General features: G+C 40.1%; 5 protein-coding genes and 1 long non-coding RNA gene across 10 annotated transcripts; 3 read left to right on the forward strand and 3 right to left on the reverse strand.

Moving 5' to 3' along the window:
- Positions 1–1,028: 1,028 nt before the first annotated feature.
- LOC111191163 (uncharacterized) lies at positions 1,029–5,367 on the forward strand. The gene is made up of 2 exons (XR_007427340.1): positions 1,029–1,551; positions 4,895–5,367. It is a non-coding gene; the product is annotated as an uncharacterized LOC111191163 (long non-coding RNA).
- A 4,270-nt stretch (positions 5,368–9,637) lies between these two features.
- LOC111195039 (uncharacterized) lies at positions 9,638–14,321 on the reverse strand. 4 transcript variants are annotated; one of them, XM_049468347.1, is made up of 10 exons: positions 13,664–14,321; positions 13,132–13,378; positions 12,731–13,004; positions 11,975–12,149; positions 11,776–11,852; positions 11,399–11,579; positions 10,995–11,225; positions 10,525–10,696; positions 10,181–10,329; positions 9,638–10,080 (listed from the first exon to the last, which is right to left on the reverse strand). In XM_049468347.1, the coding sequence occupies exons 1-10, from the start codon at positions 13,836–13,838 to the stop codon at positions 9,902–9,904; spliced, it is 1,860 nt and encodes a 619-aa protein (XP_049324304.1). In that variant the 5' UTR covers positions 13,839–14,321; the 3' UTR covers positions 9,638–9,901. The 4 variants fall into 4 exon arrangements, with proteins under 4 accessions (XP_049324304.1, XP_049324303.1, XP_049324305.1 ...); XM_049468346.1 differs by having other exon boundaries at positions 10,525–10,687; positions 10,995–11,243; XM_049468348.1 differs by having other exon boundaries at positions 9,638–10,053; positions 10,995–11,243.
- A 1,595-nt stretch (positions 14,322–15,916) lies between these two features.
- LOC103040161 (olfactory receptor 1-like) lies at positions 15,917–18,012 on the reverse strand. Of its 2 annotated transcripts, none has more exons than XM_015601940.3 (2): positions 17,979–18,012; positions 15,917–17,598 (listed from the first exon to the last, which is right to left on the reverse strand). In XM_015601940.3, the coding sequence occupies exon 2, from the start codon at positions 17,595–17,597 to the stop codon at positions 16,611–16,613; it is 987 nt and encodes a 328-aa protein (XP_015457426.2). In that variant the 5' UTR covers position 17,598; positions 17,979–18,012; the 3' UTR covers positions 15,917–16,610. The 2 variants fall into 2 exon arrangements, with proteins under 2 accessions (XP_015457426.2, XP_007235472.2); XM_007235410.4 differs by lacking the exon at positions 17,979–18,012 and adding an exon at positions 17,882–17,960.
- Positions 18,013–22,482: 4,470 nt separating this feature from the next.
- Positions 22,483–25,896, reverse strand: LOC103041391 (olfactory receptor 1J4-like). The gene is made up of 2 exons (XM_007235412.3): positions 25,865–25,896; positions 22,483–25,719 (listed from the first exon to the last, which is right to left on the reverse strand). Exon 2 carries the CDS (start codon positions 25,692–25,694, stop codon positions 24,654–24,656), a length of 1,041 nt encoding a protein of 346 aa, XP_007235474.2. The 5' UTR covers positions 25,695–25,719; positions 25,865–25,896; the 3' UTR covers positions 22,483–24,653.
- Positions 25,897–34,536: 8,640 nt separating this feature from the next.
- On the forward strand, positions 34,537–36,133 carry LOC103046100 (olfactory receptor 2AT4-like). The gene is made up of 2 exons (XM_049468350.1): positions 34,537–34,693; positions 34,838–36,133. The coding sequence occupies exons 1-2, from the start codon at positions 34,686–34,688 to the stop codon at positions 35,832–35,834; spliced, it is 1,005 nt and encodes a 334-aa protein (XP_049324307.1). The 5' UTR covers positions 34,537–34,685; the 3' UTR covers positions 35,835–36,133.
- Positions 36,134–45,318: 9,185 nt separating this feature from the next.
- On the forward strand, positions 45,319–46,838 carry LOC103041695 (olfactory receptor 1496-like). Its single transcript, XM_007235413.3, has one exon. It carries the CDS (start codon positions 45,392–45,394, stop codon positions 46,373–46,375), a length of 984 nt encoding a protein of 327 aa, XP_007235475.2. The 5' UTR covers positions 45,319–45,391; the 3' UTR covers positions 46,376–46,838.
- The last annotated feature ends 25,251 nt before the right edge of the window (positions 46,839–72,089 follow it).

Consider the following 72,089-nt stretch of genomic DNA (forward strand, 5'->3'; position numbering starts at 1 on the left):
GATTTAGTGTGTGTGTGTGTGTGTGTGTGGGCCCATAGGCTACTGCAAAATTTCACCTCAATGTCACAGTATGATACAGCACACTATTGTAGCATGACAAACAAAATACGGTAGTACTGTAAATTAGACAAAATACAGTGTTGCATTTTACAGTAGTATTGCAGTGCATTTGTAAGTACAGTAGCCTACAAAAGCTATAGAATGATAGCAGAATGAATCAGTACGCAATACAGTCCTTACAGTGATTGACAATATGTAACAAAGACAAAGACAAACACTACAAAGTGGAGTTATGTATCATAACTAAGTTTTGGGAGTGATCCATGCCCTCACTCCTCCTACTTCCTTCCCTATTTAAACCGTCACTTCCTCTCTACCTGCTCATTGAACAAACCTTGCATGTGGTTTTGGCTCCTGCTCCTTGCCTGGTCCACGATGGTTCTGCGCCTGTCTGTCTCCTGCGACCAGCTGCTCCCGTCCACCCTAGCTCCTCCACTGCCACTGCTCCAGGCTGCCTTCCCTGGTAGTGGTCCTATCTTGTCTCGACTGCTGTGGCTGTCGTCTCCTCAACCTGGTCTGGCAACTCCTGTGCGGCCTCTTCGGGCCTTGAGCGGTCTCTCTCACTGCTTATCCCTTTCTTCTGCCCCCCAAGGCCCTGCTGCCCCTGTGGGGCCTCCACACGATCTCCGCTGCTGCTGCTGCTAATCCTCTCATGCTTCCTTCACGAGGCCTCCACGCGACCTTGTTGTCCGCATCGCCTTCATCGTCGCTGCCATAGTTATCGTCGTGGCTATTATCATCATTGTAGTAGCCATCTTCATCCTCATTATTGCCGCAATCTCTGCCTACATCACCATCATCATTGCCGCAATCTTCTCGTCTACATCTTCATCATCTTTGCCTTCATTGTCATCGTCTTGGGCATCATCTTTCCCTCGCTATGGCCATCTTGGCCACCATAGTCATCATTGCCACCATCTCTGCCTGCATCACCTTCATCATCTCTGCCACAGTTGTCATGGCCATTGAGAGATTCTGTCAACAACAAATTGTACTTTTATTAAGTTTTCTTAGGTTCTAAAATGTCTCACTCCTTAACCCCCCTTTTTCCCTATACACTCCTAACCTTTTGCCCCTCACCCTTATCTCTCACATCTCTCCTTTGTTTAACATAAGTTGATAGAGACACCCCCAATGATGACACCCCCACATACTCCTCCATAAACCCTTACCCTTTCTCCCCCTGCTGTGTTCAAAGCAGTTTCTCCTGTATGTAAAGTCCTGCTAAAATGTCTTAGTAGTTCAGTCAAGCTCAGTCTAGTTGAGTCACAGACAGTAACAGACAGACAAGTCACATGGACTAGTCAGGCGGACACAGAGGGAGCAACGACCAACTAAGCTGTGCCCGTGTAGATTTTCTGTCTGCACGAGAATAAACTCAGGTCATCTCTCAAGCTGTCTCCTGATTCCTGATTCTGACTCCTGATTCCTGAAAGCCGAATTTCTAACAACTTGGTGCCGTGACCCGGATGGCCTACTGAAACCTACTTGGTGAGTAAATGCCATTTCGAACTGAAGAGAAATTATGGCTGGATAAAATAGGAGTCAGTAAATGTTATCCTCTCTGAACTGAGAGATGCTTGTTTGTTACTGCTAGAAGATCAGAATTAGTAACTGTTATTCTCTCTGAACTGAGAGATGCTTGTTTGTTACTGCTAGAAGATCAGAATTAGTAACTGTTATTCTCTCTGAACTGAGAGATGCTTGTTTGTTACTGCTAGAAGATCAGAATTAGTAACTGTTATCCTCTCTGAACTGAGAGATGCTTGTTTGTTACTGCTAGAAGATCAGAATTAGTAACTGTTATTCTCTCTGAACTGAGAGATGCTTGTTTGTTACTGCTAGAAGATCAGAATTAGTAACTGTTATCCTCTCTGAACTGAGAGATGCTTGTTTGTTACTGCTAGAAGATCAGAATTAGTAACTGTTATTCTCTCTGAACTGAGAGATGCTTGTTTGTTACTGCTAGAAGATCAGAATTAGTAACTGTTATCCTCTCTGAACTGAGAGACGTTTTGTTTTGTTACAACTGTAAACTTAGGATTTGTTACTGGGATCCTCTCTAACAAAGAGAAACGTTTTACTTAGTGTTGAAACTTACTGCTGTAGTCCTCTGTGAAGTACAGTTTGTTGGTATCTGCTGGTAGTGTCTTTGTTTTGCTATTGTTTCAGAAAGCTTGGTTTTGTTCTCTTGTTTTCTCACCATGTCTGCTAAAGGCCAAAACATTAAGAATCTTGCTAAACCTCTTAACTATAAAAGCAGCACTTTAGTTAAGGGAGGGACTGAAATGCCACAGTGGTCTGATTCTGATTTTGAAAGCCTAATCAGTGACATTGGGAAGAAACATATTTGTGAGCAAAAGATAACTCAGTACTTTTCATCCAAAGGTTTCTCTGCTGATAGAGAATGGACTCTTGCTGAGTGTAAAACAGGTTTAGGTTATGGCCTTAAGCACAGCTCAGTTAAGGAATGTCTTTTTGTTACTAAGCAGTACTGGGAATGCAAGTTGAAATCTATGGATGAAAAGTTAAAAGAAGCAGAAGAAAAGGTTTTAGAGCTAACCAGCGAGTGCAGAAGGCATAAAACAGCTACGAAACATGCCCAGAGCACATGTAAAGAACTGCAGCAAACACTGACAGAAGTGCAACAGCAACATGCCAAACTTAAGTCAAAGTCAAGACCTCAGTGTTCTCCCCCTGTTGCCCCTACTCCAGGTCAGCCTTGTTACAAAGAGGATGGAAATCCTCCAGTAACAGTCAGGCTGTTTCCTGAATTGTCTGAGAGTGACCTATCTGATGGGTCAGAATCTGTGTCATCAGATAAAGATTCTGACCATGCTACTGGTAAAACACACTTTCCAATCTGTGTTAAAATGAGACCTGTAACTGTTGTATCCTCTGAGGTACGTAATAGGAGAAATGAAGGTGGTGAAACCAGACTAGAAATTGGGCACATTCCTTTAGATGCAGCAACTTTGGACACAATATCCAAAGAGTTTAAACCTCCAAGGGAAATGGGGCTTGACTTCATTGATCTTATGCATAAGAAAAGGAATTTGTACTCACTACATGCAAATGACGCCGTAGCCATTGCTAGCCAAGTTCTTAACATCACAGATGGTAGAGAACTTGCTAAAAAGGTGTCAAATGCTTTGGGTGACAAAGGCCAGAACCTTGACAAAGGGTGGGAAGCTTTTGAGGACTGGATTAAATGTAAATGTCGTAAAACAACTGATTGGGGGCAGATTACCAACTGCAGACATAGAAAGGGAGAGTCTGCAGCAGACTTCTGTGAGAGGTTTGAAAAGGTTTTTCTGCGTCATTCAGGTATCAGCCATTACAATGCTGATAACATTAACAATACAACTGATGGTCCCCATTTTAGACAGCTGGTTGAGTCACTACAAACAGATCTTAGACAAGCTCTGGTGACTGCTGTTCCAAACTGGAGAAATACTAAGTGGGTTGATCTTAAGAATGAACTGGACCGTTTGGATGTGGATCTTGAACCAAACCATGTTCCTGCATCCATACACATCCTCACAAAGAATGGATCAAACTTGGGTCCAACTCAAACCTTCACTAATCAGAAAAAAGAGTGCCACTACTGCCATAGAATTGGTCACTTTTCTCGGGTTTGCCGTAAAAAGCAGGCAGATAGATGCAAAATGGGTGCTAGTTCTAGAGACAGCACAGTGGGAAATTCTTTTGGTGGGTTCTCACAGGGAAGCCCATCTGGGATTTCACAAGAACAGATACCTCTGATAATCAAGACTTTACAGGGTGTCACAGGACAGTTATCTTTGATATTCAGTGCTCTACAGGGAGTCACAGGGATTTCAACAGTTTCTCCTGCTTTGGCTTAAGTTAATTTGTCCTGCTACTTAAACTCATATTTGTGCTTTTTGTTTTTAAGAACTGGATTTTGATGGTTTCAAATCTCAGAGCAGAATCATAAGATTCTTATGAACATAAGTTGAATTTACCATCCAGGTTGAGCTTACCATAAGCTAAGTAGCATGTTAATAATATATTTAAGTGCACTTTTTAACTATTTTGTTTATTTTGTTTTCTTACTAGCAAGGGACTTGAGACCAGTCCTGATTAAGTTATGTTGTGTTGCACAATTTTAGAGATAATGCACCAAACGAAGTTTTAGCAGACTTTAGGTGATGTAGTTACTGCATTTAGATAAAATGAACCACTATACGATCAATTTAAAATTGTTATACACTGAATAAACCACTATACGATCAATTATACAATTTAAGTTTTATATTCTTTTCAGCTACAACCTGTAGTTTGAGTTCCTGATCTGTGGAACTCTGAGTATGGCTGAATTGATATGTTGAAAGTGATCCATATGGTTTCTGGATCAAAGGGGAAGCTAACACTAGCTTTAAAAGCACAATTTGGTCACAGTAGGGTAATACAAATAGTTTTCTCACCTGTGGTGAGAAGAAAACTCGGACAACTAACGAGATTAGAGCAAATGTCTTGTTATTTCTGGTTAATGGGTCATGGTGAGGAAACATGAAACAATCTATTTAGATAAGAATGTCTCATTGGGTTTTCTTAGTTTCTGCTTGCTCCCCAAAACTGAGATCTAGGGTCAGTAAGAGAAGAGGTGGGTAATAGTTCAGAGTCCCGAGGAAGAACCATGATTTCTATTTTCATGGGGGTTACCCTTTGGGATGAAGATTTCAACACACTGTACATTATCATAGCAGCCTCTTCTGAGGGACAGACAGTGGGGATAAGCAGATAAACTACAAAAAAAAGACATAATCAACATCAATGAACAATTTACTGCTCAGTGTTTCCTCTGTTACAGATCTGTTGGAGCCAGACAGTGCTCCAGCCAATCCAGCATGGCGAGAACAATTTGTGACGTGTCGGACGCAAGCCTCAACAGTTGAAGAGACAACTGATGTTCAAAGTGGACTTCCCAGATTACCTGCCTTTCACCGACATTGAAGCAATCGCCATGGACATCCACACACACACACACGCACACACAATGTGGCTGCTCAAAAGAGGAGATGTGTGATGTAAGAGGAGACATCACCACATGGGAGCAAGCCTCTTGGAAAACCATGGACAACTACTGAAACTTTCTTCATTATTCTTCAGGAACATTTTTGGGACCAAGTAACAGCCATAAACAGATCCAATACTTGGTTACATCAACTTTTCTGACATTTATGGTACAATTACAGTTGTATAGTTACAGCTCTTTAATTGTTTATACATATGACAATTTATTGTACATAGTTTTGTGATTCTCCATGTTGGGAGAATCAGAGGGAGCAATGAGAGATTCTGTCAACAACAAATTGTACTTTTATTAAGTTTTCTTAGGTTCTAAAATGTCTCACTCCTTAACCCCCCTTTTTCCCTATACACTCCTAACCTTTTGCCCCTCACCCTTATCTCTCACATCTCTCCTTTGTTTAACATAAGTTGATAGAGACACCCCCAATGATGACACCCCCCACATACTCCTCCATAAACCCTTACCCTTTCTCCCCCTGCTGTGTTCAAAGCAGTTTCTCCTGTATGTAAAGTCCTGCTAAAATGTCTTAGTAGTTCAGTCAAGCTCAGTCTAGTTGAGTCACAGACAGTAACAGACAGACAAGTCACATGGACTAGTCAGGCGGACACAGAGGGAGCAACGACCAACTAAGCTGTGCCCGTGTAGATTTTCTGTCTGCACGAGAATAAACTCAGGTCATCTCTCAAGCTGTCTCCTGATTCCTGATTCTGACTCCTGATTCCTGAAAGCCGAATTTCTAACACCATCCTCATTATTGTCGCCGTCTCTGCCTATGTCATCGCCATCATCGCTGCGATCTTCTCGCCTACATCTTCATCATCTTCTTCGCCTTCATCGCCATCGTCTTGGGCATCATCTTGCCCTCGCTATGGCCATCTTCGCCACCATCGGCATCATTGCCACCATCTCTGCCTATGTCATCGCCATCATCATCGCCGCAACTTCATCGCTTTCACTTTCACCGCCCACATAATCGCCACCTTCTGGGGAATAATCTCGCCCTCATCATTCCAATCTTTCGTTGGCATCATAACAATCACCCTCACCATACTAACCTTCGTCACCATCGTTGTCACCGCCGCTATCGTCTTCGCCTCCTTACCCATCATCGCTACACCAGTCTGTCTGTCCTCCCTGCCCATCCTCCATCATCCCAACACCAGTCTGTCTGTCCTCCCTGCCCATCCTCCATCATCCCAACACCAGTCCGTCTGTCCTCCCTGCCCATCCTCCATCATCCCAACACCAGTCTGTCCGTCCTCCCTGCCCATCCTCCATCCTCCCAACACCAGTCCGTCTGTCCTCCCTGCCCATCCTCCATCCTCCCAACACCAGTCCGTCTGTCCTCCCTGCCCATCCTCCTAACATTGGTCCCGAGGCCCACACCCCCTTTTTCTTGTTTCTTCGGCTTCACGCTTTACAGCGAAGCTGCCCCGAACTCCATCCCAAATACTCTGAGTTTGCTCCTAACTCAGAGTTATGTATCATAATTAAGTTTTGGGAGTGATCCATGCCCTCACTCCTCCCACTTCCTTCCCTATTTAAACCGTCACTTCCTCTCTACCTGCTTATTGAACAACCTTGCACCCACCTCCTCCCCATCTTCCTCCTTCTTTAATTTTATTCTCTTCTTATGTTTCTCTTCATGAGAGGGGGGCTTCGGCTTCACGCTTTACAGCAAAGCTGCCCCGAACTCCATCCCAAATACTCTGAGTTCGCTCCCCCTCTTTTCTTCTTCTCTGCCCAATCAAGGGCGTGGGTCAATACTAGCAAATAATCATATTGTCTGTGTCTACGTGCAGGATTGGGTGACAGCGTCATATAGGTGGGAGAGGAAGACTGCTCACCGATCGCCAAGAAGAAGAGATCTGCAACATGGTCATTGCAAATAGTGCAATTATACTGACATAGATCCGTGACACACTCCTCCAAAACAACACAGTCTTCCAAAACATCCACTCCATCAGCATATCCACAATAGACCGGGTACTGAAGAAAAACTTCATGACCATGAAGCAGATCTACAGTGTACTATTTGATCGGAACACTGAGAGAGTGAAAGAGCTGCAGTATCAGTATGTGCAGGTAAGCCAATTATTCATGGTTTATCAGTTTGTATAACCTACACTATGCAGAGGGTCCAATTTCTGAGGGTTACCAATATCCTCTTTACCTTTGGAATCCAGCTTTACAACACAGTACCTGACCACAGCATTTTGCCAAAAAACTGTAACAAAACACTGTCATTGTGAAGATGTGATGAAGTGCTCAGGTTTGGAAAATGGAAAGAGGGGTAGATTTTTCCCTGCAATGATCAGGTCTGACTCCAGATGTAAGTTGCACACATTAAGTGATTGTTATTTTGTATTGTACAAGCGAATAGAAAAAGAGAAAAGAAAAACTGTAAAAAGAGAAAATGAATGCAATGGAAATATTCAGGGACTACATACATACATTCTCTGCCCAGATTACTCAGTCCCAATTAACTAATTCAGGCATAGCATCTGCCAGCTAGTGTCTGAGGCCGCAAGGCCAAATAGACACCACCCACATTCAACGAGAGACCCCGCAATGAATCCCCCCTGCCGATTTATACACCAAGCCCCGCCCCAATCAGTCAGACCAGACTAATCTTCTGGCTGGTAGGGCTACATCAGAACCAAACAAACAAACAGAACATTAACTCCATAGACAATAAACGCATAACACAAACAATACACTAGTTCATTTACCGGTAAGTATATACAATTTGTTTTTTCATCTCTAACCCTTTTCTTTGTCTTCTCCACAGGTTCAGGCACTTTGCCTCCCCCCTTCTACACAAAGCTGTGAGCTCTACCGGCCATTATAAGAGGAAGCCCTGGAAGGCGCCCGCACTCCCCACAGAATCAGCACAAAGATCACACCCACAGGTAAGTACACATATACACCAATTACCAATACCTCTGTTCCTAGGCTTTTTACACAACTTTAAAGGTCACCTTCCGTCATTTTTTCTTTCATTTTAAAATGTCTAGTTGTGGTCTCTAGTATGAATGAATGACATGTGAGCCGTTTTTGTAAAAAAAAAAGTGCTCAGGTGTCTTTGTATAGCTCTTTTTCAATGCACTGTTTTAGGGGTGTGTCCAAAATGACTGGATTTCAGCTTTGCTCATGAATATTCATACATGCAAACAGCATGCAAATACCTCTTCTCTGATTGGCTAGAAGCACTGCGACGCCCCTCCACCGCTCGGCTGCTCACTGCCTCCCCGCTCCAGTCAGCATTGCAGCTGTAAAAACTACCACATGTCTTAAGAAATACAACCGTATATGTTTGACCCTGAATCTGAGGAAGAAGGAGAGATGACAGAAGAACTGCTTCCTGATCGTTTGTCGATAAATGTTTCAGAATGGTAATATTTGCTTGTCAACTTAACGTTTTTCCTAAAATAGGTATAAAGTTAAGTTTTTAGCTATAGTCATTATGCGTTCAAGTTTAACAAACAGAAAGAAATCTTTTAAAAATAAAGATATTTTTACACTAACTACAGTATTTGCAATGTCATATGTTACTTTACAACATCTGTGTAATGCCAAGTGCAGTTCAGCCACTGACCTAGTCTTAGAGTCTCATTAAAACGCGGAATCCAACCGGAGTTCCTATGTAAACCTAAAATTACTTACAGAAGGTAGCTAACTTAGCCACCTAGCTAAGTAACTAACCAATGCTAATGTAAACAGAACTCTTTCATTGATTTCATGGTTAAATAATACAACACTGGAATTAGGGAATCTCTAAATACCCATTAATTTGTTTATTTGCCCACTGTTTGCTTCCTTTCCTAGTCCCTAGTAGTTTCTGTAAAACACGGAATCCCCTGGAGATCTGATTTGCTACACCTATAGTTAGCTAAGCTACTTACACAAGATGTAAACAGAACCATTTAATTTATTTTATTAACACAATATAATTATATATACACAATAATTAACACAATACTGAGATAATGGGAAGCTCTACTCATTTACAGCGGTTAATGAATTCCGCTTCTTATTGAGTTATGGTTTTAATTCCAGGTACCTCATTTAAAAGACCATTGGGTCATAGCACAACAATTGATAATGTTCTAAACATACACACTTACCTATCTCAATTTTACTAGGTGCACTTGTGGGAATTGCGCCAGGATGCCCACAGAAGCAGAGAATGTGTGCTGCAAGGAGATTCCTCCGGTAAAGATAAATATTAGATGGCATTTGTTGATACCATAGTTTGTTGACAAATGGTCCTCATGCTGTTTACGTTCACGTCTGACTTGTCAGGTGGTTAGAAGAATGGGTGACACCAGTACCCCTGTGTCCTGTATGACCCTCCACCCAGGATTAGAACCAGTCTGCCTAAACATATACTCCCTTCAAAATGCACTAAACATTTATAGAGCTGACTATGGCCCCCTGAGAGACAGAGGATATGAAAGGTAAGATAAACCATATTTAACCTAAAAAGTAATATACAAAAGCCAATATACCAAACGGTGGTCCATTGTCAAATTAAATACCTTTTTATTATATTTACATAGAGTAGAATTGAAAAATAAGGCAAAACAAAATAATAACATCGAAACAATGTTCAGAATTTACAAATGTCTCTGTTTACTAGGCGATGCAGACATCTGGCCTACAGGTCATTTGTAAGCTGGTGCTGGGGTTATTTAGGGAGAAAGGTCCGAGTTGTTGTTCCAGCTTGTGTTGTCCTGCGGATCAGAAGGGAATTCCCAGACACAGAGGGCCAATATGTCGGCTTTAGGGCTGCTCTTGGCTAAAGCGAGACCTGTATGCAGCCACAGCTTCTGTCAGCGGAGGACGGTAGAACTCTGAGGACAAGTCACCAGGAATAGGGATCTTTTTGAACTCCTCCAAGTAGGGCTGGGGATTGGGGACGATGTCGTCAAACACTGCAGCAATCAGGTTGTAGACGTAGCCTGGAAGAATGTAAATATGTACATAATGTCACCTTAATATGTTACAAATTCATTTGTTTCTCATATATGGCAATAAATAGTTGGTGGTTGAGTTACTTACAGTATGTTGGTGGTGATTTTACTGACTTCACGGTGTGTCCTCCCTTTTTGGCCTTTGGAAAATGCAATCGGTACCTCAGTACTCCTGAAGTTGTTCTGGCCTGAGTCCGACCAGCATTTTCATTAAAGTGCATTGCAGCCAGATATAGTCTGATGAGAAAGAAAAAAAAAAGTCTGTAATGACAAATCACTATCCAACCAATATTGGTCACATCCAAACCAACAACAACAGAACATGTTTTGGTGTAGAAGATTATATTTTCTCTCTTAATTGTAGGTTTCCTTGTTAAATCAGAGTGTCAATACTTCATATGTGGTGGTTAATATAGATGTAGCAAAACATACCTGCATAACATCCCAATGAAAGGGAAGACCACACTTTTGGGTGTGAAGCGCAAAATCACACTATGGAATGCCTCCAGTGTTGAGGTCTGGTAACGGGAGCTTAGCCTCTCAACGTCACCGAGGACCCTCTTATTGGTCAGTATTTTCTCCAATTTGTAGAGGGCTTTAGAACCTAGAGACATGAAATAAATGAGAACTCAAAATGTACAGCTCTGGGAAAAATTAAGAGACCACTGCAAATTATCAATTTCTCTGATTTAACTATTAATAGATATATGTTTGAGTAAAATGAACATTGTATTTGTATTTAATTTAGGAGAAATGTTTTCAGACGTTTATAGAATAAAGCAACAGTCTTTATTTTACTCAAACACAATTTACCCTCAGAAACTGATCATTTTGAAGTGGTCTCTTATTTTTTTCCAGAGCTGTATGTTGTCACAAACCAAGTCCAATAGACAACTACATACCTGGCTGAAACCACTTCTTACGATCTCTGCTCTGACGGATTGGATGTTGGCATTGTGGGTAGAGAGGGTTGTCGTGGGTGTGTTTGTCTTGCACGTGGTTCACCACAGATGTCCATTTGGCAACTTTCTCTGGCCCTGAGGATGAGGAAGTTGTACACCAGTAGACATGGTTCTTGATTCCCTGCTGCCACTTCTTCACCACCTCGCAGTCCTTTTCTTTCGCCACCTTTCCTAATTTCTTAGAAAGACCTTTTGATTACAAAAGGGGTTGATTGACTGATGAAAAACATTATATGTGTATGTATCTAAACATTCAATCCTAGCAGGGATATTGTTATTGCAATACAATATCAAGTTGCTATAAAATGTTGAAATTTTAGGTTGAAACTAAGTAAGACAATGACCTTTTTCCAAATGCCAGACATCATAGTAGTGGGTTATTTGTCTGTCACGGAGAATTTTTTGGATCTGGGGATGACGGTCAGTGACAATGTAATCGACTGCCACACCCTTGGACTCCAAATGCTGTAGGCTTCTTTTCAGTCCCTCTTTCTCCATGTTGTGGCTCCCTCCAACCTCATTGCTCTGTAAGCAAAACACACAGCAAATACACATATTCCATGGTCAAGCAGTTAATGAAAGTCAAGTTTTAATGTGTGTGTAAAAGTATGTTGGACCGGTATTTGTATGTATGTTTTAGTGAAAGAAAAAAGAGACACTGATAAGTTGTGCATTGTGTGACATTGATAACTATTTATCTTACATCTATGAACACACTCACCTGTATTAGTTGAATGTCGATGATGTTGTTGGTCTCCAGATTCATTACACTGTAAGTTCCATATTTGGCAGAGTGGCCTGCAAACACAAAAGGGTTTTTATTATTAGAACTGTGTAACATTACTTTTTTATATAAATTATCAATCTATTCTCTTTGTTATAACAAAATATTTATCACAATATGTTACAGTGAAGCTTACCTGGTGAATCTGCTCGCATGTCCCCTCCAATCTTGACTTTTCTCTGGCTCAAGAACTGTAATTCAGTTTCTTGGTACTGGCGCCATTTGTATACCACAGCTGGTTCTAGGTAACTGTTTGCATGCCTACGGAATGCTGTGTAGCTGATGTTTCGCAGATGCATGGCTTGAAATACCTACAAATTTAAAAAGGTACTCATGAATACACTGTACAGCAATGTATTGGCCAAGAGTGTTGACAATAATACTTAAAAAAAATGAGGTCATTATAAATAATACAGATGAGCTGCCATTGCCTCTACACCATCTATTTGCAATAGAAATCAAAATTTGTCAAGCATTCATTAACTGTATTACTCTTATAAAATGAATATTAATTCTTACAAAGGTTAATGCGCACATGCAGTAGAGTTTCCATTAGGCACTTAAGGTAGACTGTTGGGTGTGCTTTGTAATGTAACTTGTTTTTCCAATGCACATTAGGGACAGGTAAAGCTGACCAGTGAGGGAGTGGAGAGGTGTGAGTAGCGCCAGTGGGGGAGGGGGGAGGTGTGAGTAGGGCCAGTGGTGGAGGGGGAGGTATCAAGAGCCCTACTTCTAAAGCAAGCAGTTAATCAGCATGAGGACCTTTCTTCACATTCAAACAATACCCAGGGTCAGACCAAGAAATCTAATGTACATATGTGCCAAAACTCTGAGAAGACAAATACTGTGGTTGTATAGTAAACATTAGGGAAAAAGGTGTAGTATACTTTACCTTTTTGACTTGAAAATATGAAGAGCCTGTGAAGTATATAGCAGCAGACAGTTGTATGTTGCCTACAGGGGAGCTCCCAATTAGTGGCTGGCTCTTCCATTTCTTGGAATATTGGCAGTGATGGCATTTTTGGATGATGGACACAAACGTTCCTCGTCTGTAGGTCTTTACATCTGATAACCGGCTGCACACTGGACAAGTTTCAAAAAGTTCCATGAGGTTCTTCTCAAATACTATGTACTTGAAGTCTTTGTAACCAGTTGAAGATGTATCACTGTTTGACAAAAATGACATAATAGACATACACAATGTTAGTTTATGACGCATAGTATTAATTTTACACAAAAACATGTCAATATATACATTGTCACTTAGATTAAATGACAGGCCAAAATACATACGTAATCTGTGATGGTTCTATTACACTGCTTATTGACTGAGCTGGATCATAGGTGGAGGACTGGGGTTCAGTTGGTACTGTGCAGTGGTCACTCTCTTCATCCTCCTCCTCCTCTTCATCTACCCAAGGTCTTTTAGCTGCCCTTGGAACAACAGACTTAATGGGTGTAGAGTGTACAGGCCCCCACGGTGCATCCAAAGTACTTGTGGCAATACTCGTACTTGTGATGAAAGACTCTGTTTGGGTACCTATAATAAATGAAGGTTTTTTACAGTCAAGGTACAAGATAATACACACTCACTATTTCACATAATACTGCAATGGAACAATGTAAAAAAAAAATAATAATAATAATTCAACAAGAGTGTTAATGTGTATGAATTACCAGGTAGCACATCACAAAAAGAAAACATTCTGGAATATCAATTGTATTTAATGCATTTGATTGATGAGCACACACAAACCTAAAGTACCAGAAAAATAATCTTAGAAAATAGTACTACATAAATTAAAATAAGATCTAGATTACAAACCTTTGCTTCTAAAGTCAGGGCCTAATGTACCCCTTGAAAGTTGTGTAGCCCGACATAAAAGGCTGGGTGGGTCTGTTTGGGTACTGGTATGAATGATGGGTGTCACCAATGTCTGTGATGTGCTCTGGAAGACACACAAAACACTAAGTAAACAGCAAGTAATCAAGCGAAACATTAATGTAAACAAAAAACAATCATAATAAAATAAGACAGGCTAAATTACACTATTATAAATACTCTATCTGCAAATGTTCTACTGATACGGGAAAATTCAGAATCTTGCATAGCTTGGTGATGTTGATAGCTAGTTACTTACACAAGATAGCTAGCATAACAAGTGTAAAACATAAATAATTTTTACATTTTTTTTATATTATACGTATATTATACATATTTCATATTTTTTTGTGAAATGGGAAGCTACATATACTCATTAATTAGCTAATTTATCCACTGTTTACTTTCACTTGATTCTGTTCTTACACAGTCCCTAGTGATATCAAGTTAGCCATTTTAGCCAGGCTAAGATGATTTTGTTGTTAATATTATAAATCGTGGGGTAACGCTTAGTTTAGGACGGAGAATATGGGTTTAACACGCTAACATTAAGTCTCTGGATAGCAGCTAGCAGGCGAGTGTGGTCATAGATCTGAGTGCTAGCCTGGTGTTCCATAGATAAATTCTAACCATCTGTTCCTTAGCTCTGAATTTCTGGGCAAAGAATATAACACGGATGTGTTATTTCCACAAATAACACAGGTACGGACTTTCTCTGCCATGTTACTCCTAGCGCTGTTACCTCCTAACTGAGAAGTGGTGCGTTGCTTCAGCTCCGCCTCTGGGAGTTTCTCGAGCCAAGGTGGGCTGGTCTGTGATTTTCTGCCTACGTAGGCAGAAAGGTAATTTAAAATTCACCCGTTTTTCGGAGGGGGGGAGGGGGAATTTCTTTGCTTAGCTCCTGCAGACAATGGGGGCTGCAAAACAGTTTAATGAGCAGGTGTACACATTCAACTACTGTATTCCACAAAGAACAAGAAAAATCGGATTTTCGCGGAAGGTGACCTTTAAAAGTCCCAGTGTCCTTACACAGTCCTGGTGATGGGTAGACTCGCTAACCCCATCACAGTCATCATTATGTCTCCCTTCTATTTGTGTCAAAAAACTACCTGCACAACCTCTGCCTATGCCTGCACTCTAGGTTTGGAACCACAGTGCATTAGATTGACTTTGTGAAGAGTATTACTGCTGTGACCGTGTGACCCATCTATATGACTGATTTGGTTTATTTTTGTCTTTTGTAGAGAATCCTGGCAATAGAGGCAAATGAAACCCCCCATTCCCTGGTATTTGTTGATCAGGCAGGGTTAACTTCATTGGCCAGGGGCCACAGTGTATGTCCCCGGCCAGTGGGGGGGGGGGGAAATATTACCATGCGTGCGGCTATATCTGAAAATGGCGTGGCCACACACATGGCAAGCTTGGGCCTATACAACACATACAACACACAACAGAAACTCCTTTGTTTCCTGGACCATTTGTATCTGGATTTAGTTCCAGAAAATGAGAGGGTTCTTGAAGGGCCCCACCTACCCCAATTTGTAGTTATGTGGGAAAATGTCAGCTTTCACCGTGGCCCACGCATCAGGGCATGGTTCGACACACATCCAAGGATGCATAATGTCCCACTACCTCCATATTCTCCTGTATTGCATTTGTGATGCTTCCCTGTTTTTTTTTGTTTTTGCAGGTTTGTGTATTTTGTATACATAGTATATTTGAGACATTTTCTTTTGCATTTTTTTTCTTTCCTACCTACAGTAATGTGTAAAGATGTACTTGTGAATAAAAATAGTTAAAATTTCCTTAGCAGAATGAGTGCAGTGTGTGTGGTGTGAAAGTTGTATTCCTTTAGCTAGACCTCTGCCATAAAGACAAAACATCTAAGCATTTTGACTTGCAGTACTTACACAATGTCAAAGGGACAATGCATTTTGGGGGCACTGATGATTTGTGTGAGAAAAGAAATTAGTTTTGACACATAGGTAAACTGTTTTTGCAGCGATATGAGCATGTGATGAGGATCCATGTAGTTGTGCTGCACCGTCCAGTTTATTTTGACAGGAGGACTGTAAGTCTGTTTGGCCAATTTACCTTATAGTTATAGGAATGTCATCTCAGTTTCAAGAAATGATCCAAACCAATTGAGAAAAACTGTAATTGAGATCTAGGATGTGTTGTTTTAATGTTCCCTTTATTTATTTTGAGTAGTGTATATACGGAGAGGTACTGCGAGTAAAAATGTCATACTAACCACAAGATGGAGACACATATCCAAATCTAACTCCAATGAAGAAAACAGTTGAAACTTTTTTAGTACCTTTAAGATGTCATTTGTGTTTTACATAGATCCTTATCAAGATATACATAGTTTTCATTACTTGCACATAGTAAACATTTCTTTATATGAAGCATTTTAGATATTTTGTGTGGAAAATCACATTTAGTAGACACATTAATTTTTTCACATAGCTTGGAAGCAAGCTGAACTGATATTACACAACATTATTAATACATTAATACACTTAATTTAGATAGTACACATCACTACATTTTGCATTGTAGATACCTGAATTACCTTTTACTTACAATCAGAGACATATCTATTTAAATAACCTTAATTTTCCTAAACCAAACTCTGCCTTTAACCTTAACCCAAAACCTAATGCTACTTTATTTACTCTGTTTCTAAATCTAGCGCTGGTCCTGATCCTAATGTTTTTTCCTGACACAATTAATAATCTGAATAATCTGAACCTAAATTTCATCAGACAATTTAACAATTTGAACATCTACAAACTCCAGCTGCTTAAGTGTACTGACCAAGTGAGGCCTGCTGTTGTTTTTTTATCAAGCAGTAAGAGCAATATAGAGAATGAATAACATCCTCTCATTTCGGGAAAAATCCAACACTGACTTTTTGACTCATCCTGTTGAGCCCTAAAACCTTTCTAAACAGCTGTTGTATCTGGTTGGTTCTGAAGCAGTATATGAGAGGGTTGACTATTGGTGGCAGCAGTAAATAAAACATAGAGAACACCATTTTCTGATCAACAGTCATTTTTAGATTAGGAATGTAAGGAGTCGCATAAACAAAGACACGAGGTGTGTAATAAAGGGTAATGATGACCAGCTGTGTGGTACAAGTGGAAAAGGCCTTCATTCTGCCTTGATTGTTTGTGATCTTACTTACACTTACCCCAATGCTCACATAGGAGATAATGATAAACGAGAAGGGCACAATGAGGACAAACATGGCTAAAGAGAACTGTATTTGATAGGCAGCTTTTGTATCAGTACAGGCAAGGTTATTCATAGACATTGTATCGCAAAAGCAATTTATAATCAGATTGGGCCCGCAGAATGGCATCTTAGCAGTCATAGAAGCAGAAATGCTAGGAGAGATAAAGGCTGACACCCAGGAAAACCCTGACAAGAGGCCCATGGCTTGGTTGGTCATCAGTACAGGGTATCGGAATGGAAAGCAGATAGCCAGATAACGATCTAGAGCCATAATCATCATAATAAGAGAATTTAATGTACCAAAATAGTGAATGAATATCCTCTGCATCAGACAGAGCTGGAATGAAATAGAGCCATTGTTAAACCAGTAGCGAGAGATCAGCTTAGGCAGGGCCACAGTACAGAATCCTACATCAGACATAGCTAAATTTAACATGATGATGTACATGGGCTTATGGAGGCTTGTTTCAATGGCAAACAGCATCGTAAAGGTACTATTACCTACTAATACAGCAACATATACACAGAAGAAAAGGGCAGCCACAAGATTGTTGTATTCAGGTTGGAGTCCTGGGAAACCCACAATGAAAAACTCTGTCACGACAGTAGTGATGGTCTGGTTGTTCTCTGACATACTGAAAACATGAAGAGACAGGGAAAAAATATAAAACATCATCCATGCATTTATCTTGGAACTCAGAGTTTGATGTTTTCACATTAAAAAGGTTTAAATGCAGTACATATGGATTGGTTTCCCAAACAGTGTTTAAACCTAGTCATACTCTATATTTTTCTTTCAATTGAAAATCTTCATTTTCATCCATTCAAAATGCTGTGTAGCCCAAGTCTAGGCTTACCCTCTGTCTGGCAAATTGCCCATATGTGTTTAACTTTTTGTGTCTAATTTTTTATACACACCTCTAATTTAGTTAGTACAGTTTAATAAAGATAGGTCAGCTTTACTTATACATGTGTTCAGTTCATTTGTGGAGAGGTTGTGACAAGCCTTATTTACCTGTCTATAAGCGAGTCTCAGAGACTCTTTTTACTTTGAGCGCAGTACTCTTTTATAGACTGATATTATTCACTGAAACCCCACAGAGGGCCCCACAGGTGACTGGATAGATGATGTCAAACTATCCACATAATTAATCTTAATAGATTTTTTTAAAGAAGTCATTTAAAGGCACATTTTTCCCCACATTTTTTAAAGAAACAAGAAATAGCTAAAACCACACTGGGATATGCATCTCAATGCACATGTGACTAGCATGACTCGAGCATTATTAAAAGTAAGGGCTTAGTAATTTCTAATTTGTAAACTCAGGCCATTGTCTATGGGAGGTACATACATATGAAAAGCTTTGAGCTTTGAACTTCATAGCCAGGTGTATCCAATCATGAGAAAAGGTATTTAAGGTGGCCAATTGCAAGTTGTTCTCCTATTTGAATCTCCTCTGAAGAGCGGCATTATGGGCTCATCAAAACAACTCTCAAATGATCTAAAAACAAAGATTGTTCAACATAGTTGTTCAGGGGAAGGATACAAAAAGTTGTCTCAGAGATTTAACCTGTCAGTTTCCACTGTGAGGAACATAGTAAGGAAATGGAAGACCACAGGGACAGTTCTTGTTAAGCCCAGAAGTGGCAGGCCAAGAAAAATATCAGAAAGGCAGAGAAGAAGAATGATGAGAACAGTCAAGGGCAATCCACAGACCACCTCCAAAGAGCTGCAGCATCATCTTGCTGCAGATGTAGTCACTGTGCATCGGTCAACAATACAGCGCACTTTGCACAAGGAGAAGCTGTATGGGAGACTGATGCGAAAGAAGCCATTTCTGCAAGCACGGCACAAACAGAGTCGCCTGAGATGTGCTTTTGTATAATAAGAAATGGCTTCTTTCGCATCACTGTACATCACACCCTGCATCTGTAAAGCCACCAGCATTGTGGAAGACCGCACACATCCCTCACCCGGATGCCATCCGTCAGAAGATAAAGGAGCATCCAAGCCCCCACTACTAGACTCTGAAACAACTTCATCCACCAGGCAGTCAGACTTCTCAACACACAGAGACAGAGCTGAACCCCCACCACTACTCATCCTACACACTCACACAGAACTGAACTGAACCCCCCACCACTACTCATCCTACAAACTCATACAGAACTGAACTGAACCCCCCCACCATTACTCATCCTACACACTCATACAGAACTGAACTGAACCCCCCCCCCCCCACCATTTCTCATCCTACACACTCACACAGAACTGAACTGAACCCCCCCCACCATTACTCATCCTACACACTCACACAGAACTGAATGGAACCCCCCCAACACTACTCATCCTACACATTCATACAGAACTGAACTGAACCCCCCCACCATTACTCATCCTACACACTCATACAGAACTGAACTGAACCCCCCCACCACTACTCATCCTACACACTCATTCAGAACTGAACTGAACCCCCCCACCATTACTCATCCTACACACTCATACAGAACTGAACTGAACCCCCCCACCATTACTCATCCTACACACTCACACAGAACTGAACTGAACCCCCCCACCACTACTCATCCTACACACTCATTCAGAACTGAACTGAACCCCCCACCATTACTCATCCTACACACTCACACAGAACTGAACTGAACCCCCCCACCACTACTCATCCTACACACTCATTCAGAACTGAACTGAACCCCCCACCATTACTCATCCTACACACTCACACAGAACTGAACTGAACCCCCCCCACCATTACTCATCCTACACACTCATACAGAACTGAACTGAACCCCCCCCACCATTACTCATCCTACACACTCATACAGAACTGAACTGAACCCCCCCCCCACCATTACTCATCCTACACACTCATTCAGAACTGAACTGAACCCCCCACCATTACTCATCCTACACACTCATACAGAACTGAACTGAACCCGCCCCCCACCATTACTCATCCTACACACTCATACAGAACTGAACTGAACCCCCCACCATTACTCATCCTACACACTCACACAGAACTGAACTGAACCCCCCCCACCATTACTCATCCTACACACTCATACAGAACTGAACTGAACCCCCCCCACCATTACTCATCCTACACACTCACACAGAACTGAACTGAACCCCCCCACCATTACTCATCCTACACACTCATACAGAACTGAACTGAACCCCCCCCACCATTACTCATCCTACACACTCATACAGAACTGAACTGAACCCGCCCCCCACCATTACTCATCCTACACACTCATACAGAACTGAACTGAACCCCCCCCCCCCACCATTACTCATCCTACACACTCATACAGAACTGAACTGAACCCGCCCCCCACCATTACTCATCCTACACACTCACACAGAACTGAACTGAACCCCCCCCCCCCCACCATTACTCATCCTACACACTCATACAGAACTGAACTGAACCCCCCCACCATTACTCATCCTACACACTCATACAGAACTGAACTGAACCCCCCCACCATTACTCATCCTACACACTCATACAGAACTGAACTGAACCCGCCCCCCACCATTACTCATCCTACACACTCATACAGAACTGAACTGAACCCCCCCCCCCCCACCATTACTCATCCTACACACTCATACAGAACTGAACTGAACCCGCCCCCCACCATTACTCATCCTACACACTCATACAGAACTGAACTGAACCCCCCCCCCCCACCATTACTCATCCTACACACTCATACAGAACTGAACTGAACCCGCCCCCCACCATTACTCATCCTACACACTCACACAGAACTGAATGGAACCCCCCCACCATTACTCATCCTACACATTCATGTATGCAGAATAAAACGTACAGGGTCCTAAACATATGTATTTAACACAGTATGTAATAGAGGTAAGTTTTTGCAAAGCCCAATAATTTTTGCCATTTACTAAAACAGTTTAGACAGGGAACTCCAAATATGGGCATAAACATGGCGCCAACTACAAAAATGACTAAATGACAGCAGTGGTCTATTGCTAATTGTTGTCAATGGTGCTATTTTTGCTATTTTTAAGATGTTAAACACTAAATACAATGTTGCTTATTGTGTAACAGCTTAAATTTATTTGAGTACCTCTTGCATAGGGTCCCCTACATGTAGAGAGATATAAAGCAGCATGATTCACAAGTAAAGGGTGCCTAGTTTGCTGTGTTTTTTTTTTCAAGAAGGACAGTGTAATGGGTGTTAAGCTTGTGTAAAAACCTAAAAACATCAAAACTGAGAACTGAGTATTTGAGAATTTTTTCCTCCTGACAGTGAGGTTAAGATTTATCTTATAGACATTATTGTGATATTGTAATATTTAATAATAATAAAACAGAAAGGAACGTTTGGGTACCACTATGTGCAGCAGTAAGCTAGATAGCTGATCATATAGCTAGCAGTGCTGTCCATTAATCATTGTTGTTTCTGTAAATTTGAGTAGTCTTTTGAAGCTAAGAGAAGATTTACTGTTAGATAAATAAGAACCACAAAATGTATTTTAAGTGGCATGCAGTGAGCAGTGCCGTTGATGTCAGGCCAGAACCCCTGGCAACACAAAATGTGGCTACAACTGCTACTATGAGATGAGATTACAATAGAATTTATTATATATGAGGTTACAATAGAGGCTATTAGGCCAGTATATTAATTAAAACAAAAGTTTCAGTTCACCGGATCTGTTCTTCTCCCTTTGCAACAAAATGATGATTTTATCAGAAACCCCACTTTAGTAGAATACTTTATTCTCTCCAGTTCGGCTAGAAAAGATTAGCTGAAAAACAGTTGTTTGTTGTCTGTTGTTTTATGGGTAAATTAGAGAGAATTGCCGTTAAATTGAAATGAAATGCATCCACTGCTGTTGCAGCATATCTCTGGAAACAAACATCAGTACATGTTAAATTGATAATAGAGCAGCTCATGATCAGATTGGTCCCACAGAAAGTCAACTTAGCAGTCGAGATTGTAAAAACACCAGAAAAAATCATAGATATTAGAAAAAAACTAGATAGTAATAGAGAACTTGATCCAAATGACCCAGCTAAGCCCCTTTAATATATTTCCATTGTTCTAAAATGCATTGATGTTCAGTGGCTATATATGCAGCTGAAACAGAGAGCCTAGTCTATCCCAAATATTGCAACGTTAAATGTTTGAATGTTTAAAATGTTTCATTATTTTTACTTTTATATGTTGAGTAGTTTTGAAAACAGTACTTTTAAACTTTTACTTGAGTAAATAGATTGAGTTGATACTTCATCTTCTATAGAATTATTTTAAACCCTAATATCTTTACTTCTACCTGAGTAATAAATGTGAATACTTTTAACACCTACCAGCCAACACCAATTCCAGTTGGGATGCTGTTTAAAATGTAAATGAATATGAATAAAACAATTTGAAAAATGTACAGATCCATAGTTTATTCACATTTTTTTAATCTTTTAGAATTTAATACAAGCAACACATTTCAAAAAGGTTTGGACGGGGCAACAAATGCTGAAAAGTGAGGTGTACTAACATAAATAAAACAGGTGCAATAGAAGCAATTTGTATATAACTCACTGAGTAAAACAGAGCATTACAGAAAAGCAGAATATCTCAGAAGCAAATTGTGGAAAATATTTAGAAATTGTTTCTGTTTTCCTTTATATTAACTTGGATGACAGGGTATGTGTGCACCATTTACTAGTGGGATGACCTGCATCTGCAACAGATATGCAGTTGATCCACCTTGTAACTGACGGGGGTTAAAGAACCTTGTATTGATGCCAGATACTACAGGGCACATTAATAGATCTCAGTGACACACAGATGATCATCAGTATATTAGACACAGTGGTTTTAATGTTTAAGTTCATACATTTATGCTTATATACACAGATATGTCTATCTATATAATAATCTAATTAAAAATAACTAATCAGTCACTCAAAGCAAGCAGAGACAGTGATTCACATATGATTGAAGCCAGAAAATTCCATCATCTTTTTTTTAAGTAATTTAGACTATTTTAATTGTTGTATTTCCTTTCCATGGTATCTTCAATGAGTATTATTAGCAGTATGCATAAAAATAAATACAAATATCTACAAATGACTTTAAGATTAGTTTCTTCATTCAAATGGCAATTGCTGCACAGTAAATCTGCCAGTATTAAATTAACACTATTAGTGTTAAATTAACATGCACCCCTTAACATGCATGCATTTTGACAAATTTCTGCCTGATATTACACACCTTAAACGTGAGGATTTCTATTCAAGCATTACATACACTGTAAACCCAGAAGTTGTTTAAACTCAAATAAATTGAGTCTGTTTTGCATAAAATTTGAGATTTCTAAACAATACTCAACTATTTTGAGTTAGTTGAACATTTGTGGGCACAGATACACTTAAACTGAGATCTTTGAGTTGAATCAACTTATAATAACTGAGTTTAGTCTGTTGCCATTAACAGATTCTTTTCCATTGGCTTCTGTCACAATCAATTTGCATACTCGGTGTGTCCAAGAGTTTTTGACACTCACCATCAGTGTGTAGTGATTCACCCGGGGCTACCTTAGATAAACTTGTAGATCACATATTATGATTAAATGCTTGGCCTCTGTGTTGTAGGTTGTAGAACAAGCATCATTTACTGAGCTGCAGTAACTCTGTGTTCTCGCTGTGCTCTCAGTACTTTGATTTCTTTACTGTTTTCTTTCATCTACTTTTCTATGTGTATTTTAAAAAATAGTTGAATGAAACCAGAAAGAAGACTAAAAACAAGTTCAGGAAAATATTAATTTTAAATATATATGTATATTTATTTGTTAAGTTCACTGTACTTTAAAAAAATATATTACATGAACTTAAAATTTATTAGGTAATCGGTTACAACCAAAGTTTTGAGTTTAGTCAACTTATCGGGTTTTACAGTGTAGGTAATAGGTCTCATGTTTGATAAGAAATGTTCATTTTACTTTAGAGAAAAGGGCTTTGTATCACCTACACCTGTGGCACTTATATGGGCCACAAGTGAAAGGGTCTGTAAACAAGTTTACAAATTTCAGAGCACCATTAATGTAATTATAGCAAACTGAAATAAAGGTACAATAAAAAGTTAATTTCAAGTCTTTGATGTGAGAACAAAAATTTAAGCTTACAAATGCACATATATTAAACGTTATGGCCATACCAACATTTCGGGAGATTGATCCATTCTCTTAACTTTACAGGGACTTGCATATCATAACTGGTTTGAAGGATAATTTTATCACCAAGGTCAGACAAGTCTTGAACATTTTAAAGCTCTGATTAGCCTCTGTTGGGTAATCTTGTATTTCCACAGAAGATATGAAACAACTACAATAGGTTTGTAATTTGATGTGCATAAAGACATTTCCACACATAAAGACATTTTAATATGCATGAAAAATATTTTAAAGAAAATAAACTACAGAATGGTAATTCTGCACACCATAATAATCATTAGTTAAAGCCATCAGTAAAGTATTACCTTTTAAAATATTAATTACTTGTTCCACTGGGTTTAAAGTAAACTTGTAAAGTAATGTGCTAATAAATTTCATTTCAGGTACCAAATTTCACTTTTCACAATTTTGCACCAAATGTAGTGTTTATTTTCAGCCAGATACTTAACCTGCCTAAAATGCTCTTTTTTCACCTTCAGTCTTCATCCATGGGGAAATGCTAATGTGACTGCTGGGCAGGGCTATTCCACGTAGAATTACCACTTTCGCTTGTTTGTAGAGTATTTTAATAGCCTGCATGACCTCTTCTGTTTTGAGAGTGTAGATAATGGGGTTTAACATAGGAGGAATAGTTTGAGTCAGGGCAGAGTTGATCATTCTATCGTTTGCTTTTATAGATGATGTGAGAGATAAAATGTTAATGCTAAAAAATGGGAAATAAAATAGAGAAACCAATATAAGATGGGAAGTGCATGTTTTCATAGCTTTCATTCGCTCAACACCATGTGAGATTTTAAGCAAAGCAATTCCAATACAGATATATGAGACTGTTATTAATATCATTGGAAGACAAGCCAGTACAACAAAACAGGTGACAGCCATGACATAACTTATAGACTTGTCATTACAAGCTAAAATATAGAGAGGACCATGATCACAGAAGTAGCTGTCAACTGTAGTGGATCTACAGAAAGACAATCTGGTAATCATGGCTACAAGGATGGCAATGATGGCTATGGAAAAAATCCATGCAACACCAACAATTAATGTCATTGCTGCTTTAGTCACAATAGCATTATACCTCAATGGAAAACATATAGCTACCACCCTGTCATAGGCCAAAACAAGCAGAGTTAATGACTGTAAAGTCATAAAAAATAAGACAAAAAACATGTTTGTTAGACAGGCTTCATAAGAAATGTATTGGTTATTAAACAGAAACATCTCCACAAGCTTTGGAATAAGAGCAGAACTTCCACACAGATCAGAAACAGCAAGGTTGAACACAGCTATGTACTTTGCTGTGTGGAGAGAACGTGCCAGGTATATGGTCCCCATTATAAAAGAATTACCTAAAACAGTCACTGCATACACAAAGCAAAGAAACACATAGTAGTACTTTGCATGAGGGATGTTATAAAATCCATTGATGTAAAATGTGGGGGGACGAACAAATGTTGCATTGGCAAAGATAGCTGATCCCGAGAAAGCCATGTCAGGAGTCTTCTGGTTACAGAATCTGTGGAGGAAGAGAACAACCTAGTTTGATTAATTCCAAGATATGATTCCAAGTTGCCATTATGTAAATGAAAGCATAATTCACAGCATGCATAATGTATCAAAGTGTAAAAGTATGGAGAAAATTATGCATCCTAATACACTACCTCTACGGCGTCTGAAGCATCCTGTAAAGAGATTTGCACATTTGCAGGTATTTATACGTTTGTTATGGTGACATCACTTCCTGAAGCTCAACAACAAACAGAAATGGGTGTATGCTACACAGGATGAATAGTTTATGCATCAATATTTGTCACAGCAGACAGTGCAGTGCAGTGCAAGCACCCGGTGAACCACATAATTATTTCTTCTGTAGGTATTAATAACTTATTTTATGTATTCATTTTAATATCCTGCAACTATCAAAAAAATACAGCAGAGCTATTCAGAAAAAAATATTAACTTCATATATTTACCTTTTCATAACAATGTGTATGTTTACATGCACATATTATGTACACAGCATACTAAGATTTTTACATAACATAATTAATAATAATTATACATAACTTTTTTATATATTAGAATACTATATTTATGATTTTGTTTCCTATTTTCACTCTGCCAAATTTATTTATATATTTCTCCCTTTCAGACCTGGAGCAAGAAATCATGGGAGGAACCAAGGCTCACATATAAGGGGTGAACCATCCTACTCTGGTCGAACAACTTTAAATTAATTATTAAAAAGTTACTATACAGTCACATGGGTCTAATATATTCAGAAAATTCCTAGTTCAAGTTCATATACACTTGGATGTAATCAGTAGCGGAAACTGGACTGTGACAAGCTGATCTGAGGGTGGGACATCCATTAGTATTATGTCGGACAAGTGGGCAGAAAGATAAAATTAGTTTTGAGTGGATTTATGAAGAACAGACAAGATGCAACAATATAAGAGTGTGGCTAATGACTCTGGCAGACCTGAAGAGTATAAAACAAAATCTTCACCTGGATTTAACTAAGTAAATGATCTAGGGTTGCTGCAGTTGGTCAGGTCTAGGTTCAGCAACAGTATGTGCTGAAAGAATGAGGTCAGCTGACTACCAGAATATACTAAATATAGGCCAGGTTATTCCATTAATGGATTTTTTCTTTCCTGATGGCACGGCCATATTCCAAGATGACAATGTCAGGATTCATGGTGCTGGAATTGTGAAAGAGTGCATCATCAATGCATCATCTTGGTGATTGAAATTAATTGAAATGCTTGCTGCAATCAAAACTAAAAACGGTTCAACAAATATTAGAGTGTGCAACATCTTTTTTGGTGGTGACTTTTTTTTTGGCCAGGCAGTGTATATATATAGAGAGATTTTAGAACATATATTTGCTACCATCCAATGTCTCTTTTAATAAAGGCTTTGCATATTTCAGCAAGACAATGTTAAACCACAAACTTCATTCATCAACAGCATGGTGTGACAGAAAAATGCTTGCACACTAAACCGGCCTGTCAGGAATCCAGATCTTTTACCAATTGACTGTTGCAGAAAGAAGAGGGAATGCTAAACAATGGCAGACATGACCCTGTTCCAACTTTTTGAGATGCATTGCTAAAATCAGGTTATAAATGATTGAAAATGTAAAATTTCTGATTTTATGTTCTATTGTGAGTAAACTGTGGGTGTATGGGATTTGCAAATAATTGCCCTCTATTTGTATTTTTATGCATTTACATTTTACACAATGTCCCAACTGTTTATAATTGGAGTTGTTTTACTTTGCGAAGGTGACCATGATTTCAGGTCATGTCCTTTGCATTAGGCTAAAAAGATTTAACCTAAATCTAATTACACATACTAGAACTGTACGGGACAATACATATAAAAGTAAAGTTAAAAGATAATTTGATGCATTTTGCAATCCAGATCTTATCCATAACTCTAAACTTCAGTATGAACACATTAATACAGATTATTAACATTTAGACATGTTGGAATAAAATTGGTCTGAGCTGTGTTGTAATCTATGGTTACTTTATCTTTTATAACAGATTATACTGTAAAACCTAACCTTCATTACCGAAAATAGCTTTTACATTTACAATTGCGTCAGCTTGTTTTGATGACCTGATTAGAATGTTAGACCCTCTAACCCTCCATACACAAACAAAACCTCCTCTGGCTAACGTAATCATGATAAGTAAGTCTGCTAATTAGTTTGCTTGTTGTGATTGCTCCACAGAGAGACTGGTGTGGAAACAACACCTGAGAGATTTCTGTCATCTGTCTCTCAGCTCATTAGAGTTGAGCAATGGGTACACAATAGTACCTGTTGTACACAATAACACTCTCCTGTTTTAATGATACACTGTTCATGCAATGTCAAGGGAATGTATATGAAATGATGTTATGTCAGATGCCATGGTGGATATAGTTAATGAATATGATATTTAAAAATATTATGACAATATTTTAAAAACAGAGATATATGCGAGCCATATAAGAAAAATTAAAGTGTTCCTGCTAAGGATTTGCAAATGCAAAAACATAAAATACCTGATGTCATAAATATCCACACAACACCATATATTATATTTTTTAGAATTAAAATGAGTCTACAGTTTTGTATGTTTTAGTCTCTTTTAATTATTTTTATTACACTTTGTGCAATAAACGGTTGTATGCAATTTATTGTGTGCCCTGGGCCAAATTACACTTTTGCATAAAACTCAGTGTTTTGGCAAATGGGCATTTGTGAAACATTTTGGAAATCTTAACAACTATCAAGGCTGATATTTGTTTTTACAATGTTTCATACATTGAATATCAAAACAAACATGTGACATTTAACCAATTGTAACTAGAGCTTACATCAGGCCCAAAAACTCCAGCCCGACCGTACCTGAGCCTGTGCACGTTCTGTCCAAGCACGACCAGTCTAACCCCATAAACTGTCAGAGACTGATTTAAACCAGACGTTGTTTTAGTAAGTACTGACCTTTTTTTACTACAATTCTGTGTTGTTTGAATGAGTGATATGGGTTCAGAATGACATTATCAAACGTTAGAGGAGGTTCAGTGTTTTTGTTTTTTATTGTCCACATCAAGAGCTCAAGGGGGGCATCCTCTGGAACAAAGGCATGTTAACGCTCACTCTATGTTCATGCGCATAAATAAGGTGCCTATACTTCCTGATTTCTGACCCCAAATGTTTCCATTGTCTTGCTTGGTGTCTGTTTCTGCACCCTTGTGTAGTTAGAAAAATTCTGAGGTGTGCACCTGCACAAGCCTTTGTATAACGTTTAAGTAGCTGCTATCTAGCTTTCTTAAATAGCTTTAATGACGAGCCAAGTATAAACCAATGCGGATAAGTGGAGGAGCTGGTGTTTGCACTGTGCAGGCCACACAATAACAAGAGCTGAATCCAATTTCCAAGTTTTGTTCTAAGCTTCTCTCACTGTTGAAACCGTGTACTAACACGCTGACCACAAGCTCTTCTAAACAACTGTTTAAAGACCTGAAAATGATAGTAATCAATGTGCTAAAGGCAGAAGAGGTTATTAGAATATACTACAGTAGAGTGTTTTAGGAAATGGCAGCCCTTGAAATCAACCCTTGAAGTCAAGCTGAGATCTAAAATACTAGCTAGATGAGAGAACTGTTAAAATTCTGGATAAAAAGGTAAATCAATCCCCCATTTGGGGGTTTAGTTTGTTTTGAATGGTCAAAAGTGTTAGTGCACTATATCAATGGATAACACTATATCCTTTATATATATCCTTCTTACCTATAACATTAAATATTTATTACATTTACAGTATCCATGATTGGAAGAATCTTGTAATACCATTTCAAACACCTCTAAGGTGGAACATAACATTTCTTGTTAATTTTTTGTCTGCATTCTTTACTTATGTAAATCACTTATTGCCTTTACCCCCCACCCCTCCAATAGTCACGGTATAATTCACACCCTGTTTTAATTTACCATGTTTAAAAGTGTGTTATCTTCAGGCTCCAGTTTATGTAAAACCCCTTGTTGAATAACTCATTACCTACTTGTTGTGCTTAAAAATCAAGAAAAGCTTTCATTATTTTTCCCAAGCGGTAGAATCTATTACCACAATTAAAACATTAGAGAACTGGAGATTTAATCAGTGACCGTGATTAATCTCAGTAGGGAAGAAACCCCAGAGACCATTATTACTCTACACTGTCTGTAATGTGGGGAACAGACGGGAGGCGGATTTATATGGGGGTAAGACCAATACTTTAATAAATAACAAATAAACAAACAAACAGGGCTAGGGATATATATACAAAGGATAAATACGTAAATATATACAAAATAAACAAAGAAACAAACAGGAAATAAACGTGACTAGAAATAACGTGAATGACAATAAACAAGAGCGAGTAAATATGAAACGTGGAGAAAGCAATAACGTGACGTGACAGACAACGGGGGAAGGTGCAAAGACCGACGGCTAAACATGGACTAAACTGTGCTATAAATAGGAACAAGAAACACTGAACACCTGGGGAAGGGGCGGAGCTACAAATTACACACACGTGAAGGAAAAGTACTAGAGAAACACACTAGGAAACGGGGAAAACACAGGAAAACATAGCGAGGGCGTAACACTGTCAGAAAAAGGCCTCACTTACAAGTCAAGACAATGCTGTGACCTATGTACTGCTTCAGTGTTCCAGCAATAGTCATCTCCTCTTTTTTAATTTGCTTTTCTGTGGTTTAGTTTGTGTTGTATTTTACATGCTTTGTATAATTTTCAGTGATTTATGTGATTACAGATTTCATTTTTGTTTTTATCAGATTACACAGCACATTTAATGGCAGTATTATATCAACAGTCATTATTAATGCCGTGAGTGTTACATTCGAACACTTGTAGCGTTAAGTACCCACTGTAAGTGACAATATAACATGGCAAATTTAATGTGCAGCACTTTATCTGTCAACTATCATTTCATCTTATCAGTTTAGATTGTGTGTTAGATATTATTGGTCTATGTGTTGCATCATTCAGTGCAAAAAAACATGTGACAGATCTTTAGGAAACTTTAACAGTGTATCTAAGTATCCCTGTGAGATTGTAGACACCATTATTGTTTGCTTGCACTGTCTCACAGCACGTGCAATTTCATCTTAATTTATACTCCAAAGACACCTGTCAGACCCACAGGGCCAGTCTGACAGGATGCAGGTCCTGGGGGATTGCACACACTCAATAAACGTGCAACAGTGATGAGAATGTCATAGTTACTCAAAACAGCTGATGTTTTATCTTTGAAAAACATTTCATAATGACAATTCCTTATAGTGCTTTTGAGTTTTAATCACAGCCTTTGTCAGTAACACTAGTCCAATTAGGCTTCATGCTGAAGCCTGGAAAAACATGCTATACGCTGCAGTAAGTAAATGGTCAGTGACACCACCATTCTGGATGAGACATGAAATAATGACCAACAAGGTTAAAATTGAGAGTATTAACTTCATATCAAGTGTACAATGATGTTCAGAAAATTAAGAAAGATTTACAGACAACTGGTTCAAGTCTGAGGGCAAGCTCCATCTTTTAATTAAGAAAGATATTCAGGGTGCCGCTTTTCTTTCATGCAACAGTCTAATAATTTACTCTCTGCCTTGAAACATCTTATTTAACTGTACTGAGACTATCTCTGTCTTGAATTATAAGCAAACTTAAAAAGTCAAACAGCTTAAAAGAATCAATATTAAAACTGAATGTTAAGTTGGTAACAGACCATTGGTGTTTTAAGATTAAAAAAAACATTTCAGGACACATTACCCAAATTGTGATGGGGCCTACACTTTATTGTAGTGATATCGTAGATTTAGTAAACCCTGGGTGTTAACATAAATAACCTAAATATAATAATAATAACCTTAATAACATCATTCATAGTCCAGAAATTTATTAAAAATATCAGAGATGTATTAAGCTCAGTTAACTCTCTGCCAGACTTTACGATGCTAGATAGATTACTCAACTGACAAAAAACCTTGCCTTATGCTATAATGATCAGACTCAGGCTCAAAAACTGCGCATATTATAGTCTGCTTGAAAGGAAAGCTTTATTTAGAATAAAACGACACCCTCCAAAGCATGCTCAGCTCAGGTTTGTCCTTATTGATATAAGGGAGAATCATCTGTCTGTTATCTGATGTAGCTGATAAAGAAAAAAGCCTACTAACCAAAAAAGTTTGGAAGTGGTTTACCCCCTTTTACACTAAATGGCATTTTTACAAAACTTCTTAAAGCATAATCCCAGTTGTAACATTACACATGCTGCTACTGAGCACAATTACTGTTTAAGCAAACAAAGGATCAACCGACTGCTCAGCAGACAATACACAACTGTGCATATGAGAAATTGAAATCGAACAATAAAACAAAGACAAAACAGCTATTAAAAATGTAATCAATGTTTATCACAATAGGACATATTTCAATAATAATATAATTTTCACAAATATTTTTGATAATTTAATAACACTCAGAACCCAGTCGAGTCCGGCACTAAGCGAATAACTACAAGACTCAAAAATCTGTGATTAATTCAGCAAAAAAAAGCAGTTCAAAATCATTTTACATTAAATGGTGCAAAAGTGCTAGTACACCACAAACAAACTTGACCGAAACTTGTGGTCAGACTTAATTTTGATTCCTTGGTCCAGACAGTGGTTTGCAGTACTTCTCTATAATGTAGGTTATGTCCCAGCAGCTAAATAGTCTTTCCAAATTTTCCTAATAAACTTATGTTTGTTAATAGCTATTTATTAATTTAGTGAATAAATTAGTAGGTTTGTGCCTTCCTGTGGGTGTATTTCTATCAGCAGAATGCAGCACAGTGCACACAGAGAACTCAGTAATTATGATTAGGGTTAATATTACTAAACTACAAAGTCATGCTGGTGTGGCGTTGTTTTTTTTGCAATTTTTAAAAGAAAAAAAAAGGATACAAAAAACTCTGCGCCCTTAGTATTTGCCTACACTGCTTACTTTATGGACTGGCTCTGGCTGCAGTAACATCCTCTTCTCTTCTTTAAAGGCCTTGTGTTTTAGATTTGTGTAGAATGGCTTTCTATAATGCCACATTTCAAAACATGATAAGCATTTGATTACATTTTGTTTTTTCAATACTCCTCACAGCTGTCTTTTAAAAAACACAGGAAACTGTATTAAATAAAGCAAAAATGTGAAATATGACCTTCTATTTGACTTACAGTATAATAAAAACTAGCATTATAAATTATTAAATGATGGCAATTCCAAAAAGCAAAAAAAAAAAGGAACATTGTGTTCACAAGCAAATCATCGATCTGAAATTTCAGATGATTGATTCCTACAAAAGGGCAGAAGGTTGCAAAAGGATATTAAATGCTTCAAGCTTTTCACTATTTTTGAAAATCTTTTTAATGGTTGCAGTAATTCATAGCGATTGCTATTTCCCAACAGCGCCATCAACACTCTAATTACACTGTCAGATTGTGTTGAACATATGTCTTGTTAATGTGTTGAGGTCATAAGTGATTTGTGAATTTAATACTTCTAATATGTTTTTATCAAAATGTATTAAGTAACTTACGCAGAAACGTTAAAGTAAATGCTTAACTTTAAGCTTTAGGTAGTTAAAGGTACAACATTAACCATTATTACTATCATTATTAATCGGTAATCAGTCTGAAAAAAAGTTTATAAACATATTATATATTCTCTGAACTTCTTCTGCACGTTTTTGGCACCCTTAGTTTAAAAATGTTTGATTTTCAAAGCGTAAATACATTCACTCTATAGAGACTCACTTTCTGAAGGTCAATTACTCTTTGTTTACTGAATTTACTATTAACAAAAAGTGTTACATGTGGAATGTGTAGAAAATGGTACTTTTGTTATATTTTATCTGATATAGTTTTCAACTAGGATTAGTATCTAAACTGTGCTAAGTGTTTTTTTTTCTACAAATGACAAAAAAAGATGCAAATATTTTCTGTTACTTGCAAACAATTCCTAATGTGCAATTATATTATTTTATAGTGAAATTTTGTCTAAAACATGTGGATTTAAACATATTTTCTGTTAGAAATCAACAACTGATAATTTTAATATAAGTATTAGAAATACTACTGGTTTTGTTTTTACATAGAATACTAGAATACTTGATGTTCAACAGATAAATAAAGGAATATTTTTTCTTAGTTTTACAACAATCGCTACTGCTCTACTAACCATAGCCTTTACATATAGGATGAACTACTGTTACGTGGGAACATACACATGGGCTCTATTTGGTGTACGTTTTGAAAAAAATAAAATTCAATAAAATAAGTTGTGATACATTTGATCAAAATCGTATAACATCTCAAATGTCCAATGCTGGATTAGGGTGGAGTAACATTTAAAGAGAAGGCACTGAATGTAAAAAAGTTAGTGAAATAGTTTTTAGACCAAAGAAATATTATGAGTATTAATATCTTTTAAATAAAAAAAAAAACCTGCTGTGTGTTCATCAGAATATGTTTGTCCAGCTGGCTAGTTAACAACTATATCTAGCTGGGACTATATGATTTGTCTAATTCCAAGTCATTTCCAAGAGTACCTCAGGCAAAGATATTGTGCTGTAATAAGAATTATTTAAAGATTTTTACTTTTCTCCTGGATTATTTTCTTTCTGTTAAATTGTTGCTTTCACACAGAAACCTTCTTAACTCTCAATTCACAACGGGCCTGGCCCGGATGCACTGCATCCTATAAATGATCAGAGAGGATAAAGTGCAGCTACAGAAGCCAGGTACAGGTAAGACAATCAGTCAGTTTGTCTCTGCACATAACTGTGAACAATTCTGTGAATTTAACACTTTCTATACTGCCTACAATGAACCATATATTACAGGCTCTATAGACAAGACCGTAGAAAGAGCAAACGTCAAGCAAGTGGATGGAAAGGTAATACATCTCGTAAATACATCTACGTTTTATACATGGACAACATTTTATTTGGTTTCTGTAACATAAGTCTACTATAACTGTGGTTATGCCTTAGCAAATGCATTTTGTGTGAGAATAACTCATTTTTAATTTTGTTTTTAGCATGTCAGCTAATAACCAGACAACCAATACAGTTGTGAAAGAGTTTTTCATTCTGGGTTTCCTTGGACTACAGCCGGAATACTACAACCTGATTGCTGCAGTTTTCTTGGGCATCTATGTAACTGTGGTAGTGGGTAACTCAGTGTTTGTGTTGATGATTGTCATTGAACCAAGCCTGCAAAAGCCCATGTACATCATCATGATGAATTTAGCTCTGGCAGATATTGGGTTTTGCACTGTAGTGCTGCCTAAAATTGCTGTCCGTTACTTGTTTGATGATGGATCCATTTCTTTCCATGTTTGTATGTTTCAGAGGATGCTTATCCACTATTTTTCAAACGTTGATTTACTTGTAATGACAACCATGGCTTTAGATCGATATCTGGCAATCTGCTTTCCCCTCAGATATCCTGTTTTAATGACCAATCGAACTATGATCCTCTTAACAGGGTTTTCATGGACAATTTCCATGATTATTCCTGCCATTATCACAATACTGGCCTCACAGATGCCTTTCTGTGGACCAAATCTCATTATCCATTGCTATTGTGACACATTGTCTTTATATAATCTAGTTTGCTCTGATGTTAGCTTCCAGAGCTATGTTTTCACCTGTTTAGTTATGTGTGTGATTGCACTAACTCTCACTGTCATAATCTACTTTTACATCAATATTGTGGTGTCTATAATCAGAACAGCAAATAATCATAGCAGAGTGAAAGCCTTCTCTACCTGTGCCACACAGCTATGCATTATCTGCATCCATTATGTGCCCCGTTTTGTTGTTTTCACAGCACCTTATCTACCCAATGTGATATTTGATATCAATCAGAGACTTGCATTTACTTTGTTTTATTGGTTATTCCCACCACTAGTAAACCCATTCTTATACTTTTTTAGGGCCAAAGAGATACGAAAACTGTTCTTCAAATGGTGCATCAGTGCACAGAAAAATAGAAGGGGCCACAAAATCAATATTTTGTCAGTGTTCAAATGAGGTTCTCCTTACACTTTACATATTGGTTTGATTTATCAATGTATCAATGTTTATTTACAGGAAGCTGAAGTCTCATTTAAGTTTGTGCCCTGTATAAATGACATAAAAGTACATTCATATTGTGAATGAAGTTTGATGATGTAAGTTTATATTCAACAACTGGCGCTGCACGTTGCATACAGTGTCAGAAATTACATACACAATTCATTTTATAATGATTAATGACTGACCATTGTTTGAAGCTAATGTGTCACATTTTAACATACTACATTTACATAAATGGTAAATTACACATACAATATACACGTAATATTAAATGACATTATTGTAGGCATTATAAACTACACTCGGTTATTTTTTCATACTATGTACGATGCACAAAAATATAGCCTATTTTAGTCATTTTAGCCTTATGTCATTTATATATCTTTTGTAAACATGTTTGCTGAACAGAGCTCACTCTTATTGCAATAGTTTTTGTAATGGTCTTGAAAAGAATTTAGCAGCTATGTTCTTGTGTTTACCTTAAATATGTATGTTACTGTAGTCAAAAATAGTCAAAAATAGACTAGATTTACAGTCGTTATGCCAACATAACAAAGTTAGAAAAAAACTAGATCCTAGGCTTAATCTAGTTGATCCCTACGTGATCAAGCCCAAAAACAGAACAGGGCTGGATTTCCTGAAAACAAACAGTCTTGGCAAATAAACAAACTAACGCATGAAGATTGATTGCCAGAGCTTTGCAAACTGAAAATTAACGAATGAGCTCAAAGAACATCTTTGTTGACACCCCTCCTCCTCCCCTGTGCTCAATTGAACCACAAACATTGATTCTACACTGCCAAATATGCAGTATTTTATTCACTATTATGCCCAAAAAAATGTGTGTTGTAACCAATATCATTATACATATTGTGAAACTCAAAGTACAAACAGATGTACTTAGGCCTTGTAAAATACTTACAAAGACAAATATGACTAAATAAATCAACACAAATTACTATAATAATACTACAATCTATTTTAATCTAATATTAACTTTGTACATTTAACTTTGAGGACAGATCTGCACATTCTTTGCATTTTTTCAGTGTCTTCATGAGGGAGAGTCACCTGGAATAGTTTTCTCAGCATCTTGAAGGAGTTCCTGGAGGTGCTGAACAATAGTTGCTGTTTTTCCTTCATGCTGTGAAGCTCCAGCTCATCCCAAATCATCATCTCAGTTGGGTTTAGGTCAGGGGATTGAGGAGGCCATGCACTTTTTTGGTTGCTAGATAATTCCACATGTATCACTTAATTGGTACTTAATTGTTTTTTCTTTAATATTAATCTTAAATGTATAAAATAAATAAATAAAAAAACAAGAAAACATTCAACGAGATGTGTCCACACTTTTGACTGGTACTCTAAATATATATATATATATATATATATATATATATATATATATATATATATATATATATATATATATATATATATATATTTATATATATATATGCAAGTTGACATACCCAAGAATTTGCACAGATGAACGGTCAAAAGGTCAGTTAGAAGCCCCTGATTATTAAATATTCACCACATAGTACCCGTTAAAATAAGTAAAGGTGAGATTAAAGACACCACAAGCTCTACCATTGTTATATTTGGATTTTGATCATTTAAGTGTGTGCTTAAATGGTCAATCCTAATATGCCCAATTACACTACATGCTACAGACAAAATATAATATAATATAATATAATATAATATATCAACCACAGGCATATTTGAAGATTTTCTTCCCGTTCCTGCGGTCCTTGGTCTTTATGGTGCTGAACTGCAAGCAGAAACCACTTAACGAAGTACTGTCAGAATAAGTACTGGGTCAGGTTATTCATTAATTTGCAAGCAAGTTCACATACTACTTTAGTGGGCACGGGTTTAGGAAGCACTCTTTAATTAACTATCAATCTATGAGTTAATAAAGTTCATAGTGTTACGAAGCACAGCTGCATCCTTTATTATCTCAATAAACTTATTATAACACAGACTGACAAATAGCTCAGGAGCAAGCTTCTCTCACTCCAATTTAAACAGAGGAAGGTGGCTGATTGGCAGACTGCAGCATTATCTTAGCCTAATAAAACCATAAGCTAAATAACATCAGACTGTGGCTGATTGACAGTTATGGCACTAGCTTTTAAAAACCACTTAAAGCCCAACAATGTATTAATGAAGTTGCGGATTTATCAACCACAGTGTATTCTCTGGTGGACCCAGTAGAACTAGATAAACTAATTCATTGTTTAGATACTTAGATAATAGATAATACCTTCTACTAAATTTATCTACTTTAGAAAAAAGACAGAAACGGTACCTTAAAGCAATTTAGAGTGAAAAAGGCGATCAATCAAAGTCTTGTTGAGTATAGAAGGGAACTTACACAGCAAATTCAGTTTTTTTGGAATAAACTCCCTGAGAGTTAATATAAACTAATTTTAAGTGAGTTCAAATCAAATACACTCTATGTAACTCTTTTCTGGGAGTTGGCCTTTTTACTCTGTTCAGGAGTTAAATCTGAACCATGGAACATTTAGGAGTAGAAATAACAACAAAAACTATTTCATACTCAACAAATGTATGCCAATGCATATTTTTTTCTAGCTAGCCTAAAAGATCAAGATTAATAAAAATATTTCAAACCTACTGTTTATTTCTAAGATATTAGAAAAGGCTCTGGCCCAACAACTTTGCTCTTATCTACAATTACTTACACTGGATTTAGGCCTCATCATAGCACTGAGAAAGTTATAGTTTAACATAACAATTATCAGCTTCTTGCCACTGATCAAGGATGTACAGTGGTATGAAAAAGTTTGGGCACGCTGATAATTTTCACAATTTTCTTTTAGAAATCATTGATTGTTCGAATCAACAACTATTTTATTTAAATACAGCATACACATATGTGAGAAATAAAATGAAGTTTAGAGGATTTACACAAAGTGTTCAATAATACAAACACAAAGTTAGGCAGTGTAACGCCAGACAGAGCGGGGCGACGCTTGCCGAGTAAAATGAACAGACTGGTTTATTTACATGCTGATAACCAGATGTCACAGATAAAGTAGCCAAGCAAACAATAATCTCACCGAATACAGAAGCCGTAGTCGTGTAAACAGTCCGTATTCGAAACCAAAAGACAGTCCAACCTAACATCAAATCCAAAAGGGGCAAAACAAGAGACATAAACCGATAAACCAGAAAGTAGGGTCGTAACGAAAAGGCACTAAAAGTACACATGGGAAACGCTTAGTAGTCGACAATACCTCGCGAAGATAGTTTACATAATGCAGACTTCAATACAAAATACACGATGAGCATAACCAGGAACTTCCTCAGAACACAGGTGAATCTGAGCGTTGAAGCGTAACGTGATTGGGCGAAGGAGAGCGACTGACGGTGACGTCATAAACCATAGGATTCTGGGAAATAGAGTCCGGAGGTGTGGGAAGAGAGTCAAAGAGTCCAAAGAGACCGACGGATGATGACGACACAAGGGAGCCGCCCCCCCACACCCAGTGGAGATCAGAACAGATGGCCTGGTGGCGGGAACAGAATGGACAGGAGCCCTGGATCTGGGACGAACCGTGGACGGAACTGAGGGACCGGACAGAGCCTGCACTTCCACGCCTACCCCTTCTTGGACCAGGAGACCCTCTCCTAGGACAACCTCTGGGGCGAGGCGCAGGACGAGACGGATGAGACCGGTGGAAGTCCTCCACCAGTAAGGGATCCAGGACATCAGCCGCTGGGACCCAAATCGCTCCTCAGGTAAGTAATCATTCCAGTCCACCAGGTACTCCAGGGCTCCCCTTCTCCTCCTGGAGTCCAATAAGCGTTCCACGGCATACACAGGACCACCCTCCATGTCCATGGGTGGGGGAGGAAGTGACCCGTGCAAAGTCTCATCCAGGGGACCAGGGATAACCGGCTTTAACAAGGATGAAAAGAGGTGACATACATGATAATGAGAGGGTAGATCAAGACGGTAAGTTACTTCATTAATCTTCTTTATGATCTTGAAAGGGCCAATGTACTTAACTGAAAGCTTTTTATTTCCGTCAGACAGACAGAAATCCCTGATAGATAGCCAAACCCGGTCTCCAGGAGAGTAAAGGGGGGTCACACGACGTAGGCGATCAGCTTGTTGTTTCTGTCGCTCTAAGACAGCCTCAATGCGTCTGTGAGTCTCCTCCCACACTTCCTCACTACGACGCATCCAATCATCAACTGCAGGGATGTTAGAGGGTTCGGCTGACAAGGGCATGAGTGGTGGTTGGTAACCTAAAAGGCATTGAAAAGAAGTTAACTTAGTAGTAGAACTAATAAGCGAGTTCTGAGCTACTTCCGCCTAGGGGAGATATTTGGCCCAGTCATGGAGATTATTCGAACAATAAATCCTTAAAAATTTACCCAGCTCCTGATTCATTCTCTCACATTGGCCGTTGCTCTGAGGATGATAACCTGAAGACAAACTGACAGATATCCCTAACCTATTTATAACAGCTGACCAAACCTGAGAAATAAACTGAGGGCCTCGATCTGAAACTATATCTTCAGGAATACCAAAAATACGAAAAACATGATTAAATAGAGCTTCTGCAGCTTCAATCACAGTGGGTAGTTTACTAAAGGGGATGAACCTTACACCACAAGAAAAGCGATAGACCACAGTCATAATAACAGTCTGACCCATAGATACAGGGAGGTCTGTGACGAAATCTACTGCTAAATGAGACCAGGGCCGGGCAGGGACCGGTAAGGGTACTAACTTGCCGGCCGGTAGGGTACGCGGAGTCTTGCTTTGAGCACAGACAGTGCAGGAGGAGACAAAATCATGAATATCAGAACGCATATTCTCCCACCAAAAATGGTTCTCTAGTAACTGAAAAGTACGTGTTTCACCCAGATGACCTGATGAAAGTGAAGCATGAGCCCATGTAATAAGTCTGGCTCTGCATTGATCAGGCACGTAGGATCTGTCTGGAGGACATTGTTCAGGAGGAGGTGTTACAGAATTTAGTTGATCTATCTCCTCCGAAATCTCCCATCTAATGGGAGCCAAAATAATCTCAGGTTTTAAAATAGGCGTCAAGTTCTGGACTTTCTACATTACAATCTTCATAGATACGGGAGAGTGCGTCAGCTTTAGTATTTCTAGATCCTTATCGATACGCCACTACAAAATCAAAACGTGCAAAAAACAAAGACCAGCGTGCTTGACGTGAATTCATACTCTTCATGGATTTCAAATATTCTAGATTTTTGTGATCGGTGATGACAACAAATGGGTGTAAAGCTCCCTCTAACCAGTGTCGCCATTCCTCTAATGCTAGTTTGATAGCCAAGAGTTCATGATCCCCTATACCATAATTGCGCTCAGCTGGGGAAAGTTTGTGGGAAAAATAAGCTACTGGGTGCAATTTACTGGGAGAGCCAAAATTCTGAGAGAGGAAAGCACCTACCCCTACACTGGATGCATCTACTTCAACTATAAAAGGTTCCTTGGGATCTGGGTGTTTCAATAGAGGGGCTGTACTAAATACTTTCTTAAGGGAAGTGAATGCATTGTCAGCAGACTCGGACCGAACCAATGTTCTGGCGTTGCCCTTTAGCATATTGGTGAGTGGGGCCGCAATAGAGATGTAGTTGTGAATGAACCGTCTGTAGAAATTAGCAAAATCTAGAAATCTCAGTAAATCCTTGACTGACCTGGGTTGGGGCCAATTAACAACTGCTTGAACCTTATTATCATCCATGGAAACGCCCTGAACACTAATGACATAACCCAAAAATGTTACAGTGGACCTATGAAACTCACATTTCTCAGCTTTCACAAAGAGCTGGTTCTGAAGAAGGTGGGTTAGGACTGGTCTTACATGTGGTACATGAGTAGAAATGTCGGGGTAGTAGATCAAAATGTCATCTATAAATGCAATGACAAACTTTCCAAGCATATCACACAAAACATCATTGATAAATGACTGAAAAACAGAAGGTGAAAAAACAGAAGGTGAAACATAACCAGGTACTCATAGTGCCCTCTAGTGGTGAAAAAGGCCGTCTTCCATTCATCTCCCTCTCTAATTCTTACCAAGTTATAAGCACTGCGAAGATCTAACTTTGTGAATACAGAGGCTCCACGCAATTGCTCAAGAGTGACGGGCACTAAAGGAAGAGTATATGGATTGGTCCTAGTAACTTTATTAAGCTGTCGATAATCAATAAAGGGACGAAGACCACCGTCCTGCTTTTAAGAAAAAAAAAGGATGCAGCAACAGGGGAAGTAGAATGGCGGATAAAACCCTGTGCTAGAGCCTCCTGCACATACTCCTCCATGGCTAATTCCTCAGTCTGAGTGAGAGGATATATACATGATTTAGGGGGTATCGGTTATTTAACAGGTCAATAGCACAATCGTAGGAACGATGTGGAGGAAGTTGGGTGGCACGAGTTTTGCTGAAAACTTCATACAAATCTTGGTAATCAGGAGGGATATGTGCAAGAGACTCCGGCCCTGGACTTTCAACAGATGTGGATTGGAGCTTAACTTTAGGAACCCTTAAACAATGCTCTATACAGTAGGGAGACCAGGAGGTAATTTCTTTGTTGGACCAGGTAATAATAGGATCATGCTTTCTTAACCATGGAAGTCCGAGAATAATCTGATAATTAGTGTCTTTCATAACAAAAAACCTGATCTCCTCAGAGTGCAGTGCGCTGACGCTCATCTTAACAGGCTTGGTGGTGTTGGTTATGGTTCCCCGTCCGACCGGTGTCCCGTCCACCGCAGACAGTTTAATAGGATCTTCCAAGCATTCAAACGGAATCAGGATTTGTCTGGCCAGCTGCTCATTAATGAAATTCCCCTCAGCGCCGGAGTCAATCAGAGCTGGAAACACAAAGGAAGAAGACTGGCAGAACAGTATAACAGAAATAATGAAAGATCTGTAATACATGTCAGAGTTGAGTCTGCTTACCCCTTTAGCGTGTGGAATCCGAGGGGTTTCCACACGCTTTCCAGAGCTAGTAGCGGGCGGTAACTCGTAAAGCTGGTTCATTCCACCCACTACCAGCAGCCAGCATAAGAAATTCTAAGGCATAATCAGAAACAGATCGGCCTCCCTGACGTAGTCGAACCAACAACTCCCCCTGAGACTGACCCTGTTAAGGGTGATCAAAAACTAACTTGAACTCCTTAAGGAAGTGTTCGTAAGTAGCTCTCTCAATGCTAGGCCAAATAGCAGCAGCCCAGTCTAGGGCCTTGCCGGTGAGACGCGAGATAAAAAATTAAATATGCGCTGAATCGGAACCGACCGTAGAGTTAGCAAAAAACAAAGACTGCAATAGGAAACCTCTGCACAAAATCCGGAGTACCATCGTACTTATCAGGTTTACAAACCACTAACCGGAAAAGAGGCTGCCGATGGAGTAGGCGAGCTAACTGGAGACGGGCTAGCAGAGGCTAAGCTAACGGGGTTAGCCACTCTCAGCTGGGCAAGCTGAGTGGCGATATCATGGAGGCTAGTGGTGATCTGAGCTAGCTGAGAGTGTTGCTCAGACTGTTGACTAGTGAGAGCAGTAACGGAGTTAGCGAGACTCGAAAAGCTGGCTATGTTGTCCGAGAATCCTTCTCTGATTCCCTACAGCCTGCTGTAACTCATTAAACTCAGCCATCGCCGGTAGCGGCGAGGTATTATGTAAAGGAAAATCATGAAAATGATCAGGGTTGCCCAATCTTTTTTATAACACTGTAAATCTCTACTGGTGTTGCCTGACCTAAGCGCAGGCTTTCATACAATAGATTCATGGGTATCACCGCTTATATATCTAAGACATGTCCTGATCACAATTTGATAATTATTCGTTTGGACCTCCACATTTAACATAAATATTGTATAGCCCTGAGAAAGAGAGAGAGCGTGACAGGCAGACCCAACCCAGCGGCACAGCAGATAAAGACGTGCACAAAAAATTTCCAAAATCAACAGGTAAACCAGCTGAGGTAAATTGTGTTTCTGAGTACACACACAGACATGTGTCCCCCCACATTAATAAAGCTTCTGACACACCTGAATAGATAATTCAATGATTCACACAACCTCTCTCCCCCTCTAAAAGGATCAGACTTAGGGTCCTATCTTACACCCTTTGTGTTGTTCTAACAAGGTATTTTTAAATGCTTCTATTGCTGGTGTGGCTATTCACCTAAATATATTAGACCCATGTGGATGTATAATGATGTTTAACATTCATTTTTAAGTTGTCTGAAGAGAGGATATGGGCCCACCATTATATATTAGCCATGATAATGCATTTAATAGTGAATGTGAAAAGGTACATGTGAGCTCTGGTTCCCTTAAGGTTTCTAACTCCAGGGAGTGTTTCTTTACCTTTGTTACTCACTGTGGGTTTTGTGTTGGATCTTCAATGTTTTCTCTGATTTTCTGTCATTCTACAACATCTAAAAAATTATAAATAAATAAAAATCCAGACTTTACATTTGTTATATGTAACTTTTTATCAGAACCTTTAGGGGTTTTAGGACTTAATTAAGGGGAGCTTGAACACCCTTAAAAATGGATTAGCTATGATCAGGTAGTGTAGTCTGCCTTGCTAACTGACTTGACCATTACTGTATGACTGGTAAAAATCTGCAGAATTTGTAAAAGTAGAAGTTAGCGTAATGGACTGACTGTAGTACTGCATACATAGCATTATTAATTAGTAATAATCGAATAAACACATTACATAAAGATAATATATAACAGACTTATGATTACATTCAGTCCTTGATAATGTACTGTACACTAGGTAAATGTTTCTAGGTAAACCTTTTTTGAGTCCTTTTTGTAAATTCCTTAACAGGACATCAAATACAAAAACATTATTCCTCGTGTTGCACTTATAGGTACCCCAACTTACATCCCAGTCAGATATTATAATTATTTTAGACTCTAATTCCTGAAGAAAATTAGGACCTGAAATGAGACAAAAATAAACAAGAAAGCATTACAAAATTTGTTACAATACAAATATAAGCTGAAACCTCTGCCACAGCAGCATTATCTCACGTTATTAACTCTGGCAGAAACCAGACAGCTAGGTGGACGGGCAACGGCAAACAAAAAAGTAGGCTCAATAAAACCTGCAAAAAGTGGTACCTTAGTGTTGCTGGCATGTCTCTGAAAACAACATTCCCCTGTATTTCAGCTTAACTGTGACATAAATGAGATCAGAGCCCTTCTGGCAGGAAATAAACTACCCCCCCCCCCCCCCTGCTAACACCCCATACTATCCCACCTATAGAGAATTGAGGAGGTGTGCTTTTGAGGATGACATAAATATAGTTCAGCTATAAATATGGTTGATATATCCTAAAAGTGAGCTTCAGCATCAGAAGGCATCAAACAATTCTGAATATTATTTACCTGTACTCTTGTTTAGTCTTTTAATTAGTAATTATGGTAGGAAATTAATATATTTATTTTGTATTTCGTCTGCATAGAATGACTTCCGTCATGTCCCTGGAAAATGCAACATTTGTTCGTCCGTCCACATTTTACATCAATGGATTTTACAACATGCCACATGCAAAGTATTATTATATATTCATGTGCTTTGTGTATGCTGTGACCATTTTAGGTAATTCTTTAATAATGGGCACTATTTACCTGGCTCGTGCTCTTCACACAGCAAAGTATATAGCTGTGTTCAACCTGGCCCTGTCTGATTTGTGTGGAAGCACTGCTCTTATTCCTATGTATGCAGACATGTTGTTGGTTGAAAACCAGTATATATCTTATGGAGACTGTCTGGCAAGTATGTTTTTTATTTTTACTTTTATGACTATGCAGTCTTTTACTCTGCTTGCTTTGGCCTTTGATAGAGTCATTGCTATATGTTTTCCTCTGAGGTATCATGCTATTGTCACCAAAACTACAATGATAAAGATGCTTGGTGTTATGTGGCTTTTCACTTTGTCTTTTATTTCTGTTGTTGTAGTCCTGATTACCAGACTGTCTTTCTGTAGATCTACCACAGTAGACAGCTATTTCTGTGATCATGGACCCATCTTTAGACTCGCCTGTAATGACAATTCCCCTAATCGTATAATGGCCTATGTCTATACTTCTGTTATGCTTGGTATTCCATTGTTATTAATAGCATGCTCATATGGTTGTATTGGTTTTGCATTGTATAAGATCTCAAATGGTGGTGAGCGAATGAAAGCTATGAAAACATGCACTTCCCACCTTATTTTAGTGACTATGTTTTATCTACCAATCACCAGCACTTACATCACTGCTCTTACAACATACATTCATCCAAATGCCAGAATAATCAACTCTGTCTTAACACAAACAATTCCACCTATGTTAAACCCCATCATTTATACTCTTAAGACAGAGGAGGTACTGCAGTCTATTAAAGTACTGTACAAGCAAATCAAAATGAATTTGGCCATTAAAAAGCGTTGTGAAGTGCAATAACACAATTACCATTAGAGGTCAGCATAAAGCAGTAAATCTTCCACTAAAATTTTTATGTAATGTTATTTTATTGGATAACTATAAGTTTTTTTGATTGGCTTAAAACTTTTACTGTTAACTCTTTTTTTTTACATGATAAACAGTTTAAAATTATAAATAAATAATAATATTAATATATAAATTATAAAGGTTGGACTGTTTGTAAGAATCCTTTGTATGTAAATGCCATGCAGTCATTTTAACTTAGCAATTCAATATGCAATTTATGTGTTTAAGAAAAGAATACCAAATCTAAAACAAATAACACCAAGTATATTAAATCATGTATTGTCATGTGGATATCTGTATACTGTGAGAAAAAAAAACTAAGGCAAGGTTCTACATAAGTAATGCTTTATGATATTGTTAAATGTGTTGTATACTGTGTTGTAAATAAAATATTGGTTTATGATTTTTGCATTGCTTAGACTATGTGCTTAGACATGATATGCAAATAAAATCAATGAAAAAGCCCACTTCCCACTTTATATTAGTAGCAATATTTTATCTATATCTAATATTTTATATAACTACTTTTGTATATACTAGATTCAAGATTCAAAGAGTTTATTGTCATGTGCACAGTAAGAAACAAGTATATACATGAAAACAGAAGTTTGTCATGCATATTATTTACAAGTAAGCATATGTTATCTACAGCAGTGAAATATGAAAAAAAGTGCAAAACGTTCAGTAGTGCAATTATAAAATTGCAGTAAAGTGAGCATGTGCCTCTGAGAAATGTCCTTGACATGAGAGTAAGGTAAATGGTTATTTTTGAGGTAAGTTCAGGAGTGGGAAAGAAGAAGTTCTTTAGCCTGGTGGTTTTGCATTTCACACTTCTGTACCTCCGGCCTGAAGGCAGAAGTGTGAACAGTCCATGCTGGTGGTGGGTAGAGTCTTTGAGGATGGATGCAGCTCTCCTGAGGACTCTCTGGTGGTAAATGTTCTGCAGAGAGGGCAGTGGAGTCCTGGAGGATCTTCTCCACAGTCTTTACCACTCTCTGCAGGCATGTGCGGTCCGTCACAGTAGTGTTGCCGTACCACACGGTGATACAGTTGGTCAAGATGCTCTCAATAACACAGCTGTAGAAGTTGCAGAGTATCTTGGGAGACATCCCGAACTTCCTCAGCCTCCTCAGGAAGAACAGCCACTGTTGAGCCTTTTGACCAGCTGTGTGGTGTTTAATGTCCATGTGAAGTCCTCACTGATGTGGATGCCCAGGTATTTAAAACTGTTCACCCTCTCCACTTCAAGCTCCCGGATGAACAGTGGCTGATGAGGTCTCCTCTCCCTCCTCATGTCCACTATCATCTCCTTCGTCTTGTCTGTGTTGAGGGCGAGGTTGTTGTCCTCACACCATGACACCAGTCTTATCACCTCCCTCCTGTAAGCCGCTTCATCTCCGCCACTGATACATCCTATCACTGCGGTGTCGTCTGCAAACTTCAGGATGATGTTGTCCTTATGGGAAGCGACACAGTCGTGGGTGAACAGGGTGTAGAGGATAGGGCTGAGGACACATCCCTGCGGGGTGCCTGTGTAGGTGGTGATACTTGCTGAAGTCCTGTCTCCAATCCTGACAGACTGAGGCCTGCCAGTCAGTTTGTTTGTGAGTTTATGGGGAATAATCGTGTTAAAAGCAGAACTGTAGTCCACAAAGAGCATCCTGATGTAGGAGTCTTTGTTTTTCAGGTGGGAGAGAGAGTAGTGGAGGGCAGCAGCGATAGCGTCCGAGGTGGATCTGTTGGGACAGTAGGCGTACTGCAGGGGGTCCAGAGTGTCCGGTATGCTACCCTGGATGTGATCGGAGTGAGTGCTACTGGCCTGTAATCATTCAGGCAGGTAGGGGGGCTCTTCTTGGGGAGGGGGACAATAGTTGTGTTATTATAGCATGTGGGAACTATACTCTGGCTGAGGGAAAGATTAAAAATGGAGCTGAAAACGTTAGCCAGTTCATTCGCACATGCACTGAAGGCCCTTCCAGGAATGTTGTCCGGTCCGGTATTCTTACATCCTGATCTTACAAACCTACACCCAAACTCTACAACAATCAACTTTATCCTACTGCAAACAGTTACTTTTACAGTGGTATTTGAAAGTTTGTGAACTTCCTCAGATTATTACACAAGTCATAAAATTAGAGAAATGTAAAAGAAATCAGTGGCTTACATTTAAACAGCTAAAAAACAATTAATGAATAACTAAAGCACTTCCTACATCAGAAACGTTTTAAAGCTGATTGTTATCCTCAGTTATTTACAATTCAACCTCAACCACCTACTAATTCAGGAAAATGGTTAATATTTTCAAAAACAGTTACCTACTCCATTGTTCATTTTGTAACTGCTGTTTGAAAATGTAGATAAGAAAATGCCTTCTGAGGAATCTCTTTACAATTCCCCCATTTCTCATCTCTCTCAATAATATCAACACTAAAGAAGCACAGGAGAGAGCAATTTGGACTTTACCTGTAAGAATTCCTGGCATCTGGGGAAAAAAACAAATCCTCATATAATGGCTTCAATATAAATGATCATCTCTATTTAAGACGATAAAATTGTCTTAAATGCAAAAAATAAATAAATTCTTGTTTTCCAGTGCTTTTAATATTGATCTCAACACTTCTTCAACACTTTCAAAAATCTTATCACTGAAGGTTCAAAGAGTATAAATATCTTGGAATAAAGCTGGATGACAAATTCCCATTGGTAACATTAACTAGCTTACTAGAAAACTGTAGCAAAACTTGGTTTTCTTGGTTTTGAGGCACCGGGAGGCGGACTGCGCCTACACCGGTCCGGACTTCTGCTGCTGCTCGAGCTGTACGAGTCACCACGCCACCTGCTCCAGCTGCATGAGTCGTCGTGCTACCTTGTCCAGCTGCACGAGTCACCCCGCTGCCTTCTCCAGCTGCAGGAGTCACCGGGCCGCCTTGTCCATCTGCGCAAGTTGCCACGCCGCCTGCTCAAGCTGCACGAGTCACCGTGCCGCCTGCTCCAGCTGCATGAGTCACCACGCTGCCTGCTCCAGCTGCTTGAGTCGCAGCACTGCCTGCTACAGCTGCACAAGTTGCAGCACTGCCTGCTCCAACTGAACGAGTTGCTGCACCACCTGGTCGAGCTGCATGAGTCGCAGCACTGCCTGCTCCAGCTGCACGAGTCGCAGCACTGCCTGCTCCAGCTGCACGAGTTGCTGCACCACCTGGTCGAGCTGCATGAGTTGCCACGCCACCTGCTCGAGCTGCACGAGTCGCCGGGACACCTGCTCCAGCTGCACGAGTTGCTGTGCCGCCTTCTCAAGGTGCACAAGACGGCGCACTACCTGCTCCAGCTGCATGAGTCGCCACGCCGTCTGCTCCAGCAGCATGAGTTGCTGCACTGCCTGCTCGAGCTGCACGAGTCACCGGGATACCTGATCGGGTCGCCGCGCCGCCTACTCAAGCTTCACAAGACGCTGCGCTGCCTGCTCCAGTTGCACGAGTCGCCCCGCTGCCTATTCCAGCTGCACGAGTCACAGCGCTGCCTTCTCCAGCTGCGTAAGCTGCTGCGCCGCCTGCTCAAGCTGCACGAGTCACCGCGCCGCCTGCTCCAGCTGCACGAGTTGCTATGCCGCCTGCTCGAGCTGCATGAGTCGCCAGGCCACCTGCTCCAGCTGCACGAGTCGCAGCGGTGCCTTCTCTAGCTGCTCCAGCTGCCGCGCTGCCTGCTCAAGCTGCATGAGTCACCGCGCTGCCTGCTCCAGTTTCACGAGTTGCTGCGCCGTCTGCTCAAGCTGCATGAGTCGCCACGCCACCTGCTCCAGCTGCACGAGTCACCGTGCCGCCTGCTCCAGCTGCATGAGTCACCACGCTGCCTGCTCCAGCTGCATGAGTCGCAGCACTGCCTGCTACAGCTGCACAAGTTGCAGCACTGCCTGCTCCAGCTGCACGAGTTGCTGCACCACCTGGTTGAGCTGCATGAGTCGCAGCACTGCCTGCTCCAGCTGCACGCGTCGCAGCACTGCCTGCTCCAGCTGCACGAGTTGCTGCACCACCTGGTCGAGCTGCATGAGTCGCCACGCCACCTGCTCGAGCTGCACGAGTCGCCGGGACACCTGCTCCAGCTGCACGAGTTGCTGTGCCGCCTTCTTAAGCTGCACAAGACGCAGCACTACCTGCTCCAGCTGCATGAGTCGCCACGCCGTCTGCTCCAGCAGCATGAGTTGCTGCACTGCCTGCTCGAGCTGCACGAGTCACCGGGATACCTGATCGGGTCACCGCGCCGCCTACTCAAGCTTCACAAGACGCTGTGCTGCCTGCTGCAGTTGCACGAGTCGCCCCGCTGCCTATTCCAGCTGCACGAGTCACAGTGCTGCCTTCTCCAGCTGCGCAAGCTGCTGCGCCGCCTGCTCGAGCTGCACGAGTTGCTACGCCGCCTGCTCGAGCTGCATGAGTCACCACGCCACCTGCTCCAGCTGCCGCGCCGCCTGCTCAAGCTGCACGAGTCACCGTGCCGCCTGCTCAAGCTGCACGAGTCACCGTGCCGCCTGCTCAAGCTGCACGAGTCACTGTGCCGCCTGCTCAAGCTGCACGAGTCACCGTGCCGCCTGCTCCAGCTGCACGAGTCGCCACGCTGCCTGCTCCAGCTTCACGAGTTGCTGCGCCGTCTGCTCAAGCTGCATGAGTCGCCACGCCACCTGCTCCAGCTGCCGGGACACCTGCTCCAGCTGCTCGAGTCAGCACGCCACCTGCTCGAGTTGCACGAGGTGCCGCGTTGCCTTATCCAGCTGCAGGAATTGCTGCGCTGCCTTCTCCAGCTGCGCAAGTTGCCGCGCGCTTGTTTCACAGTTTGGATAAGAAGACACTAAAGAAGCACAGGAGAGAATACTTTGGACTTTAACTGTCAGAATTCCTGGTATTTGGGGAAAAAAACTAATCCTTATACAATGGCTTCAATTTAAATGATCATCTCTATTGTGGACTTTAAAATACACTTATTTGCAGATAATATTGTATCTGTATTGTCTGGCAGTATTAGATCTGCAGTAGAAAATCTGCAGTACTCTTTAAATATTTTACAGTCAGCCTTTTATTACCATAAAATTGTTTTCAGTGCTTTTAATATTCATTTGAACACTTTTAAAAATCTTATCACTGAAGGTTCAAGGAGTATAAATATTTTTGAATATGGCTGGATGACAAATTCCTATTGGCTTCCTAGAAGCTTACTAGAAATCTGTAACAAAACTTGTTTTCCAGGCACCGGGAGGCGGACTGCGCCTACACCTGTCCGGACTTCTGCTGCGTCTTCCCGGAGAAAGAGGACGAGCTCCGTAACCTCCGGGACATAAGTGCTGATGGGGTCTCCGGCGACGGCCTCTCTCCCACGCCGCCTTGTTTCATCACGCCACACATGTGGAGTTATGTACTTAACAAATAATGACCTGGCCTCCACAGTCAATGGAACTGAACCCAAGCCAGATGGTTTGGGGTGAGCTGGACCACAGAGTGAAGGTTGTGGTGGAAATACCTGTGACGATTAATAAAGACAAATATTAAGTTCTGAGTCGTGTCAAATGAGTAACAAGTTTAATTAATTCAAAATATTACAATCAGTCATGAAAACATCACGCTCTGAAGGTGCTCTGAGAGACCAACAGTTTCTCAGAGAGTGTTATCCATTCTCACTCTGCCTTATTATGAAAAAATAAACCATACTTGGGCATAGGGCTTCCGCCTGCACCTGCATCCTTCAGAAACTCCCTTCTGTTCCCAGACAGAGTTGCTTCTCATCTACAGGTCAGCATAACCTCTTTCACGTTCACATCCTGATGTTTGCACAAAATGGTTATCAGACAAGATTTCTCTGCTAGTCAGCACGTACACAGAGTGTCAGACTAACTCAAGAGCAACTTTGCACATGAACTAATATGAGTGAATTACCACTGTGAATAATAAGTGTGAATAAGCACATCTAATAAAATAATCATGCATACAAATTATCACATCTAGTGAAATGAACATGCATAAAATGGTTACATTTGTCATAACAAGGTGGTTATAATAGTGATAAAATGGTGATACTCCTTCAAGACTGTTGGAAAACCATTTCAGGTCACTACCTCTTGAAGATCATTGAGAGAATGCCAAGAGTTTTTTTTTTTTTTGTTATTTCACATTTTTTTGTTAAGTACATTACTCCACATGTGTTCATAGTTGTGATGCCTTCAATGAGAATCTATAATGTAAATAGTCATGAAAATAAAGACAACGCATTAAAAAAAGAAAAGGTGTGTCCAAACTTTTGGCCTGTACTGTAGGTCTTCTGAGAGCTCTTTTGTGTGAGACATGATTCACATCAGGCAATGCTTCTTAAGAACAGCAAACTGGTGTGAGTGTTTTTTATAGGGCAGGGCAGCTTTAACCAACACATCTCATCACATCCTGGCTCCAATTAGCTCTTAGAAAACACTAAGTTTGTCTGTTGTTGTGACTTATTGACCAATTTATGCAGAAATCAAAGTAATCCCAAAGGGTTCACAAACTTTTTCTTGCAACTGAAATGCACAAAAAATCTAGAGGAAAAAAACTGCTATAGAAAACATAGATTGCTGTCAGAGTCGAGTCTGAAGTCTTTTGAGTCTTCTGAGTCAAAGTCTCCATGTGTCTGACCCAAAAATAAACAGGGTTCCTCAAAAGTAACCATGAGAAAAAGCTGGGTCCTCCTTCTGCATCATGGTGCGAAACATTTAAATTAATTTAATAAGATGATAATGAGCAGATTAATTGGACCAAGTGGTAGCATATATGATTTCCTTGCTGTCTGAGTTTGCTTTACCTTGGGCTACAGCCCTCTGGGATAGGCCAGCACAGGCTGTCAGAATGTTAAGCCTCATGTCCTCTACATGCAATAGGAAGAATATACTTGCACCACTGGTCAGGATGGCCTTGCAGACTAAGAAAGATCTGGGTGCGAGTTCTGCTAAGAGCCTGTATGGCACCACAGCAGTAATATAGTGAGGGTTATTTGTCAGTTTCGGAAATTGTGTTAAACATGCTGGCAACAAGATGTTATTCCCAAGCCCATGAGTGATTGTGGACTGGTTCTCCAAAGCAGCCCTATCCTTGCCCTGCCTAAACTCCTTGGCCCATGAAACTGCCCAGCGCATTTTACATAATGTAGTGCTGAATCACAGAATCCCAAAACACCTGGATTCAAATTGAGTCATTTTTGGACGGCTTTCTGTATTTCAGAGTCTTTTAATCTAAAATTCCACCTTCAGTCTAAGACTGTGGACCAGAACCAGAACCTTGAGCTGAATATGCCCACAACAACCTCTTACACTCAGCTCTGGGACTGTCCCTATTTTTGAGAGACAATTTGGTTTTCTGCCTCGATTATTCACTGAAGAAGAAGCTGACATGGCCTTTGCTTATGCGGCCTGTCTGGGATGTCATTCCTTTATTAAGCCCCCTTAGCACAGTGGTGTATATGCTGCCATTTCATTCTGGCTGCCCCGTCTTAAAGACCATCATGGAGGTAAATTCCATCAAGACTGCTCAGGTTCTCCCTTTTAGATAGCTGTCTACTTACACATGTATCTAGTGAATTAAGTATATCAACCAGCAATTATACTCTAAGGGCAAAAGCATGAAAGGTGTCTGAATCTTTTGGATGTATTTTTGGAAGTTGTGAAGTTCAGTACAGTGGACAGAGGGGTAGCAGGATGTAATCCAACAGGATATGATACTAAACAAATCCGATTAATGAAGGGGGACTCAATTGTGCAGTAGAAATTGTGCAGTGATTGTACATTTAAAACAATTAAAGGCTTTCTGATGGTGCCCAGAATAACTTACATTAATTCACTTTTAAATCATGGAAACAGCTCACCATAACCTCAAATGATCCTTTATATTTGACAATATTTTATTAACTTTACAGGTCCTTATTCATCTTAAATGTATTTAATGAACTGATTTTTGTATAATATTTGTAGCCTCTCTCTAAACTCAGCTCTGTGCGTTGCAAAAGAGGGACGCACAGCACATTTTGCTTGATTTTGTCTTGGTTAAATAATAGTAAAGATGGAGGTTATAATATGTTTTATACCATTGCTTTGCTGTTTCAATAACACTTGATCACTTGAACAAAACAGAGGCAATGCCGCATGATCCAGACATGGTTGAGTGGCTGACTGTTGTCCTGCTTTTACTCAGTCAGTCCCGCAGCTCCATTTTCTGCCACCAAGACAACAAAACAACAAATCACGCCGGAAATTTACCTGAACACACGTCCCTTTCAGACCACCTCGCCCATGCGTGTGCAGGGTGTATGATAGGGTCCTAGGATGTGCCCACCAGCACTGTGAATGCTTCAGCAATGTTGAAGCACCAATAACACACAGTGAAAAGCAAAGAAAGACTCAGTGTATTGTTCAAACAGGCAGAGTAATGTAAGTATGTGCTGGTCAGTACAACATAAAAGTACTTAACTAGCAACAAAGTTTTGTTTGGTTTGACAGTTTGCTGGGGTCACTTCATTAGCATGGCTTCTGTTGACTCGAAACATTCAGCTCATCTTAAACAGAATAATCTGTCATAATATGCATTTCACTATCCTCCACAAGGACACACCTCTCCTCTGCATAATGCAGCTCTCCTTTGTATGGACACAGCTCTCTTCCGCAAGGACCCAGATCTCCTCTGTATAGACACAGCTCTCCTCTGCAAGGACCCAGATCTCCTTCGCAAGGACTCAGCACTCCTCCGCAAGGACCCAGCTCTCCTCTGCATGGACAAAGCTCTCCTCCGCAAGGACCCAGATCTCCTCCACAAGGACACAGCTCTCCTCTGCTTGGACATAGCTCTTCTCTGCAAGGATCCTGATCTCCTCCGCAAGGACTTAGCTCTCCTCCACAAGGACCCAGCTCTACTCTGTATAGGCACAGCTCTGCTCTGCAAGGAAACAGATCTCCTGCACAATGACACAGCTCTGCTCTGCAAGGAAACAGATCTCTTCCACAAGGACACAGCTCTCATTAGCAAGTACACAGATCTCCTCTGCAAGGACCCAGATCTCCACCGCAAGCATCCAGCTCTACTCTGCAAGGACCCAGATCTCCTCTGGTAAGACACAGTTTTCCTTTGTATGGACACTGCTCTCCTCTGCAAGGACCCAACTCTCCTCCACAAGGACTCAGCTCTCCTCTGCATGGACACAGCTCTTCTCTGCAAGGACCCAGATCTCCTCTGTAAGGACACAGCTGTCCTCTGCATGGACACAGCTCTTCTCTGCAAGGACCCAGATTTGCTTTGAAAGGACACAGCTCTTTTCCACAAGGATCCAGCTCTCTTTTGCAAGGACCCACATCTCCTCTGCAAAGACACAGTTTTCCTTTGTAAGGTCTCTCCTCGCTCTCTTCTGCAAGACCCAGATCTACTCCGCAAAGACCTAGATCTCCTCTGGTAAGACACAGTTTTCCTTTGTATGGACACTGCTCTCCTCTGTATGGACACAGCTCTCCTCTGCACGGACACAGCTATGCTTGGCAAGGACCCAGCTCTCCTCTGCAAGGACCCAGATCTCCTCCACAAGGACACAGCTCTCCTCTGCATAGACACAGCTCTCTTCGCCAAGGACCCAGATCTGCTTGGCAAGGACCCAGATCTCCTCTGCAAAGACACAGCTCTCCCCTGCATGGACACAGCTCTGCTTGGCAAGGACCCAGATCTCCTCCGCAAGGACCCAGCTCTTCTCTGCATGGACACAGCTCTCTTTCGCAAGGACACAGCTCTCCTCTGCATGGACACAACTCTCCTCTGCAAGAACCCAACTCTTCTCTGCAAGGACCCAGATCTCCTCCGCAAGGACCCAGCTCTTCTCTGCATGGACACAGCTCTCCTCTGCAAGGACTCAGATCTCTTTCGCAAGGACACAACTTTCCTCTGCATGGACACCGCTCTGCTCCACAAAGTAACAGATCTCCACAAGGACACAGCTCTCCTCTGCATGGACACAACTCTCCTCTGCAAGAACCCAACTCTTCTCTGCAAGGACCCAGCTCTCCTCTGCATGGACACAACTCTTCTCTGCAAGGACGCAGCTCTTCTCCGCAAGGACCCAGCTCTTTTCCGCAAGGATCCAGCCCTCCTTTGCAAGGACCCACATCTCCTCTGCAAAGACACAGTTTTCCTTTGTAAAAGCTCTCCTCGCTCTCTTCTGCAAGACCCAGATCTACTCTGCAAAGACCTATGAAGGGTGAGATGTCTTGTCCCATATATGGGCTACAGGGTTTTGTACCACCTACATGTTACTTGGAGAAGCTGGTTGTTTTCTCTCTACTTCACTAAATAATTCCAGATCAGTAACAGTAATCAACCCAAATTTTGCATGTTTGAAAATAGATGAAAAAAATAGATAAACATAACAAAACTAAACCTTTGGAGGACATGAACTGTTTGGTTTTTATATGTTTTTATATGTTTTATTAAAATTGCAATTATGCTTTTCAGTAATGTCCCTCATCAAACATGAAAGCTTATGTAATTCTTATATAGAAATCCTCAAGATTAAGTGGTGTAATGTCAAAAATCCTGGCCTGTTAAAGAGTTAAACAGGTAAACAATAACAGAGTTGACCATGAATGAAACCTTGCTATACCTTGAGATGTTGTAATGAACCTGCAGTTCTAGAATGGAAAATGTCTGTGTGTGTGTGTGTTTATGTAGTGCTGTTCAAAAGTTTAGAATCGTTAGCATATAAACGCAATATACATATATTAAAGTAGGGAAGAATATTGAGCCATACTGGTACTGTTCAATGTAACATGTTTCATTATCTTTATGGAGAATGCTGTAGAATTCTGAGGATGGCAGTTTAGTGAATATGTGAGACTGCTTCATGTTTGAGTAGTAGTGATGAGTTATGTACAAATGTCCACATTGTGAAAGTCATCCCTGATTGAAACAGAAAAGAGATGAGGATTCCAGGCTTTTGAGACAGTGTGTGTGTGTGTGTTTCTGCGTGTGTTTAATGAAGCAGTGAGAGAGATAGACAAAACATCTCTTCTCTGCTATCTTCTATCACATTTGGTGTGCATGTGTGTGTGTGTGTCTGTGCTTGTGTATAAGTGTGTATGTGTCTAACATTTGTCTAACTCTGATATTCTATAAGCGAATCTAATGATGAATATAATGTGTGTGTGTGGCTGTGTCAGAATCGCTCCCTATTCCAGAAATAGTGCACTATATAATGTGTAAACCATTTTTGCAATACTGTTTAAAACCGCAGCAGTACATTCTATTCCCTATATAGTTCACTATGAAACAACCTAATGCATCACAACATTTAGAAATTTCAAAATATACTATAATGCAATGCAGTGCTGTTGTATCAGACGTCCTCAGAGCAGGACAAACATGGTTTATTGTTTGGTTGTTCCATAATTCGTTTAGTAAATAGAAAATGCTACATAGTGAAAGAGTTAATGAGTGAGCCATTCTGAACACAGCTTCTGTCTTCATGTGGTTTAGGCCTTTTCTATTCTTATTCTTTTCTTATTGAGACTGATTTCAGCTCAGTCTCAGCTGAATGAGATTTAAAGAATACACATATCTAATTTCTCTAGTGGTTCTCGTGTATCTCAGTCTATGCTGACCTATGCTGACCTATCCTCTTAATGAGGATAGTAGATTTTAGAAACCAGTAAGGAAAGATCTTACTTTCTTTGGAAAGGTGTAATTTGACAAACTTAGTATTGGATCTATTACGAGCTGCAGTGAATTGGGTCTCTCTTTCTGACTTTTAAACAAGGAGACATCAGATGTCTTTAAAAAAAAATTCTCGCAATGAAGAACTTGCTTGCATTCTGGCAATGAAGAACTTGCTTGCATATTCTTGGCTATATTTTGAGTCCCCATCAGAGCACAACAATATAATGAAAATGTTTATACAGTTTAGGAATATCAAGCATCGTTTGGCTGGAAATAATTTTTGTTTTAGTTATTTCATGAGGCTAAACAATTTTTAACCATATTATATAATTCCTTTCAGGATTTCTTTTTTATTATTATTTTTTCTTTTAAGGTTTTTTTTTGGATGGATTTTTCTCTTTTGACTGAATGTTGCTCAGTGCTGTTTACTGGGTGTTTGAGAAGGCGGGGGTGGTGCTCATCACAGGAGTTTTGACCCTCAGAGACAGGGTCCTCTGCAACAGTACTGTGAACATCATCTGAACCAGAGCACTTCATGAGGAGAGTCTCAGATGAGAGACTGTGTTTGGTCCAGCTGTCGGTCGATGGCTGGACTGCGTCTCTACCGGACCTGCTGTGATTGAAATGTTACAGCACTGGTCCAGGAAATCCTGGAAGAACTGAGCGATCAGAGACCGCTTCAGACAGCACCTGCTCAACCATCAACACCACCCACCCCCATCAGCCAATCAGCCCAGTGGATCCACCCCTCAGCCTGAGCCAGCAACAGAGACGTGAGACCAGATTTTTTTTATTTTTTATTTTTATGCCTGTTTACTTTTTCATTAAAAGGAGTGATTTTATTTATTTTTTGATGTTTATGAGTCATGAAGAAAATGTTTGGTTAAACTTTAAATCTGGTGGTCACTCAAATTATGACTGTTTTATCTTTCTTTTTAAGAAAAAAAAGCACATATATATAAAAAAAAAATTAATTGTAAATAGCAGCCAAACATGGTTGCTGGGCAGATTAATACATTAGAGGCCTATCGCACACTGGCCCTCAATTTTCACTGAAAAGTTTTTTTAGGTTTACATTATGTAATTTATGTTGCCTAATGACTATGATTTGTATAAAACATTTTTTTAAAAACAATCATCTCCATTAAGGCTTATGTAAGGGAAGTTGTTTACTGGCTTTTGACAAAATTAATACATATAAACTCAGATGTAGTTGTAACTAGCTAAAGTAACCAAGCATGCTGGCTTAAATAAAAATCAACCATTTAAAATGTCTTTTAATACATCAATGTAGACTATCAACTACAAAAAGAGCTTTGCTTGCTCCAAAAACTTTCATAAAAATACGATAAGATAGAAATCTTTCTCTTAGATGTGCATTAATATTAATGCTAAATTAATATATATATATATATATATATATATATATATATATATATATATATATATATATATATATATATATATATATATATATTGGAACTGAACAAGAAAAATAAATATTAGGCCAATGACTTCTAACAGGACCACTGCAGCTCATAGCTTCAAAATCACTGTCATAGGAACTAGTTAGCCTAAACTTAGGTGGACCATCCCTACAACAGCTTGTGGACACAACTCCACACACATTTACATTCTAACATCAGCCAAAGGTTTTTAGACGAAAAATAAGTTTACATAGTATATAGAGGAAATGCACTGACTGATTCATACTCATCAGAGTTTTTGGAGGAACTGAACTCTCTACTTAATAACTAAAATAAAAAAGAGGTGTTTTATGCTCTTTCTGTGTTTGCCCTCAAATAACAGCACTAATCAATATTCTGAACAATGCTTTAAGGATTTCTGAGTATGTGTAAAGTTGAGGATTGTCCGTCTACAGATTGGCATTAAGAATTTTGGCACATAACAAACTATTTTAAAATAAATAAAACTAAGATAAATCTGAAGTGCACAAATAAGTTTTAGATGTGCTTCAAAGGAAGAACTAGGTGATCCACGATGGATATAAACTGATAGAGAGTTACAAATCTTTGGTGCATAAAAACGTTAAATGTTCAAGAAAATCATGTGTAAGAAAATGTCTAATTAATGTATAAAAATATATACATTATTATGGTTGATGGTTAAATTAGATAATGTAAAAGGTTAAAAGAAAATAAGAAGGCATTTGATAAATAAATGTTGAGACTATGTATTCTATAGTCTAGAGCAAAAACAATGACAATGTTGAAAAACTTTTATAACTTGTTGTTGTAATTCTGAAAAAAAAGAGAAAGTTAATGTAGTAAACATTTGTTTATGAATCTTCTCAGACGTGGGGACTGGTGTGCAATAGGCCCCAGCATGTCCACAGCTGAGATGAAGAAACACTTGTTCTCATACTCTGTATGCGGACACTTGTCCTTACTCCCGGGGCTTCTTAGGCGTTATGTAGACCATCATGGAATCTTGGATTATTCCATTTGGTCTAGAAGCGGGGAGTGAAGGGTGTGATTGGAGATAACCACACCTTCACACTCTTATTCTTAAATGTTTTATACATTTATATATACAGTTATTATTTTTACTGTTCACTTTATAATTCACTTAATAACCTTATGATCTCTGCTCTCTTTTTAACTGTCACTATGACACAAGGCTTTGGAGGTTGTTTTTACCTTTTCAGGAATCAGGAAGGTCAGAGTGTTTTCATCAACAATGAGAGCTGTGAGGAGAACGTGACAATTGTGATGCCACTACATAAAGGGACCTGTGGTGAGACCTACTTTAGGATAATACTATAATATATTTCAAATAGTGTTATTTAGGTTACTCCACAGAGAGTATAATTCCTAGTTTCCTATGACTTTTCACAAGGAAGATAAGGTATGGTGTTGGGCCTCTACCTATTGTCTGTTTTAAGCTGTTTTCAGTTTTTTTTAAAAAGGTGACTCTTATTTTGAATATAAGCCTACAGGAAACAGGAAGTTGGGGTGGCCATTTTGTTTTTTGATAGTCAAGGTCAGGGAGAAGGCAGGCCAGAGAAGGCAATGCTGCTTTAAGCCCTAGCAATTTTTTGGCTCCTTTTGGGTTTATATTTTACCTCTTTGTCCTTGGCAATGTAATTGTTCTCTAACCGGTGGAGATACATCAAGGAGCTGGGTGAGATTATTCCTTTTTTTTTGTTTGCCTCGCTTGTTTGGTTTTGTTTGATACTTGTTGGGCCCTGGATACAATTTTGGGTGTTTTGTTGGTTTCTTGTTTTTGCTTAATTTTTGAACATTATATTTTTGCTTGGATTATTATTTAATTTTTGGACATTATTTTTGCTTGGATTACCATTGAACCTTTTTTTGGACATTATTTTTGCATGGATTACCATTGAACCTTTTTTTTGGACATTGTGTTTGCTTGAATTATCATTTAAATGTTTGGACATTATTTTTGCTTGGATTATCATTTAAAGTTTTGGACATTATTTTTGCTTGGATTATCATTTAAAGTTTTGGACATTATTTTTTCTTGGATTATCATTGTCGATTTGTTTGTGCCTTTTTCGGGTAACCTCTTTATACCTTGATTACTTTTCCTATTTTAAGGTTCATGATCTTTTGTAATTAGTGACGTTTATCTAATGTTTATTTTTTGGTTTTGCTTTGTTGTGGCTGATGTTAGGAAACTAGTAAACAGTGTACAGAGTACACAGTGAAACGAAACAACGTTCCTCCAAGGACCATGGTGCACATAAACATAGTGTAGACGGAACAATAGTGCAACAGTACAAAAGTGCAGACAGACAATACAACACAATACAGACAAAGAATAATAAATAACAAGACAGTGTGCAAATTTTGCAGTGTGCAAAAAAGACCAGGTGAGGTAGTAATTACTCTATTACACAGTGTGCAATAGAGTCCAGTGAGGTAGTAGGGTTTTTAGTGCTTTCCATTTCCTGGGGTAAGTGGGGTATGAGTGTGTGTGCATGTACAGAAAAACCATCAGTTCAGTCTCTGCAGTTAAGGAGTCTGATGGCTTGGGGGTAGAAGCTGTTGCAGAATCTGGTCGTGCTGAACCGGATGCTGCGGTACCTTCTTCCCGAAGGCAGGAGGGAGAATAGTTCGTGTGAGGGATGAGTGGGGTCATTCACAATGCTGGTTGCTTTGCGGATGCTGAGGGTGGTGTAAATGTCCGTGATGGAGGGGAGAGAGACGCCGATGATCCTCTCAGCTGTCCTCACAATACGCTGGAGGGTCTTGCGGTCAGAGACGGTGCAGGTCCCAAACCAGGCAGTGATGCAGCTGCTCAAGATGCTCTCAATGGTCCCTCTATAGAAGAGTGTGAGGATGGGTGGAGGGAGACGGGCCTTTCTCAGCTTCCGGAGGAAGTAGAGACGCTGCTGGGCTTTCTTGGCTGTAGAGCTGGTGTTCAGGGTCCAGGTGAGGTTATCTGCTAAGTGGACACCAAGGAACTTGGTGCTCTTAACAATCTCCACAGAGGACCCGTCGATGTTGAGTGGAGAGTGGGTGTGTTGTGCTCTCCTGAAGTCAACAACCATTTCCTTTGTCTTGTCCACATTCAGGTGAAGGTTGTTGACTGTACACCAGTCTGTCAGCCGCTGCACCTCCTCTCTGTATGCTGACTCGTCGCCTTTGGTGATGAGACCCAGCACGGTTGTATCATCGGCGAACTTGATAAAGCTGTTAGAACTGTGTTTTGCAGCACAGTCATGAGTCAGCAGGGTGAACAGCAGAAGACTCAGGACACTGCCCTGGGGGGCCCCCGTGTTCAGTGTGATGGTGCTGGAGGTGCTGCCCCCGAACCGGACTGACTGGGGTCTCCCCGTCAGAAAGTCCAGGATCCAGTTGCAGAGGGGGGTGTTGAGGCCGAGCGAGCTTAGCTTCCTGGTGAGGTTCTGTGGGATGATGGCGTTGAATGCTGAACTGAAGTCTATAAACAGCATTCTGACGTAAGTGTCCTTCTTCTCCAGGTGGGTGAGGGAGAGATGAAGGGTGGTGGTGATGGCATCGTCCGTGGAGCGATTGGGACGATACGCAAACTGCAGGGGGTCCAGTGAAGAGGGCAGTTGTGTCTTGATGTTCCTCATGACTAGCCTCTCGAAGCACTTCATGGTGATGGGTGTAAGTGCATCGGGACGGTAGTCATTGAGGCAGGACACTGTGGACTTCTTCGGCACGGGGACGATGGTGGTGGACTTGAGGCACGTTGGGACAGTGGCGCTGCACAGGGAGATGTTGAAGATGTCCGTGAGAACATCTGTCAGCTGGTCTGCGCACTCCCTGAGCACTCTGCCGGGGATGTTGTCTGGTCCTGCAGCTTTTTGTGGGTTGACTCTGCGCAGAGTGTTCCTCACATCCACTGCAGTTAGGCACAACACCTGCTCGTCCGGCTTGGGCATGGTCTTTCTCGCCATCGTGTTGTTTTGTGCCTCAAACCGTGCATAAAAGTTGTTTACGGCATCAGGGAGGGAGGCATCACGTTCACAGGACGGTGGCATTGGCCTGTAGTTGGTGATTGCCTGGATGCCCCGCCACATGCGCCGCGCGTCACCCGTGTCCTTGAAGTGGCTGTGGATTCTCTGGGCATGTGCGCGCTTTGCCACTCTGATAGCTCTTGACAGGTCGGCTCTCGCTTTCCTCAGGGCCACCTTGTCACCCACTCTGAAGGCGGAGTCGCGGGTCCTCAGCAGCGCACGTACCTCAGCAGTCATCCAAGGCTTCTGGTTTGGGCGTGTGGTGATGGTCTTGGAGACAGTGACATCATCAATACACTTGCTGATGTAGCCAGTGACTGATGCTGCATACTCCTCCAAATCAACAGAATCGCCTTCAGTAGCAGCCTCCCTAAACATGTCCCATGCAGTGCACTCAAAACAGTCCTGAAGGGCAGAGATGGAGCCTGCCGGCCAGGTTTTCACCTGCTTCTGAACTGGTCTGGAGCGTCTGTTGGAGCCTGTTGTCAGCCACACACACATGTGATCCGAGAAAGCGAGGTGGGGGCGGGGCTCCGCCCGGTACGCGCTGGGGATGTTTGTGTAAACAAGATCCAACGCGCTCGCTCCTCTCGTTGCAAAGTTCACATGTTGGTGGAATTTAGGGAGCACTGACTTGAGATTTGCGTGGTTGAAATCTCCGGCGATAATAAACAGTCCGTCTGGGTGTTTGTTTTGCAGATCGCTGATAGTCCGATAGAGTTCACACAGGGCCTCTTTAGCATTAGCACCAATGCTAGCGCTGGGTGGAATGTAGACAGCAGCTATTAGCACGGCGGAGAACTAAATAAAAAGGTCTGCACTTGACTATCAGGAACTCCACCAGCGGAGAGCAGTGTTTGGCGACAGTCACAGCGTTGTTACACCATTCCGTGTTGATGTAAACACACACGCCTCCACCGCGGGTCTTCCCGGATAGAGCCGCGCTTCTATCGGCTCTGAACGCGGTTGGCCCGGCTAGCTGAATGGCGCGATCCGGAATGTTGTCGTTAAGCCATGATTCCACAAAAACCAAAACACAGCAGTCTCTGAACTCACGCTGGGTAGTTCGCTGGAGTCGGATGTAGTCCAGTTTATTGTCAAGGGAACAGACGTTTGCAAGAAAGAGCGATGGTATAGCCGGCCGGCTAGGACTAGCCTTTAGCCTCGCGCGGATCCCGGCTCTCTTTCCGCGCTTCCGCTCGCACAGCTTGTGATGCCACTTCCGCTGGGCTCCGGCGTCAGGAAACACCGCGGGCTGGCGGCCTGGGTCTCTTAGCAGGCTAAGCTCAAGTAGCGTCTGCAGAACCACGTCCGGTAGGGTGTTTTCTGGCTGGTTTCTCCACTGTAGCAGGGTCTGGCGGTGGTAGAACATGTGCACGGGTGTTCCGATGCACATATTTGCAGGAAATAAACGGAAAAAACGACAAATAGTAACACAAAAGCACCATTTAACGGACCCGGAGCGGCCGCTGCGTGTTAACGCGCCGCCATCTTGGGTGCGCCGCCATCTTGTGCAAGCTCTGATGTATTCTAGTATTTGCTGGTTCAAGTTTTTCCTCCCACTAAATTAGGTTCTGGATTTTATTAGTAACTCCTGAGTTTGGTTAGAGTTTTACACCCTAAGTGGCAGAGAAGCTTCACTGCTGTTCTGCTGTTCTGGGACCAGTGCATATGAACTAGGAGACAACAAGCTATCTGAGTGAAGTGCTAGGAACCTCTCCTCAGATAGCCAGCACTTGCCTGTTCTACATGGCGTAAAGTCGTATACAGGCCAGAAGATCTTTCCATCCACTCTTTTCCTCTGTTTCATCTTCTCACAGACTTTAGGACACTTAAGGACTGTCTGCTGTGTTCATGAAGGACACAGTGCTGAACAACATCATGATAAGAACTTGTTGCTCAGACAGGCTGGAGCGTCATTAAACGTCATTAATACTGGACAACATGCTGTTAACTGGACTCTGCTGACGTAATCATATTGATAAGTTCTGTCCAATCACGTCATTTGCATAAATATATAACAGCTAGGATGAAGTCTGAGGAATTCTCTCTGGCCCTCGACTGGCTTTAGTTTCTTTCTATTTCTTTCTCTCTCTCTCTCTCTCTCTCTCTCTCTCTCTCTCTCTCTCTCTTTCTCTCTCTCTCTCTTTCTCTCTCTCTCTCTTTCTCTCTAGGTTGTGAATGTGTTGATCTATCGAGATTTTATTACACTATGTGTTGACTCGTTGATGTACTTATATTCTTTTCTAATATATATCTTATTTTTTGTTCCTTTTATATATCTGTAATGCTGAAACTATTTTTCAAGTAAACTTTAATATATTTTAAATTCTAAGCTCTGACTCATTGGTCATCATTTCATGTTCTGAGATTTCTCACATCTGAGTTTTATCTAAGTCATGCTGTGGTAAATTACCTTACACCTAGATCTCCTCTGGTAAGACACAGCTGTCCTTTGTATGGACACTGCTCTCCTCTGCAAGGTCCCAGATCCCCTCTGGTAAGACACAGTTTTCCTTTGTATGGACACTGCTCTCCTCTGTAAGGACACAGCTGTCCTCTGCATGGACACAGCTATGCTTGGCAAGGACCCAGATCTCCTCCGCAAGGACCCAGATCTCCTCCGCAAGGACCCAGATCTCCTCCACAAGGACACAGCTCTCCTCTGCATAGACACAGCTCTCTTCGCCAAGGACCCAGATCTCCTCGGCAAGGACTCAGCTCTCCTCCGTAAGGACCCAGCTCTGCTTGGCAAGGACCCAGATCTCTTCTGCAAAGACACAGCTCTCCTCTGCATGGACACAGCTCTGCTGGGCAAGGACCCAGATCTCCTCTGCAAGGACCCAGATCTCCTCTGCAAGGACCCAGCTCTTCTCTGCATGGACACAGCTTTCCTCTGCATGGACACCGCTCTGCTCCACAAAGTTACAGATCTCCACAAGGACACAGCTCTCCTCTGCAAGGACCCAACTCTCCTCTGCATGGACCCAGATCTCCTCTGCAAAGACCCAGATCTCCTCTGTAAGGACACAGCTCTGCTCAGTAAGGACCCAGATCTCCTCCCAAGGACCAAGATCTCCTCTGCCAAGACACATCTCTCCTTTGTATGGTCACAGCTCTTCTCTGCAAGGACCCAGATCTCCTCTGTAAGGACACAGCTCTCCTCTGCATGAACACAGCTCTGCTTGGCAAGGACCCAGATCTCCTCCGCAAGGACACAGATCTCCTCCGTAAGGGCCCAGCTCTCCTCTGCATGGACACAGCTCTGTAGGTGCTGGTGGCATAAATCTCATTAAGTAATCAGTCTCATAAAATTACTTGCACCTTACAAACACCTGTGTTTATGAAGTTTTTAATTAATAAGCCACAATATCAGGATTTTAATCAATGACTAAAATTCTGATATTGCTGACTCAGATTCTGAAGGGTTTTAATTTAATTATTTTATATGGTTATTGGCAGCAACCAGCATTCATGAAATCAACACAGACAACTTGGTGAAAATAAATGGACATTTATTAACACACAAAGTAATCTAAACACAAATATTACAAACAGCAGTCAGTATATATACAATATGAGAGCTAAATGGTGCGTGCGTGCGTGCGTGAGAGAGAGATGAAAGGGGGGTTTTCGCGTATGCGGAGTGTGTGCACGAGAGGAGCGTGCGTGCGCACGGACAAAAGATAATGGCGTTGAGTTTAAACATGGAGCGTGGCTCTCCAACTGTAACTGAGATCAGCTGTTCTTTGTTCAGGTCTCTGCTGAGCCAGAACAAAGAACTGAACTGACTGTTTTTAAAAGAGGGATTTAAATCTATGCTAGATTCTAGTTTTAGAAGAGAGAAATACAGTAGCTGTATTTCAGTGTTAGAAAAGAGAAAGAGATTTGCATGCAGAGAAAAATATAGCTTGGTTTGTTCACAGATTTTAGTTTAGAGTCTAAACAGTTGCAGATTTCATTAATAAAAATACATGTACATATGTAAAATGTAAAAATACAGTTTAATGATGTCGTGGAAATCGACAAATGACAGTCAACGAGCCGGGATGCCAAAAAGAGAAGGTTTTTATTTTGAAGTTGCAAAAAGGAAAAATAAAGCAAAAGCAATGGATGAAGAATGAGAGTAGTCAGAAAGATCGGAAAAAGCCCCTTTCTGTGTCGACTGGGCATTTTTATACAGTCCTCGTTTGTACATGAGGTAATGTCCCCTCGTGATCTGTTTTGGAACAGGTCCCTACCAAATATGGAAAGAGGAACAGAAACCGCACGTATACCAGATGATAAGCCTTTTAGGAGAGAATAATGCATAAATCAGAAAACTCCATTTGCTATGACCCGCTCGTTTCCAGGCAGACCTCTGCTTTTATAATCTTTGCCCTTAAGTCTGAATGAATGGCCTTATCAGAGAATATAAGTTCACATAACACTCAATGATAAAATACAAGAATATAGTGTAATACAAGAATCCATAATCAACTCTGTTACAGGGAGTAATAATACTGATTGAATGAATAATCAGTGTAATTGATTATGAATACATGAAGTAAATGTTGATTTTCCCTCACATTTCCCCCCTTTTAATCAAATTTTCATTTTGATTACACAATAAGAAAAAAAAATTCCAAGCATAAATGCTGATTAGAATGATATATGTCCGTGTGTCCTTCTGTGATGGTCAAATGCACAATGTCCTGCTGTTGTCCTGCTCCCAGAGCAACAAGGAAAAAATACATTAAAATCTTTTTCTCGGAATTCAGGGTTCTGAAGGTAGGTAGCCCCACGTACGAAGAGCTTTATTCTGGCTCTTGGTGTCTGCAATATCAGTGAATGAAAAGTATGAGTTGGTGTGTGATAAGACTATGTGTGTTCTTTTAATTAGATGTGTTTTAAGAGTCTCTGTATGTAGTGTACTTTGACGCAAACGAAACGTTGCTGAATGAGTTACTCCCTCACTTCCTCTCCTCGGTCACAGCCAGGCACTGATGCCCCTGCTGTGTGCTGTCTGCTGCTGTGGGCAATTCAGCTGCCCCTCCTTCCTGCTGCGGCCTGCTGAGGGTCAGACTTTTCAGCTGCTGCTGTCTCGTCTCCTCCCGCTTGCTCTGTGAGCGATCTCTGTTGCTGCACAGCTGTAGAACCCTCGCCTATCAGTTGATCTGCGTACGTTGTTCTCTCAGTCACCTGGAAAGGCTCAATCCAGCCATGCTCGTTCCCCTTTCGTGCGCAATGGCGGAGGAGCCCTCACTCTGTGTCTGGACTGGTCCACCTTTGCACCACGTTCTCCTTCTCCCCCTGTGTAAACAGATCTGAAACGAGACTTTTATATTCATTATAATCATGTTTAAGGTTCTCTATTCATTTTGGAAGCCTGTTAAGGGGTCCTCCGTGTCTCCTTCCTGCAAGTTAAAATACATGGTTAAAATATATTTATCACACTTAACTTGAGCTGTAATTTCCCCTTGGAAGTTAATTATTTCATATTTAAATTTTGTCTGTGCACAGATTTCAGCCCAATTTTTGTTTTCTTACCTTCTTCAGTTGTCCTGATTTTCAGTTATACTCAATCATGATCTTTACTGTCAAAAGTGCTTTAAATCCCTAACATTTAGTAATTTTCAATTTTAAATTGCAACATTTAATTATCATCACCATTAATTACTGGCTTTTACCTTCCTTTTGTTCACATCCCTTTCCCTTTTAGTGTAACTGCTTCCCCATGGCTATAACTAATCTCTTATAGCCAAATTAGCTTTTACAAACACTTCCAATTTTCACCACCTAGTTTTCCACTAGACACACACACTATGTCTCATGCACACACACAAACACACACAAGTTCACCCACACAAGTACACATAAACAAACTCAAACACTTCTACTTCCACTCTCACAAACACTAACCAAGCTAAAGATCACACACCTCAACTCTGCAGTATCATTGTACAGACCATATTTTACTGCCTCACAGCCCAAAGCTGCTGCTTTAAACACACCTGCTGTTAAACCTACCACTGAATGCTTCCTGCATATCTTCTTATATTGTATTGATAATACTACATAGATAATAAAATAAGGAACAAACAAATATATCTGAATCATGTTTATTATTATTGCTCCATGCAAACTTTTGATGATCAGCTGCTCTATTCTCCCATTCATCTCCATACTGATTGATAGAATATCAGGGCCCAAAGTTTTACACTCTGCACAAACTACACATAATGTGGCTTCTGTGTCAGGAATGGGTCCATGTTGATGTACTGGGCTTTCTTGGGTTACTCTTGCTTTAACTTTAGCCTCACCGCTTGTGGCTGTATTATTTTACCTGCCACTTTTAATTTTCTGCGGTGTGCTATTTATCAAGAAAATATGTTTCTGACTTTATTCAGTTCCCAAGATTTTTATAAAGCCTTGATTTCTAGATTTAGTTGATTTTATTTAGTGCTTTAAGAATTTGGATAAGTGGAACGTGATTATTTTTCTCTGTATCAATCGTTCCATTACAAACAATAATATTATCAATATTAATAAACACAGATGTTATGCTTTGCTTTGTCCACGTTATTATAGCAAGTAAATCCGAACAATGCTTTACATTTACTTTTCAATATTTTCAATATGTATTTATGCATATACAATGCCAAGCAGACTGCTTTTCACAATTATCAACAATACATCTATTTCCTTAAACAATTTTTCAAATCTCACTTACTGTTTCCCTTGCTCAAAAAGTGGCTCACATGTTGCATAGTGAGAGTTTAATTTTGTGATTTCTAAGTTTCTTATTTCTTCTTTTTAAATTAGGACTGAGTGTGTCTTGAAGTTAAGACTGTTACAATATTGCTGAAAGTAATTGCTCATCTGCATAGAGGTTGTTTTAAAACCAAACTTTAAAAAGATAAACAAGCTAAAAGTTTAAAAAATGCTCTATATCTATAAAATAATTATTGGGCAAATAATGGTGGCAATAATGATCATCTATTTACCTCTCCCCCTTTCTCTGAAACAGAATTTCTGTTTCAGAGAACTTAACACAAAATTGCTTCACCCTCTTACTGTCCATTTTGGCCGGTCTGCCCTGCCCAGGCCTCCACTGAACACACACCCCATCACTTCATTCATCCACTCACTCCCCCTGGGCTGCGCTTCCCTTCCACGATGTTTCTCCGTTTTCTGTTAAAAATGCATGTGGTGGTCAGATCGAGACTGTGCCTGTCTTAGGTTGTCCCTGTGTAATATGTTGGGATCTTACCCGTCTTTGGCTAACCAGCCTAGCCCACTGAACCACACACAGCGTAGCAGCACTGTTTTATCAACATTCAGTGCTGTAGTGTTTCTGCAGGGAGCACAAACCCAGGTATGTCATACTGTCATAAACTCACACTCTGGTGTTCACCGTGAAAACCTGTGCAAGGCACAGAGTATCCATAGTTTATTATTTATTATTATTGTATACAGATTTTCCTTATTACCATCAGTATCACCCTTTCTCTCCCACTGAGTTTAGCTTAAATTATTTGCTTTGATAACACTGCTCTGGAATAGACCCAAAAGAGTGCATGTCAATGGATAATTATTCAGATTTGGCATCTGTATCTCACAGATGTACCACAAGGTTAAAGTTTGGTCCAGTTTTATTAAATATATATATAAATTATATTGCTGGCTCTGCTTCTTCAGATTGCAAACTTTACCATTATGCAGATTAAACAATTTTATATTGCTTAGCTGATTTTGTTCATGCTACAGCCAGAAAATTATGCATTTGTTTTATAGGTGGCATTGTATAAGCATGAAAAACTAAATTTATGCTGTTTTCCAGATCTCTTTCTAGTCTAATTTAATACCGTAAAGCAAAACAGAGAGCTGCATTTTCAAACACATTTTATTTCCCCTTATTTAAAATGAGAAAGACCCAATTCACTAATGCTTGTAGTTTCATTTTCAAATAAATAAGGTCTTTTCTCATTGGTTTCTGAAATCAACTATCCCTCTTATGAGGATCAAATTGTGACATAGAGAAATTAGATATTACATCTGTCTTATATAAGTCTCATTCAGCTAGGACTGAACTGAGATCAGTCTGAATAAGAAACGAATAGTAAGATAATTGACTAAATCACCTGATAGAAAAAGCTGTGTTTGGAATGGCTCACTCATTAATTCATTCACTATTCACTATGTAGCACTTTTCTATTTATTGAACTGATTATTTAACAATCAAACAAGAAACCATGTTTATTTGTCCTGCTCTGAGGACATCTGACACAGCAGTACTACGTGGCATAGTATATTTTTATTTTTATTTTTAATTTGTTTTGCTAACCAACCCCATAATCCCTTTATTAAATTCTCTAAATTCTCTAATTATCTATCCAGTCACACACCTCTCTGACATTATTCAACAACTTAATTATTTATATTAACACTTCCCCAACCTTGCTTACATTAAAGTACACTGTACTCATGATTGGGTTTTCACATTTTCATTTTTGAACTGTCTTAT

The sequence above is a fragment of the Astyanax mexicanus genome, chromosome 20 (assembly GCF_023375975.1).
Source record: "Astyanax mexicanus isolate ESR-SI-001 chromosome 20, AstMex3_surface, whole genome shotgun sequence".
Lineage (NCBI taxonomy): Eukaryota > Metazoa > Chordata > Actinopteri > Characiformes > Acestrorhamphidae > Astyanax > Astyanax mexicanus.

Excerpts from the sequence above, each read along its gene's own strand:
- LOC103041695 (XM_007235413.3), top strand. The coding sequence starts at position 45,392 with ATGACTTCCGTCATGTCCCTGGAAAATGCAACATTTGTTCGTCCGTCC.
- LOC103041391 (XM_007235412.3), bottom strand. The coding sequence starts at position 25,694 with ATGGCTTTCTCGGGATCAGCTATCTTTGCCAATGCAACATTTGTTCGT.
- LOC103040161 (XM_015601940.3), bottom strand. The coding sequence starts at position 17,597 with ATGTCAGAGAACAACCAGACCATCACTACTGTCGTGACAGAGTTTTTC.
- LOC111195039 (XM_049468345.1), bottom strand. The coding sequence starts at position 13,838 with ATGTTTCGCTTGATTACTTGCTGTTTACTTAGTGTTTTGTGTGTCTTC. Across the intron at positions 12,150-12,730 it reads CATATTTTCAAGTCAAAAAG|GTATTTCAAGCCATGCATCT; the intron begins GTAAAGTATACT and ends TTAAATTTGTAG. Across the intron at positions 10,330-10,524 it reads TTCATTGGGATGTTATGCAG|ACTATATCTGGCTGCAATGC; the intron begins GTATGTTTTGCT and ends CTTTCTCATCAG.